General features: G+C 39.6%; 2 protein-coding genes across 5 annotated transcripts; one reads left to right on the forward strand and one right to left on the reverse strand.

The window, feature by feature from the left end:
* Positions 1 to 6,901: 6,901 nt before the first annotated feature.
* slc36a1 (solute carrier family 36 member 1) lies at positions 6,902 to 55,081 on the reverse strand. Of its 3 annotated transcripts, none has more exons than XM_042419465.1 (12): positions 54,855 to 55,081; positions 51,298 to 51,431; positions 49,114 to 49,237; positions 48,930 to 49,020; positions 47,892 to 47,980; positions 46,053 to 46,142; positions 44,882 to 44,966; positions 42,860 to 43,087; positions 40,605 to 40,703; positions 39,177 to 39,343; positions 37,346 to 37,515; positions 6,902 to 10,373 (listed from the first exon to the last, which is right to left on the reverse strand). In XM_042419465.1, exons 2-12 carry the CDS (start codon positions 51,332 to 51,334, stop codon positions 10,099 to 10,101), a joined length of 1,455 nt encoding a protein of 484 aa, XP_042275399.1. In that variant the 5' UTR covers positions 51,335 to 51,431; positions 54,855 to 55,081; the 3' UTR covers positions 6,902 to 10,098. The 3 variants fall into 3 exon arrangements, with proteins under 3 accessions (XP_042275399.1, XP_042275398.1, XP_042275400.1); XM_042419464.1 differs by having other exon boundaries at positions 51,298 to 51,434; XM_042419466.1 differs by having other exon boundaries at positions 49,123 to 49,237; positions 51,298 to 51,434; positions 54,855 to 55,080.
* A 1,061-nt stretch (positions 55,082 to 56,142) lies between these two features.
* On the forward strand, positions 56,143 to 60,402 carry atox1 (antioxidant 1 copper chaperone). 2 transcript variants are annotated; one of them, XM_042418816.1, is made up of 4 exons: positions 56,145 to 56,319; positions 57,293 to 57,368; positions 58,843 to 58,996; positions 59,343 to 60,402. In XM_042418816.1, exons 1-3 carry the CDS (start codon positions 56,314 to 56,316, stop codon positions 58,965 to 58,967), a joined length of 207 nt encoding a protein of 68 aa, XP_042274750.1. In that variant the 5' UTR covers positions 56,145 to 56,313; the 3' UTR covers positions 58,968 to 58,996; positions 59,343 to 60,402. The 2 variants fall into 2 exon arrangements, with proteins under 2 accessions (XP_042274751.1, XP_042274750.1); XM_042418817.1 differs by lacking the exon at positions 59,343 to 60,402 and having other exon boundaries at positions 56,143 to 56,319; positions 58,843 to 58,997.
* The last annotated feature ends 546 nt before the right edge of the window (positions 60,403 to 60,948 follow it).

Here is a 60,948-nt window from a genome sequence, read left to right on the forward strand (position 1 = left end):
CGACGGTCCAGTCTCATTAGGCTTTAATTGAGCACGTGACAGACAGCTGATTTGCACCTGATCCTCCTCATCATTTGAAGTGCTGTAGATGTCACCCCCCCAATGGATGCAAAATTGCCCTTTTGTGAAGTAAGGTTAAAGGATGAGTTCATAGTTTTTCCAAGTCTGTCACATAACAACAATCAGGAGCCCAAATGAACACTGAAATTGATTTTTCCTGCTGCAATCTTTCTTCCTGTTCATACTGACCAATAGAAGATCCCTTCATAGTGCACTTTTAATGTAAGTGTTGGTGGCCAAAATCCAATCCACAGATTGATCATTACATTAATCATCTTGCCAACATACCTGAAATCATACCTGTGTGGTTTCTGCTTTTCAATTACAGAAAGATTGGCCATGCTGCTCACGGCAAGCTCTCCACCATTTCTAAGGAAACAAGTCATCCTCTTAAAGAAAATACACATTATTCTCTGCTCAGCTCGGCTCCTCTTGGAGTTTTGAAATGGAAAACAGCTTTCCAAAGATGAGGAAAAAAAAAAAGAGCGGCGAATCCTTTAAGCTGAGTGTCCACAGGGAAGCTCTCCTTATCTCCCTGTTTTCAGTGGAAGTTGGTGCAGCTGCATATCCCTGACAGCGCTGAGAGAGCTGCCTGCCTCTCCCAACATCAAAATATTTCAGCCTCATCCAAAACAACACTCTAACAGGTTTTCAACAGTCTCACGGTTAACAGCAGGAGCCACAGTCAGCCTTTCACACAAGCATCTGTTCAGTTTACTAAAAGCTTGCTGGGCATCAGGTGAGAAACTAAGATTTTGACATATAAAATATTCCAAACAGCACTCAATCTATAAATTAAAAAGAGATAAAACAACAAGTTTTCTTTAGACATCAAGGTTACTGTTTTTTACGTGATTTCATTGACTGCATTTGAATGTGTAATTAGAACCTGCTACACACTGAAATATAGTCAATTATAACCCAGATGTCAAAATTAGATTTAAAAAAAAAAAATAGATTTAGCCCAGTTTTAACATAAGACACCTGCAAAAATTATAAGCGTAATAAAAAAACAAAACAGGATTTTTAGGCCTCTTTCCACTTTTATTTGAATACAAATACAAATAATTTTGCTGCCTCAATAAATACAGATACAAATACAAATACTGGGATCTCTGCACATCTCTAGTAGCTACCACTGAGGACAGTAAGATCATGTCCTTATTCCTTTTTTATGTGATTTTTTTTTTACCAACTTTAGGCAAGTTTACATTGTATAATGAAAAATGTATGCATGTATGCATTATTTTACAGGATGTTTCTAGTATGTTCAGACCCAATATACTTAATTTTGATTCATTTTAGGCCAAAAAAAATACTTTATTAAAAACTCTAGGGCTGAGTATAAATATCAGTGCCCATACAAAACCTGACTTTGGGGAAGTTTCCTGATTTAAATCAGAAAATACCCATTTGATGAATCAGTAAACAAGTCTAAGAATCTGACCAACTTTCGATAACACTATATAACACTAACACTATTCAATCCAAGAAGCACAGTCGTACTTAAAGTGGAAACAGACAACTTTTCAACTTCCTGCCCCTAAGCGTTTCCAAGTGGTATTATTGTTTGTGCCGCTTTCACAAAGACAACCAGATCGCTTTCTGTTTTTTTACTCAGTGTCACTCAGTGAAGAAATCATCAACACTACTTTGGAAATAAGCGAGAAGAAAGAGGCATGTTTACTGAAAAGGTAAATTGGAATTTTCACTATTTTATAGTATTGCATAGTAATAACATAGTTTGAGTAACATTATTGCTTTGCACAAATAAGTAACTACAGCAGGGGTTGGTGTCGGGGAGGAGTAACATTTGAAGAAAATATTAGGAAAAAAAACATGAGTTTAGTTTAGTCTATAATGGAGACATGAAAGCAGATAGAAATTCTTTAGTATGTGTTGAGAAAAGCGAACTGGGTTGGTCATAGGGATGTGCAGAGATCCCAGTATTTGTATTTTTATCTGTATTTGTTGAGGCAGCAAAATTATTTGTATCTGTATTTGTATTCGAATAAAAGTGGAAATAGTCCTGTTTTTGTGTTACAATAAGTGTTCATGAATAAATAAAATGTCCCCACACCAGGTCCTGAACTGGAGTCTCCCAGATCATAGACGACTGTGTTGACTACTGAGCTAAAACTTTACTCATCACCTCATTGCAGACAGACCTCTACCTATTTATACACCCATAACACAGAGACAGCACAGCATGTAACATGTAGGGAGGAACTTCAAAGGCAGTTATTGCTTTGCACTTTTTATTCATTGCCTATTTTTTACAACCTAACTTTGTGGAAAGGAGAAGGGGATCAACAGGTTATGGGAGCACTTTGCTTGTGTCAGTAGCTCAACTTTATCTCTGGGGAACACCCCCAACAAATAATTTTTAAAATATTCGTATGAAACAGATATTTGTATAAAACCCACTATTTGTGCTTTGCCGAATAATGTATTTGTTTTTGGGCACACCCCTACAACAAATCCATGTTCAGTGGTAAACCATGGACTCTTTGTTTATTTCATAACAAGAGGCAGGATGAACTCATTCACAAAACATTAAAAAATAAAAAACAACATTGACACCAACTAATTATGGACAGCTTAGTTTAGAGTGATATTACAATATGTACCATGAGATGATTGTCTGCCTTCTACAGTAACCCTGAAACCCCAAAAGGGGACATTTGCACATTTCCAGGTTAATATTTACCACATATTCACATATCCACTGGAATAAATTTGCATGATTTACAGTTTAGAAAAATCCCTCCCGACGCCTCTCGGCGGACTTCTGCCGGCGCTGCTGTCTAAGTAAACAAACAATAGTAGTAGTATTTCCCTTCTTTTTCTCATTCATTACTCGAAATAGAATCTTTTAAAATACATATGTACATGTCAGAGCCTGAATCCAAAATATGCGAATGAACATTGTGAAGAACATCAGGAACAAATGTAACAGAACTGAGAGTTTAGAGCAGGCTGATACCCTAGCTTTTGTCTTACGGGGAAAGTTTTATTACATACATTCATATTTATGTAAGTTTTGTAACTTTGACCCTGTTTAACTTGGACATCTGACCTCGGATGTATTATAAGATACAGGCCTCAAACATGGCGCCTTGTTCCTTCCTATGAAAGTTGTTCAGTGGTGCCTGAAGCCAAAAAAATTGGTTTCCTGCTGTAAAGAAATTATCCAAATGTTGCTCACGTTTCCTTATTTTTGAGCCCATAGAGCACGCTCACTAGAAACGTCTGCTGGCCGAGCCGGCTGACTTCCGGTTGACTCCCCGCTCACTTCTAGACTTTCCAAATGTTATTAGACCAAACGGATCAAATTCTGATAGTGAAACAAACCATTTCACTCAGAAAAATTTATTCACTGTATTACAGCTGCCCTTTTTCCCATGATTGTGTGGCCAGTGTGCATCATGTGACGGACCCGGAAGTTGTAATTTCACAGTTTGGCCACTTGGATCTGATATCATAGCAGTATATAAATGACAAAAAATCACAAAAAAAACATGACATATCCCCCTTTAAGAAAACACATGCAAAAGGACAAAACACAATCAACATAAATTTGACAAAAAATGCACAGCATTTAAATTAAAACAAACTCTGCAAAGTGAGAAAACACAAATACAGAAATGTGTCGTAAATACAGGAAACAAAACCAGATACATGAATGCTGCTGCTGCACAAGAAGCCACTGTTAGCTGATGGATTCACAGTAACTGACTCCAACAAAAACATCCATAAAAAACCCTTTAAACTACTCTCGCTGCATATTCCACTTCAGTTTGCCTGTATGTATGTAAGATTTGTAGCTTCCAAGTGAGGTTTGTATAATTCCCATCGTCACTAGATATTAAACCCAGTAGGAACGTTCTGAGATGAACTTTTACAACAACTGTTTACCACCTCAGCTGTCACTGCCACAGACAGTCATTACAACTATTATATAGAAATACTACATTTGTATTAGTTGTATTGTTCAGTGTGATAAAAATGCGACTGAGCTGCCATCATTTGGGTTCAACACATTTAGCGCCACATTTCTGTGTTTGTAGCAGCCTCAGAGAGCTCATTGTGGGAGTGAATGGAGCTTATTTACAATAAGGAGGTGCTGAATAGGTGTTATCAAAGTGTAATTTTTTTTTGGCTCTTCTGACAGACGGTAATAAGCGAAAACAAGAAGTCATTTCAGCAGGGTAAAGAGAAGGTGAGCTGGAAACTTATTTGTCTTTAAAATAATGTGAAAACTGACCAATGGGATATATATATAAAACTGCAAACCCCCCCACACCACACACCACACACACAGAAAGAAATCAACACAAACATCTCCACTCTAAAGGCCATTTTCACCAATGTAAAGATAAATGCATGCACATAGTCTACAACAAGCAGCTCATATAAAATGCGCAGCGCTGTTGTCTGAATACATCTGTCTACATTAGAGACTGCCCCTGCTGCCACTCGGGTTAATGAAATTCCATCTCTGGCAGTCCGTAAGAGCAGCGTGGAGCTTTACGGAGGAAAATTAACCCCAACGGACCCTTTTCTTCCACCCCCCCCCCCTTCCCAATCCAATCGGCCTCCCTCTCATTTGTATTAATTAGGCAGCAAACAGGATTATTCAGACTCTTTGTGCAGCGAATGTTGAAAAGCATTTGCACGTCAGGGACACGGAGAAGAAAACAAACTGAGCGGAGACGGTCACTAACGCTCGGCTTCAGAGCTCCCAAGGTTATTTGGCTCGGATTTACATTCTGCACGGCGCTGACGGAGACACGCCGACAGCAGGAGTTGATAACAGTTTGACCTTTTATGTTTAGTCACTATTAATGTTGACAGATGTGCATATACAGTTCTGATATTTACACAAAACCAGAAAAGTTTAACGCACATAAAATCTTATCAAAGCTTTACTGACATTCAAAACATACATTTATAAGCCTTTTCTGTGCACAAAGGCTGTGAAGTAGACGGTCAGTGACATTTTCTGAAAGAATAATAAATTACAAGTATGTGACTCGTTAAAATAATTGGAAAAAAAATGTTCCCACTGAACTCAGCAACAAGTTAGAGCAATCATTTAACTCTCAGTGGCCTTCCTCCATTCTATTAACCAGCATATTAACCTCTGGGATGGAAATTGTACGGCCACAGCCGCAAGAGCGTCCTCATGAATTTATCCTGCTGCATTAAGGACTCGTAACGACTAACAGAATGTTTTTATAAATCATGAATCTGCCTTTTTGGAAAAACTTTCCCCCCCAGATAATTGCTTCACTCTTAAGCTTGTTCAAAACAACCTGATGTAATTTCGTTCCTGTGCCGAGTCCGGCGCACGACACCGCTTAAATTAGCACAAACAGTCTCTCCACTCCACGTGAAGAGGGTGAAACACAACACTTGACGCGTTTATAACTGTGAGGTAATTCAAAAGGTCGTGTCCTCTACGTTTTTTTGTTTTCATGTCCATTTTACACAACGATGCCGGTCATGTAAGAGACGAATGACTGTCCTCTTTTTCATCAACTTTACAGACACAAAACGCATCCTTAAATGACCATATGAAATCAAAAATAAATGAAGTACACCCATGCTACATGTAATGTCTCAGCTGTGACTTACAGTGACAAATAATTCAGAAAAGCTGCTTTAGAAGACCAAAGCTGCGTTAAATGCAGACCGACAGCAGGAATAAAACTGTTTTAAAAATGAAAAAAATGAAATCTAATCCTTTAAATAAGATATAAGTTCATCAGGAGAAGGGCAGAGTGTCACCCTATCTGTCTGTTATGAACCAGATCACATGACTGAACTGCTGCAGATACAGAACATTTTTTGAGTCAACAGTAATATTTGATCAACTTGTTACTTAAATCTATTACAGGCCATTAGCTTAAACTCCAAACCTACAACTATATTATAAGAATCAGCTTAACGGTAACTGATTCCTGATAATCTCATGAACAGCATTTTATTACAAAATAACAAGACAAAGATGTGTAGCTGAGCTGTACTGACAGGCTCACGTTGATGGAGAGTGTTTCCTCGCTGAGCTGCACTAAAAAGACTGAAATGTTGGAGGAAAACCACGTGATTGTGACTGTTGAAACATCAACTTCAGGTGAACTTTAACGCTCATATGAACATGTGAATATTGCATTAAGATGCTGACAGCAGATCTGGTCACCGTCTGGACTTACGGACTGATTAGATGTTATATAAGACGGGACTTCAAATCTCAAGTGTTTCCATGGAGAAGAAGTGAAATCCCTGACCCTCGAACTCATTTCAATGTGCTTTTCTGAACAGTCCTTAATGGTTTTGACACGTGCAGGTCTGCTGCTTTACACAGCAGCTACACATCTGGTCAGAACACTCAGTGATGTTTCCCCTTTAAATCCTCAATAGAGGAGCTTCACATGTTGTAGACTAGTGTAGTTTAGCATATTTTAATAAACAAATGCATGTTTTTGTTGTGAATATTCCGTGTGTGCATTATCAAACCTCACTGTATTAATGCATTTATAGAAACAGAAATGAAAAAAGCTAATTATTGCTTATACTAATTAGTATTATTTTCCATTTACATCATTGCTGTGGATTAATTTTCCAAACAAATTCTGCAGAATTCCACTTTTAGACTTCCTGGATACGCATCCGTTAAGTCTGCAAGTCTGTAAAGCCCAGATCAAACCGAGCTGTGACCTCTGACCTTTAAAAAAAATAAGACATACTGTCCATATCTGACTTCTTCTATCACAGTAACAAGATGAAAGACTTTTGGCAGCGACCTAAAAAAAACAAACAGAGGAGCACATGTGGATAATTTTCAATGTTATTTATTCAGAGCAGGGAGTAAAAGAAATGAAAGAGTGCTAAAAATGAAAATATGTTATCTGTTTCAAGTCATTTATTAAATAAAAATCCCAAACATTTGTACTTCAGCATGTCCAATCTGATGATCTGCAGCAGTTTGACCTGGACGGTTCTGATTGGCTAAACAGTTGATTAATGAGGAAATAAAACACTTATTAACTGATCATTAGTTGCAGCCCTAAATAAAAGTGGGCAAAGTGAAATTTGTCTTCTTTGGGTAGCTGCACATCATCATCATCATTATCATCATCATCATCATCATCATCATCATCATCCTAAAGTGTCCAAGTGGGAAGTTTGGAGAAAATTCTCATTCAAACTGTTTTCTCTCATAAATCCATTCATAGTTGATCTAAAAAGGGAAAAAAATACTTATTTTACCATTTAAAAGAACATTTTTGTGTGCAAACAAATACTTGTGCAGCAGATGTATATATACTGTACACAAAAACAAACATTTGCAACTTGCAGCTGCGATGCAAGCCGACAGCTGTTACAAATCCTTTACGCGTAAGGCTCATAGTTTTTTTTTTTTTTTTTTAACCACGCCAAAAAAATAAAAAATAATAAGCCCTCTTTATACTGCCACATAAACACTGACGACACACAACAAGTACAGAAGCTTCATGATGAACTTACAGTACATGTCGGCTTTAGTCTGCCTACCGAGGCAGGATGGATGGGCTCGTTTTAAGAATCTCGTAACAACCTACAGCTTGTGATTTAAACTGGAAGTATTATATCATACATTACAGGTGAGGCTCTGCATGTAATATACACATTATATTATATTACTGAAACTACAATTTTAAGGGTCGTTAGTTGTACATCTTTAAAAAAAAATGCATGCTGTTTGAATAAAAAAAAAAAAAAAAAATCTATTGAAAAATACCCAACCATTAATTTAGTAAATACATTAAAACATAAAAACACATAAGAAAATAATCAGATCCAAAAAAATAAGTTTTAAAGACAAGAACAAAAGGTGTTAACACAGAAGAGCTCCTACGTGAATACAGTAAAACTACGTCTGGAGTTTGTTGTCTGCCATGTTTGTTTGTTGTTCTAGGGTTGGGTTGGATTTTATTGATTCTGATTGTGCTCATAACTTCTTATTAAATCCTGATTCCCCATCGTTTCTATTCACACGTAGAATAGAAACTATGATAAGTTGACCGTGAATAAAAAAACACACTTTACTTGCGTTATCAGCACTTTTAGGCTGCAGAAAAACATCAAAATTGTCATAAAAGACCAGATAATTTATGATTCCTTTGTGTTTTAAAAAGGTAACATAAAGATAATGGATGTTTTCTATTTGTGTTTACTTGAGTCAGCACTGTCATACTTCCTTCCTGCATTTAATTATTTAGGTACTTAAAAAATTGAGACTCTGTATTTCATAATTACAACATCTAGATCTCTTGTGTTTTACTTAGTATCTCATAATTACACAAGCTGGATTTTGTAAATATGAAAAAAGGTAAATCATCAATCACCATCTGAGAAGACAGAACCTTTTATTTCCACCTCTGAAGCTTCGGAAGATAAAGATGCCTTTTCACTAATATTTTGTTATTCCGATAATACAGTAAAAATGTCGCAGTGTCATACTTCCTTCCTGCATTTCATTATTTAGGTACTTAAATTTAGCCATTTTTCTAAAAATTTGAGACTCTGTATTTCATGATTACAACATCTTTATCTCTTTTATTTCCACCTCTGAGGCTTTGGAAGATAAAGATGCTTTTTCATTAATATCTTGTAATTCTGATAATACAGTAAAAATTTCAGATTAAATGGCAGGATACTCCAGCTCTTTTAGTCTTTTTCACTGTTTCAATATTAACTTTTTTAATGTCTCTTGCTGTTTGCAGTGTTTCCCAAATAAACTCGAACCGAAAACTGAAATCCAATAAAACTGTGTGCAGTGTTATGACCAATAACCTCACGCTAATGTAGCGTCTGATCTTAGGAGTTATTGTGTGTAAAGATCACTCTGATAAAAAGACAAAACTCCAGGAGAGATATTGCTCTCATGAACTGCTCGCTGCAGATTTTTTTGAAACATTATGAGACACATGAGTCATAATTATGAGATAAGGTCTCGTATTTCGTTTTCTTTGCTGAATCCAATACGCTTCCCTACGTTCAAACGGGTCTTGTGCATATTTTAAAGCCTAACACACATGCTTTGACGCATACGCTGATGTAGACAGACGGCCGGCAGCAGATCATATCGTCACCTCGCCGTCAGGATTTGATAAGTGAAAATGAAAAGCACATTTTCTTCCAAGAACCCGCTGGTTCTTATTAACAGGGACTGGTTCCAATTCAGAACCGTTTCGACACCCAACCCTATTTCGTTGTAGGTTTTTGTTAGAAACCCCCCCTCAAAGATCACTGTTTTTATATTACAGTTACCTCATTGAAGGTTTGTGTAATGTGTCATCTATGTCAAAGTAGTGCGCCGTTTTACTGAATAAGGCATAAATCAAAGTGCAACAAAAAAATGTTTGTTTTTTTTTCCTTTTTTTCTAAATGAGGTGTTGGGTGGTTGGTGTAACTGAAAACGCTCTAAATGAAAAGCCATTTGAGCCGAGGGTTAAAAGTCTGCACAACAGCTTCTAATCTGGATGTTAAAAAAAAAGTTTGAAAGACCAAATTGTTACCAGTTTGTGAGGTAGTTTGAATCTTTGACTAAAACATAAACACATCGATATATTCAGGCTGTCGAAATGATAAACTCTCTCTACAAACATGCCCTCTATTATATCTTTTGAAGGAATCATTTAGCTTTTACCAGAATAACTATGTTACCGTTACATTGCACTAAGTGGCTGGACTTGATGAAATGTAAGTAATTGCCAGTAGGTACGTATGACAGACATAACGGGACACTGTGGTATAATGGTGCAGCACATTATGAAACAAGACACCAATTCACCACGAATCTGTACAGCTTCATACTGCTAAAACACGGGATCGATTCATCCGATTAAACGGCTGCCGCATCCGAGCAGTAGCAAATCAAAGACGTGAAGGAAAAAACTTTAAAAATGTGCCCTAAAACGGTTTTCCGATCGGCCCCCGGGGTGGGGGGGGCGGGGTTTACTTCCACCTGCCGACAGTCATTTCATTCCATCACTGGACCATGTAGGAGGAGAACGTCTCTTCGTGTTTGTGTACGTTGCGGTTGATGATCTCCTCGATGGCGATGTAGGTTCCCGTGAGGAATCCCACCAACCCGATCAGGCTGATGACGACGTTCTTGACGGTCACCAACGGCGACAGGCCCTCGGTGTGAAACGTTATGATCTGGAGGATTGGCGGGAAGATCAGCGCCAGGAAACTGCTGCTGACCGAGCCGACCAACGAGATGACCAGGTCCAGCTCCGGTATCAGGATGGCGAGAGCACCTGGAAGACAGAAGAGAGAGAGAGAGAGAGAGAGAGAGGATGAGAGAGAGATTCTTCTGGTCCTCAGCTAAGAGGCGCGGTTACGAGGTGCGCTCAGGGATAAAATTAAATTTGGTTAATAGATTTTTTTTTGACTGGATTATTTGTCATGGCTACACATAAAATATCAATCAACTCCAGCTGCTGTGTAGCAGCTGCAGTGAAAATGCCCACTTCAATCCTGCAACTTCTAATTAAAACTCGGACAGTATTTCCTTTCTGAAGATGTTTATTTGCCAAGTGTTACTTTGTTGTTCTTGAGCAATGATGACTAAGAAAATGTGTCATATGTTACTGGAATCATTATTGCTTGTTGCTCACAATCTGCAGATGAAAATGAATGTAAGTTTCAAGCCAGAATCATATTAGTAAGCACCCAGATTGCAGGTTTGTCAGACATCTGAATAAGTATCGGCGATTAACTTTCACAGTCGTCAACATTTTTCGATCATCCTATCATTGCTCTCTATTGCTGATGATCCAGCAGATGCAGGAAGAGCAATTTAGACTCACAATCAAATCTGCAGAGCTCAGCACGTTCTCAAATAGATAACAGACTCTAATAAAACAAAAATCAACTCAACGGCTCCAACATAAAGTCCACAACACAACATAATTAACTAGTGTCGGTTAATCTACAGTAGATGTTTTATGTTTTAATCAGAATTTCAGCTTTTCTATTATGTTGTCACAGCACAAAGCAAAAAAACAGTCTCTTTACATCATGCGACACTGATCAATTCAACTAAACTTAAAGAAGAGACTGTGACTGTGAATACAGAAAATGAGAAGAAAACAGCCTGGTTTCATTGTTTGACCCATCCAGTCTCTTATTTTTAAATCAAAAATCTCAAGAGATTGAAAAATAAACAGTTCTGTTCTGTTTACACACCAACTCTGTCATGGTCGTTTGTCATAAATGATTTCGGAACTGTCACAGCCGACTGTGACAGTGAACTGTGAGCTTTTCAGGATAACTCGCAATTAGAAGAGTTATTTCAAGCATCTTTACTAATGTCTAAAACTGTTGCTGTTCCTGACATCAGTAAAAAGTTTGTGGAACTGAAGGTGGAAGTCAGAACAACCCAACATGTGACAGTTTCTTCACTTTCATCTACTCTAGGGCTGAGTATGAGTTGGAGAAATGAGGTGAACTGTGATTGGGGAATAAAGGCGGCTGAGAGAAGAGGAGTCGTGGCGAGACAATACAGGTGTGATTGTGGGGACTGTTTTTCCAGGTGATGGCGGGAGCGGTGACCGTGCTGCTACGGTCGCCGGGGATCCACATCACCTTCACATGTTGCCATGGATACAGGCATAAACAGTGACAGGCAGCCGTTATAGGACAAAACAAGCGCCCCGCTCTGACACGGCCGACGTGTGTGTTACTGTCCTACTGACACACACACACACACACACACACACACACACACACACACACACACACCACGGCGGCGATACACACTCCTCATCTCCCCGTCCTGTCCGTTACCATTTCTCCGTGGTGAGCGGAGAGGATGGGTTGGGTGTTCTTGTTCACTCTGTACGTCGGACACCCATTACCAGCGGCTGATAAAAGACTCTTTGAACCATAATCAATTGCCCGCCGCCGCGTGTTCACAAAGCCCTGTCAAATTAACCTATGGGGCGACGGCAAGGTCGAGCTTTCATGTGACAAGTACGGCGAAGGCACATCGCCGCCACATGCTCTCGGGGAGTAAACCTGTCACTTTTAGGAAAAGGCCCTCGCCGTTGAAGGGTGCTCTTCAAAGTACATTTGAAGCTTTCCGAGCCATCAAACAAGGCAGGCGCAGCAGTGAAGGAGGATGGCGAGCGGGATGGGGAGGGGAGGGGTAGGGAGACGGGGAGGGGCAGGGCATACCTAAAGAGCGTGCTGAGCTTTCATAGCAAATAAACCGCGAGGCTGTAGCTAAAAGGCTGGCTGCTATCCCCTGAGAAAGCGGGTAGAGCGTGGATCATCAGGCAGCTTCAAAGGGCTGAAGAGGGGATGCTGCGAGCACACTAATTTGGCCGTACAACCTCCGATCTTACACAAGCAAAGAAAAAAAAAAAAAATACTCCACTTTCTTCCTGTAAGCCTGCTGGGGCCTTGGTATGCTGGAGAGCGCTCCACACAGTGAAACAACCCCTTCAGAGAACGACAAAGACGTTGGAGAAGAGGAAAAAAACGTAATGATGAAGGTTTTTTTGATGTTGGGTAAAGTTTCAGAGCGTTCGATAGAGCCAAGGTGAATGAGTGACCTCGTCGACGGTGCACTTTCTAGGTTCGGTCATCGGATCTGCAAAGCTGCAAGTGTTTGTGAGGATGAGAAAGCCATGAAAGTGTGCATATAGTAGAACTCCTGAGCTGCAGATGCTCCTTAAATTAAGTAAATTAAACATAAATAAATACATGAACAACCGATACAAACCTCTATGTAGCACTTTTGCTTGAATCAGATGGAAAATGCAGACAGTGGATAAAAGAGAGAAAGAGTTCCCACAGTTTTTAAATGCCATGTGGTTGTATATAGCAAGGTGACTTTTGGTTGAGACCAGGTGAAGAAAGGTTGCACTTATCTAAATATGAGAAGCTGCAGGTGTAAATAACTCTCTTTAGATCATTGAGAGGTTAAAAGATTACGGTTTTTTAGTGTCTTTTAACTGCAGGAACTCCGGCATTTCTTCATAAATGGAGAAGCTAAAATTTAAAGCGCTCATCAAAGATTTCTAACAAAATGTTTGACATTAGGAGATTTGGAAATCCGCTTCAATGGAGAACCAAATACAGAATATCAAGGTCGACTATTATCCTAATTCAGCCGTGATGACTAAATATTTGCAGTATGGGGTGTGGATGTCGGTATAATCAGTTGTGTGATGTGCATGAGTGGTAGATGTGTGTGTGGGTGCTGTACAAAGCAAACTAAGGCAACATGACTAAACCAAATCAAAGTGGGTAACTGGAGGGAAGAACAGAGAGCTGCAATCAGCAACAAGCAGTCAGAGGAAGAGTGAGAGGAGCTGCTAGTAGCGGCCAGGTTTTATCACCTGGGAACACCAGTGCCAGGTGTTCCCAGCTGGGCTAATGAGCCACCTGTGGAGCAGAGCAGACACACAGGTGAATAAACAGTAAAACAAGATGACAGAGGTCATCGCAAGACTCAGAGGGGGACGGAGGGATGCGGGCCGCCTTTAGATCGCCAGCGGGCCGTTTCTGAACTGAAGCCACAACTCCGCCTGGAGAGACAGCTCCTCAGCCAAGTGGAGTCAATTTCCTCCAGAGCCATAAAGCAAAGGGCAACAGCAGGGGGGGGGGATCATCTGATGTTGGATCAAAGATTGGCCGAGAGCGCCGCAGTTTCCTTTTCTCCGCAGTCAACCAGGACGTACTAGACGCCGTCCTAGAATCTTCACCTCGCCGCAAGCAATCACCAGGCAGGAAGGAGCCGCAGGGCCGGGCCGCCTCGTGCTCGGTCACACGGGAGCTGGCTTTCATCTGGCACACCCGCAGCTGGCTGATCCGCTGCTCAGTGGACTGCAGGTCATTAAATATGGAGGGAAGCTCAGTCTCCCCCCGACAGACTCCCGGGCTGTTTTCACTGAGACCAACAACAAGTGAGCAGTCAAGGTCTGCATATGCTAATGTTAATTAGTCTGGAGTGGATCTACTCAGCGTGAAGCCAGCAGCACAAGCAGCACATAGATTAAACTTGGCTGACGCTCAAGAAAATAAAAGCTCGAGTCGTGCAAAAGTCAAAAACACCAGCCGCATAAAAAAGAGTCTCCATCATATTAATGACAGCGGTTAACCAATCCAAAACCACTTTCTCCTCACAGTTGACGGCTTTGGACAACATTTCCTGAGTAGATCTTATGTAAATGCCTCGACATGATTATTTTGTTAAGCGGAGGTGGTCTGCCACAAAGAGCTGAATGTGTCTTGTCCGGTGATCAATGCGGTAATTAGACTGGTGGTGTAAACACTCATTAAATATATGCATTTGCTGTGTGAAACTGCATCTCTGCTCTTTTCTTTCTTCCTGAGGGTAAACTTTTGTTTTTCATAAAAGTGTATAAATATTCAGGATGTTAGTGGAGGTGGTCTTTATTGGAGGCCAGGTGACTCAGCTCTGCTATAACACAGCAGGAAGATAATGAAGACAATACGTCTCATAGGGCCCGATAGTAATATGCTGATCATATACGCAGTGTGTTTATTTCATTGGAATAAAACAGTGAGTGAAACTCAGAACTCAATGTCAGCTCAACATGAAAACCATCACTAAGATTTAAAGATAAAATTATTATTTAAACATATATTTTCTATTAAGTCATTAAATTAATACTGTTTGGGTAAATAATTAAATATAAGCTAACTTAACTTTATAGTTAGGGCCGACCAGGCTCGCCTCGGATCAGCCCTTAGTTATGCTGCTATAGGCCTAGACTGCTGGGGGACTTCCCATGATGCACTGAGCTCCTCCTCTCCATCTGTATGCATTCATGTAACATCAATGCATGTCACTAACTCTGCTGCATGACGGGCCTTCTCCCCGCTGTCGCCAAGTGCTTGCTCATTGGGGAACTGTTGGGTCTCTGTAAATTAAAGAGTACGGTCTTGACCTGCTCTATATGAAAAGTGCCCTGAGATGACTTTTTGTTGTGATTTGGCGCTATATAAATAAAAATTGATTGATTGATCGATTAATCCTATCAATAAGCCTGAACTAAATCTCCTGCTCGGATAAAAAAAAACTTGGAAAGGAACAGACAGGTTGTTGGCGGAGAAAATCTTTGCTAGTCAATAAGATACAAAACTACTTTGTTGACTGAAATGACTTTTCTGCAAACAGACGTTAGATATCAGAGCTTCAAGCTCCCTGAAGAGACTAAAACAAGTCAATTAACTGTAGTCAGAAACTTAATGCCACTCTATCACTTGATAATAATAATTTATATTATCTAGAGTCCAATTGATACTGGATTTTTGAGGCAAATACTGTTATTGATATTTTAAAGTTTAATGAAGATATCAGAACAATTTACAGTTCATTGTACACTTGTCTCTGGTAGACAAGTGTAATAGCAACAGTTTCTAAAATACCTCAAACACATCTTTTAACACATATATTTTTATTACCTATCGCTTGATATATACATATACACCGATACTGAGTTTATATCTGTAAATAATATCTCATACGTCTGTTGAGTGTCTCTATTGCATGATGGGGCTTCTCCCTGTGTTGTTGAGAGCAGAGTGACTTTGCCGCAAGATATAACTTTGCTCCGTGTTGCAGATATGATTCCATCTAGAATAAATCCTTTAATGGAGAACTGAACTTGCTTTTGGCTACTGGGTTGGACAATATGTTATGTTTTTCCTCTCAAGTTATAGTACCTAAAGTGTTGCTGGAGGGGGGGTTAGTTGGTAACACATTTTTCTTCATGAACACCATCTTTCCTGACTGTCAGTAAGGAGGAGGCCATGATTTTTCCAGCCACTAGACGGTTTATTTGCCAGTCCTCCCAGTCAATGACAAATCTATAAACAGTGATGCTGCAAAAGACTTTAAAAAGTCATAAAACTCTTTGAATGTGCTGATTCGCGATTTTTCTGACGCAGTCTCATCATCACTGCCAGCAGAGTATATCACTTAACTAAACAGCCGTGATCTCTAACAATCATTAACTTGGCATCAAACAAATTTTCCTCTGCTGTTTCGTCTGAATCATTCCTCTTTCTATCTTACTTGTTGCCCCTCCATTTCTCTATCAATGTAACCTCTGGCTCACCTCCCACTTTCCCCCACCACTCCATCACCGTGTTGAGTCAGCAATCAGCTTTTTCTCCTCACTCCAATAAGCTGACAGAGGTAGAAAAACTCCACTTCAAGCCAACTGTGCTTTAGATTAGTCACGCCACAGTGTTAGCCGAGTTTCAGACGCACTGAAACTTTTTTTTTCTGCCGAGAAATGCTGTAGCAGTGGAAGTGGTGTCATGGCTGGTGGTACCATGGTGGTTGACCGGGTAATTTCTGCTTAATTCTAGTGTGATTAAACGATTTGGCGATTGATTGACAACAGTTTAGATCCTCCACTTTGGTGCAGACTGAAATATTATGAAAAGTATTGAAGCCTTTGCTGACAGAGTGACTGGATCTGCATGAAGGGGCACAAAAAAAAAAAAAGTAATAATAGGGACTGAAAGGGAGAAAATTCACCACCGTGGAAGAAATCCAGGAAGAAACGCAGGATGCTCTGAACAAAGTGACAAGAGATGACTGAAGGAAATGTTTCCAGGAAATGGGAGATAGAAGCGCATCGTATCTCAAGGAGAGCACATTGGAGAGGATTAGAAAGGTGCTACTGAAAGCTTTATAATTTGGGTTCCCACTCGTATGTAGCCGTCCAGTCACAGTAATCATTTGGTCTATAAAATGTAAGAAAAAGAGTGAAAATGTGATGTTCAAATGTGGTGATCCAGCAATAATTACCCACAGCTCAAAGTGATGTCTTTAAATATTTTGTTTTGTCCACCAACAGTCCAAAACCCAAAGAGATATTCAGTTTATTATCAGTATATGACAGAGAAAAGCATCAAATACTCACATCTGAGAAAAAAAAGAACTAAAACGATTAACAAAATAGTTGCAAAATTAATATTTTGTCGATCAATCGACTATTTGTTGCAGCTCTACAACTTTCTGTCATTTCTAATTTAAATGTTGCTGTAGATAACCACACAGCTGTCGTTATTAACGTGTATTTTGATCCTAAATTATCATCATATACAAAATAACCCTGCTCAGTTTTTGCCATTTCGTTACAGGGAGGAGGACGACTTCAGACAGTTTAACAAACTTTATTTGTACTTTGCTGTTACTGGGGAAAGTGAAGTGTTGTGGACTTTACCTTAACAGTCCTTTGTATACACCTCAAGCTAATATGAGTCACCACGGCTCAAGCACAAAATAAAAAGAATTTCCACTTGACTAAGAAACACTATATGTGGGCAGGTGGGAGGGGGGGTATATCTAGCGGGGGGCTCATAGAAAAGTACAAACATTTCCTCGCAATGCAATTACAAAACTTTTGTTGGAGGGGGTTGGCTGTCCTTGCAAATCTATTCCTTCTCTTTTTCCTCTACAAATGGCTAGAATTTCTTAGGAAATTAAATTGATTATTTCAGCCCTTAGGATACATTGGAAGAGCAATCAAAACCTTTGGCCGAGCGGGAAACAGGATGTACACTCATCAAAAGTTACAGATTCAATTTATCGTGGCTCTTGGTTCTTTAAAATTACAAAAAGTACAAGGTAAAAGAAGTTTTATTTTTTTAATTTAATCTTTATTTTCACTGGGAAAGCCTCGGTGAGATGAAAAATCTCTTTGTAGGCAGCAACAACACTGAGCTACAGACAACAGAAGACAAACATAGATCTCAATATGATCAAGTGCTTTGATTTGATGTCTTTGATTAGTTGAAAATTAAAGCTGAGATTGTGTGGTAGCATCAATACATGGTTAGCTGTACTGGTGACTAAAGAGAAACCTCTGTTTTAGGGCAATATATCAATATAATATCGATATCCTGATATGAGATATCGTCTTAGATTTTGGATATCGTAATATCGGTTTTAAAGCCTGCATTACGGTAAAATGATGTCATTCTCTCTGTTTTATAAGTCTGGGAGGTTTGGAGTTTAGTTTCACTCCTACTCACCCGTTTGTACAACAACAAAGAGCCACAGTGAGGTGAATAGCTGCAGACGACGGGCTCTAAACCAGCACAACTGCAACGTGTCATCAAGGTATAAACACCTACGCGAAGGCCGCATTGAGTCTGCGTGACATAATGCAGCCCTCTTATTCATTCATTGAATATGGACTGGGCTGTTTTTGCTCTGAATCCTCGTTAAGAGGAATCTCTCTTCAAGACAGTAATTACAACACATTATGAGTAACGCCTTGGATAACCTTTAAATACATGCTGATATTCCTAAATTCAATATACTAAAATAAACAAGATGAAATGAGATATGCTTAATCGTAGATCACTATAGCAGACTTGTCCACCCTAATTTAAAAACACTTCAGTTAGATGCTGAACAAAAGCAGCGATCTATACTGAGGTTTGGAATTGATCAGCTTTGTTTTAGTCTCAGCTTTCTATGCACATCTTTCTCCTCACCTGACCAATACAAATATATGAGTGTCTATGTCAGCCAGGTGTCTTTAAAGTGGGCAAAAGAAAGAATGGAAATGGTCTAGGGAGGAAATGGCTTTAAAAAAAAAAAAAAACATACAGTCAGAGATGCTCACAGGCATTCCTGCCTCCTCAAATGATATTGGCCAGCTCATGAAAAATCCATTTGATATGCAGAATGCCTTTCTGACACGTCGCACTGATGTTAAGTTTAAGTGCACAGAAATAGCAGCACAAAAAGCCTACAGACACATGCTTTAAAAGAATAAACGATCCAGAGCTTTACCAAAGCAATCAAAGCACACTATGTGTGAACATGTTATTTTATCGTTGCACTCGAGTGAAAAAAAAAAAAAAAAAAAGGCAAACCAGAGCATAAATGTATATCCGCTGCACGGACCAAAGAGCTCAAATTAAACGTCAAGTAAAAACAAGGACGTATTACTTTATTATGGCGGAGTCTGTAAGGAGTGTGAAGTACCGAGGCGTACACAAACACACCTCTCGGTGCTGATCTTAAATAAGAGAGATTTAGCCTTCAACAGCCGCCTGGATTTTAATGCGTGAGCAGGGTAATAAGTGCCAACGGAGAGAGAGAGAGAGCGCAATGTGTGTGTTTGTGTGAACGTGTGTGTGTGTGTGTGTTTGTGAGGAAAAAGGGCACAGCGTGGCCTTCAGGGGTGGATTTACAAAAAAAAAAAAAAAAAAAGCAGAAGACTGTTTACCTTATTTTTTGCAAAGATGACAATTGTGGAAAATGATTGCTCTAAATTGCATGGCTGTGAGGGAAAGTATGATAAAGTATGCTTGTTTAGAGGCTGGTTTCATGAATAAATCCATATCAAATCTCTTCTGAAACTCTGATTTTTGAAATAATTGACGTACATCTTGATCAAAATGGAAAGCAGGCCACGGAGCGAGCAATCATGTTTCCTAGATAAGATGGAAGAGTTTATATCTTATTGAGGACAAACCGGTCATGAGCCTTAGTGGTGACAGAAGCAGGGGAGTACATTTATATTTCTGCCTTCAAAACCAGCAAACAGAAAATCTGAGCAAAGATAGAAGGATGAGAACATTCTCCTGTCACTCAACGGCTCACTTTCAGGTGACCTTCGATGGAAATGTAAAGCAATGTGTTGTAACTCGGCGGAAACGGTGTTCAATCATCTCAAAATACAGGGAGACACATATGCCATCAGAAGAAGAATGAGGGTAGAAAGGACACAAACAAGTAAACAAACTAAACTATATGTTCTGGTACCTTTCTGTCTTTCTTTGTAGCATTTTCTACAACAACAATATATTGAAAGTTGGTCGTCCTGTTTGACATTCTGCTGACTGCTGTGTATAAAGCTGCACTGCAGTTTTTCAACAGTTGCTGCAGATGAGCAGACTCTCAAAAACTTCTAAACTTCTGTCATGTCACCGTATTATTAAAGCTACACAGAGCGTGCTCATATTACCCGACTCAGCTGGCGTGAGACGCTTTATACCGAAAGAGGATGGAGCGAGTCAAAGATCAAATGTTGGTGACTTAAGCTTCTCTCTCTGGAGGGAGAGGGAGAGAGAGAGAGAGAGAGAGAGAGCTTACTTTCTGATTGGGAGCTTGTTACGTTTCTTGTTCTTCGATCTCTTGACTCCTGTCTTCAGAGATTTGCCATCAGAGACCACAGAATGAAATTTGGTCGAATAAAAAGAAAATCTTGAGCTTCTAAATAAGAGCTTCTAGGAGACTTTTCTCTTTGTATCACTTTGTGATATAGGTCGATAAAGTGGCAACAGAATTTTTGTCTTTTGGATCTTAGGTTATGTTTAAACTGATATTAGCACTGTGTGAAAAATGCAGCCCCCACATTCATTTCAATAATTTCATGAGACCGCTGCGTTGGTGGTGGTCCATTAGCAGGAGTGACAACACGAAGTGCTACGGTGGAAAAAAAAACAACCCACACACACACACACACACACACACACACAATGTCGTCTGGCAGAAAGCTGAACCTTGCAGTGTTTTGGTCTCTGATAAGGCTTCAAACTCATGGATCTCTCAACTCAAACCTGCCTTCTGTATTTCATCCAAGGATGCTGACGCAACATCCGCAGTGCTGCGTTTCATGTGAAGGCCTGGTCAGGTGTCAACTCTGGGCTTGTGGGAGGCTTAACAATGCATATGGCTCAGTGAGGACAACAAAAGGAAAGCAGAAGGGTCAGAGCGATGGCCTACAAAAGAAGGAAAACAACCACGACTCCGCATGGGGTGGATTGAAACGCAGACTGGGTCATATGAGATTTCTAAGACTGATATAGCTCACTGATATTACATGTAGTTTAATAAAAAAATACATTTAATATGTTCAAAATACATAACTACTTTAATACGATGCATTTTGAGTTGGATAAGTTGTGGACAGGGACGCTTCGGAGCGGCTGCTGGCCGTGGGGGTCCTCCTCGAGAAAGAGGAGGACGACCCAGAGGAGTTCAAGACGGCTGTGACGACGGCGAGGAGGTGACGCTCCCCCGAGACTGACGCCAAGGAGAGCGACTCCTCCCGAGCTCTGATGGTGGGAGACTGAGAGGAAAGTTTGAGGGAAGATAAGCTAGAAGAGGACGTGAAAGAGAGGCGGAGAAAGCGAGTAGCTCTTGGTTGAGCTATAGCTAATGTGAGAGTAAATGTTTTGGATGAAACAAGAGGGAGTTTCAGAATAGGATTTGGTGGTAGTGAGTAAAAACAAGTAGACAGGAAACTAACAAATTACATGAAGTTTAGGCCTAAATAAACAAGGGGTGGTGCTTCACAAGGTCCAGAGAGGTTGAAACTGGACCGGGTGAAGCTCCATCGGTTTGGCTCTGCAGCGAGCACCACTTGGATTGTTTACCTTATGTTGCAAAAATGACAATTATGAAAAATGATTGCTGTAAATTGCATTGCTGCGAGGGAAAGTATGATAAATAAGGGATGTTTTCTGCTTGTTTAGAGCCCGGTTTCATGAATAAATCCATATCAATCTTTTTCTGAAACTGTGATTTTGAAGTAATTGACGTACATCTCGAGCAAAATGGAAAAGCAGGCTGCGGAGCGAGCAATCATGTTTCCTGGATAAGATGGAAAAGTTCATATCCGACAGAGGACGAACCGGTCATGAGCCTTAGTGGTGACAGAAGCAGGGGAGTGCATTTATATTCCTGCTTGAAAACCAGCAAACAGAAAATCTAAGCAAAGGTAGAGGGATGAGAACATTCTCCTGTCACTCAACGGCTCACTTTCAGGTGACCCTCAATGGAAATGTAGAGCAATGTGTTGTAACTTGGCGGAAACAAACAGTATTCAATCATCTCAAAATACAGGGAGACAAAAAAATAAAACACATATGCCATCAGAAGTGTGTTGTGTGTCTGGAAAACATGATGAAACGGGGTAGAAAGGTCGCAAACAGTCAAATAAGTAAACAAACTAAAGTATATGTTCTGGTACCTTTCTGTCTTTTTTTGCAGCATTTTCTACAACAACAATATATTGAAAGTTGGACAGTCGTATGTGTTTGACATTCTGCTGACTCCTGTGTATAAAGCTGCACTGCAGTTTTTCAACACTTACCTCTTGCTGCAGATGAGCAGACTCTCAAAACTTCTAAACTCCTGTCATGTCACCGTATTATTAAAGCTACACAGAGCGTGCTCATATTACCCGACTCAGCCGGCGTGAGAGGCTTTATACCGAAGGAGACTTTTCTCTTTGTATCACTTTGTGATATAGGTCGATAAAGTGGCTGCTGAAATTTTGTCTTTTGGATCTTAGGTTATGTTTAAACTGATATTAGCACTGTGTGATAAATGCAGCCCCCACATTCATTTCAATAATTTCATGAGACCGCTGCGTTGGTGGTGGTCCATTAGCAGAGGTGACAACACAAAGTGCTACGGTGGAAAAAAAACAACCCACACACACACACACACACACACACACACAATGTCGTCTGGCAGAAAGCTGAACCTTGCAGTGTTTTGGTCTCTGATAAGGCTTCAAACTCATGGATCTCTCAACTCAAACCTGCCTTCTGTATTTCATCCAAGGATGCTGAAGCAACATCCGCAGTGCTGCGTTTCATGTGAAGGCCTGGTCAGGTGTCAACTCTGGGCTTGTGGGAGGCTTGACAATGCATATGGCTCAGTGAGGACAACAAAAGGAAAGCAGAAGGGTCAGAGCGATGGCCTACAAAAGAAGGAAAACAACCACGACTCCACATGGGGTGGATTGAAACGCAGACTGGGTCACATGAGATTTCTAAGACTGATATAACTCACTGATATTACATTTAGCCAAAAATACACAATAATTGTAATACATTTCAATAGGCCAGAATATGTTGAGCAGCCCTGATCTAGACGCAAAGAGTGAGACAACAGAATGACAAGAACTCTGAGGGAGAAAGGCCGAGAACAGAGAGAAGGCAGGAGGAGGAGGAGGAGTGGAAGTGAGGGAAGATGGAGTTGGAGGGCGAGGCTGACCTTCCCCATCCGGCAGGAGATCCATGCTAAAGACAGAAATCCTCAGGCTGACCTGTCTGCTCGCAGTCCAGCTACTCTGGCTGTGCTTCTTTTAGCTCAGCTGACACACTCAGTGGGCTGTGGTTTGGATGTTTGGGGACAGAGGTTGTCATTCAAAGATAAGGCTAGTTTAAAAAAACGTGACTTGCACTTTCGGACGCTGTGTTCAGACTCCCAGAAAAAAAACTGATTTATTTTTCTGATGTGACCTTTAGGACTGACTGTTCTTTCTGTCATTTGCAAGTGATCAGGTGAGACTTCAAGAATTGTTAGCATATCTGCAACGGGTGCTGTGATAATGACAAAGACATGCACGCATATGCCTGCTCATGGAAGGTTTTTCCAATTGTTTGGGACATCTTGATGTTACAGCATTCAGTTACATCTTAATGTGCTTTGCCACCTTTTTGGTAATCGTTTAGGGAAGGCCCTTACTTGTTTCGACGTGACAGTGTTCCTGTGTACAAAGCCAAGTTTAAAAAAGAAATGGTTTCCTCGGTTTGTTGTGGAAGTGCTTTACAAAAACATTAAAAGCATCGAGACAAAAAGTGCAAAAGAAACACGCCATAAAAGGACACCTGCAGTAAGAAATGAATAATTATTTGATTAATCAAAGGCGGTGGCAAACAGAGAAGTCTTCAGCTTTGATTTAAAAGAACTGAGTGTAACAGCAGACCTGCAGTTTTCTGGGAGTTTGTTCCAGATATGTGGAGCATAAAAACTGAAAGCTGCTTGTTTAGTTTTGACTCTGGGGACAGAAAGCAGACCTGTCCCAGACCACCTGAGAGGTCTGGATGGTTCAGCCAAGCCTTACCACCAAACATCAGTACTGGATCTCAGTAATACTCTTGTGGCTGAATGGGAGGAAACATCTGCAGTCAGTTGAAAACCTTCCCAGAAGAGTATAGGCTGTTATAGCAGCAGATTAATGTTCATGGTTTGTTTATTATATATTTATTAGTTATATTAACTTCATGAAAATAACCAGATTCTTCTTCTTATCACAAATGTTATAACAAAACAATCCATAGATCTCAGAAATAATGTTTCAAACTATTTCATTTTAAGATCATTTTGTGGTCAGACAAAGTGGGCAAATACTAATGGAGAAATATTTTTATGATGCTATATCAATAAGGACAAATAGATGTTTCCTACAGTAAGTTCATGCCATCAGCCCACATCTGATCTTTGAATCACTGCCTCTCACGGACACAAGGGAATTCAGAAGAGCTGAAACAGGCGCAGAAAGCAAAGGCCAAACAACAAGAGGTGAATCAGCTCCACAAGACGTAAAGGTGAATGTGTGCACACATCATGTTTCTGAAAGGGTAAAAATATGACAGCACTACAGTCCAACAACATGCAGCATGCATTCCCAGTGGCATGCCACCTTTGTGCCACAGTGCTCCAGGATGAAGTACAAAAAAACCAAAGAGAAGAAGAGGAGGCTCACGCGACATCCTCATGTCCTTTCTTGTTCCCATCAACAGCTTAACAACACACGCTAGCTGCTCAGCTCAAGCCTGTGGCAAAGTGACTCAGACAAAGGAAGCAATTTCAAAGCAAAAATGAAATGACCATTGCAGCCAATATAGCTGCTATAAAAGCAGGAAACAAAACACTGAATTTCTTTCATGGCTTCTTTCTCAGTGATGTATGGGTGAATATGACTTGATTATTTAAAGCTCTTTTAAAGAGGGGGTATTATAGAAGGCAAGAACTGTCTAGACTTAGGGTTAGATTTCCCTTTAGAGGTGTTATTAAAGCCGCTATGTGGAGAATTTCTGTGTGATTCAAGTATCTTTCAAATGATCCTGATGGTAGTAGTTTTTGTTTGTAGAAAAATGACAAAGGCAGTGAAAATTGGTGCAATCTATGTGTTTCTTACAACCTATTCATCTGCGTCCTCAGCTAGGATCAGCAGGACGAAGGGGCGGGGTGGGACGTTTATTGGAGGGAATTGCTGTCAGCTACAGTGTCTTTTTGATACTACCACTGGGAGTTCAAATCCAGAAGCTTTCAAACGATACGCATAGGTACTATAACACTGAATGAAATGACTCTGTAATGTCAAAGTGTTGCTAGAACCACTAATCCAACTGAGAATCAACACTTCAGATACTGTTTTGGTTGGCCGGTTCATAAGTTCGATGAGAAAACGAGAAGAAGAAGATCATATTTCTAGCAAGCTACAGAGATTTAAAATAAGTTAACATTGGGGAGTTTACCTTGAACTGCATTGAACAATATCTTTATATGAACAATGGGTCAAATGACTATATGCGGTCTGACGGGGCTGTTCTCTGGACGAGCCCCCAGAAATTTATCACCCACCTCTGCTGTTCCCCTCAAGCTCTACAGAGCTTTTTTAGCGTCTTTCACCTGCTTGTTTTGGTTTTCTGTCCTGCATGCTATTCAACTTGATAGGTTGATATTGTTGGGCAGCTGTGGCTCAGGAGATAGAGTGGGTCGTCCACTAATCGGAAGATCGGTGGTTCGATTCCCAGCTCCTCCAGTCCTCATGTTGATGTGTCTTTGGGCAAGATTCCCCGAATTGCTCCTGATGGCTGTACCATCAGTGTGTGAATGGTTTTTTCCTCTGATGGGCAGGTTGGGACCTTGCATGGCAGCCCCTGTACCCGTTTAGTGTATGAATGTGTGTGAATGGGTGAATGTGATTCATAGTGTAAAAAGCTCTTTGAGTGGTCGGAAGACTAGAAAGGCGCTATACAAGTACAGTCCATTTACCATTTATATAAAGACATGCTCTTATGAGGTTGTTTTAGAAATCTACGTTCTGCCACTAGTGGTCGAAATCACCCGATGCAGCTTTACTAAAAGGTTCAGCATTGAGAATTTCTTCAAAATTTTCTCCAAACTTCACTATTTCAAATTTCTCAACTGGTTAAATGGCAATAAAAGGACCGGGGCTTCGCGCAATCTTTGTCAAACCCAATAACACAACAGTATCATGTCACGTACAACTTCAAGAAACAAGTCAAAGCCACGTAGCATTCCTACAGCTGCCACTCAGGAGGCTCTCGATCCAAAACAACAATAGTATGCATCGACAGTACGCTCCTCCAACCCTTCTGCCTATCTCTAGTAAATTAGAAGAGCGCTCACTTCAAAAGAAATCTCCCAGCATTGAAAAGAACTGACCTTTCGAGTGGGAGCACAAGTCACAGCACAGCTCAGCAGAGAGAGGGAGTGTTTGCTCAGGGCCATCCTCTCATTTGACTTTTATCTGAGTGTTTAAACTCAAACTGAAACAAATGACGGGGAAAGATATGAATTTGTTGTTGCAGCGGTTGGAAACACAGAGAAACATCAAGGTTCCTTTTACAGTTCTGTCAGTTAAAAGCCCTCCTCAGTAAAATCCTGGCAGCTCTCAGCAAACAGAATACATTTGGGACATCAGTCAATACTGCACTTCCAGTGACATTTTCCACCATCAATTGAAAGCTATTTTGACGTCGCAGATTGCCACCAAGATGATCTGTCGGCTGAACGATTTCACATTAAGCCAAGACATTTGAAAATGTTAAACAACAAACACCAAGTAAACAAATATGTTCAAAGCATTCAGAGTTAACAAGACAAATGGCATTCTTCCTCCTCACACAGAACCTTACTTCCTTTACTTCTAACCTATTATTCTCTGAAATGTTTCTTCTCTTTTGGATAGGTAACAAGTTTTAAGATAAAACATCCTTCAGCAATGCTGGGGCTCAGAAGTCTCTCTGGATATTGCTGTGTCTGTGCTGCTGTTCATAATTTTAATCTTAATTTTCTTAATATGTAGCTTTTGTTTCTGCAGAATGCAGAATATTAAAAACTATCTGAGCAGCTGCACCTGCTCTGTGCAGGGGTTTATTTCTTGTATGCTGTCTCTTTCGCTGCACACTGAGATAAACTTGCAGCACAGCGCAGGAGAAGCAAACCCACATTGCTAAAATACAGCAGCAGCAGCAGCAGCAGCGTAACAAAGACAAAAGCTTCTCCCTTCGGACAGCTGACAACTGACATCTGTTCTCGATTCAAAGACTGAGACTCTCAGAGGTGTCCTCTTAAAGATTTACTCTACATATACACAGATGACGATGTACTGCTTCGATCTAATCTTGTATTCTGATTCAAAACCAAAAGCAATCTCCTACTTGCAGATATGCATGTAGGAGCGACATGATTCCTCCAGTCCTGTCTCCTGTCCCTCGCCTCCTTCATTCAAGCATGCATCAGTGGGATCCCACTGGAAGCAAGTCTTTTCATGCTGCTGCACCATCTCCACATTCAACACGCACTCTGCTTAGTGCCAATGAAACCACAGGCTGCCTTGCAAATGACCTGCAGACATGAAGTGGCACATGTATGCATTTATTCCCTTTTATTAGCTTATCAACATGCAAGTGCAGAAACCTGTACAGCGTGGCAAATATCATCTGCATAATTCTCTATAGGCTCCAATCACAGCTAATAAAGGAAATGAAGACCCTGGGGCTAACAAACGCTGTGGTTCTGTAACTCAATAACTCTGCCGTGACTCGAGTTTTCACACCATGTGATACGCAGTGAGGAGGGAATGGCAATGAACTGAGGATGGACTTTCCTTGGTCGGAATATGCCTTTCATATTTCCATCATCAATCTATCAAAGGGTGTAGTGGATAATACCAACTGTACATTCACAAACCCGGCAATGAATAGCATCAGTGACATCAATGTATATCAGTTATATTTATCTCTATACTCTACATATTATTCTCTGCTCTATTTCCCTCATGTACTGCATCATGTACTGCATCATGTACAGCATCTCCCCTGTCCCGTATATACACTGATGTCTAATAAAGCACACATACTATTAAGAACTTAAGCACTCCTTACAGCTGAGAAACACTGTCTGTATCAAACTCAACTTGAGATCCCCACATTCATCTACTATATTATGAACACTTCACATCTCCCTCAAGGCTGACGGGCAAAGAATTGCAGTCTCAACATCCATCATTTAATGGAGGCTTTCATACAAAGCACTTAACATCACTGAGTGCGTAGGATACACAACACCTACCCCGAGAATGAAACCTATCGTACATCACCGGCTGTACAGATTACATATTGTACCATACCCAAGAGGCTACGCAACACCCCTACACAACTTATTGAGTGTGAAAGCAGACTTCATTAAAGTTGGAATAAAAATAAAAACTACAGAACTATAATTGCTTCTGAAGCAGCCAAACAGGGTTTAAGTTTGTGATGATGTTTTCTTTTTAAAGGACTGACTTTAGAGATGACATTGGAGGGCAGATGAATTATGAAATATACTTGAACCCCTCTGTCACAGGTATATGTTACGGCAAACAGCAAAGGTTATGTTTATAGTTGTGCAATTTTGAACAGTGTTTTATAAACCATCAATGCAGATGAACGGATACAGGTGTTATAAGAACAGGTCTATTTTATTCCAAATCCCCACTGACATCAATATTTCATATATATAAAACCAACCAATACATTTTGATGGGCCATTTATCAAAACAAAAGAAGAAATACAGGTTTATTTTAACAGCATTTTGGAGAAAAAGGATCAAAGGATCAGTATGCTACTGAAAACATACCACTATACAACTATTTTGATTCCCAAGGCTACACGAATGTTCTTTGTGAACACAATCAAATGTGGACGAGAGCTTCTATTCACCTCATTACTTGTAGATTGGTCATCGATTTCAGTGTGCCTGCTGCAAACTCAATTACTTCTTCAGCTCCTTGTTTTTGACAAAGAAAGCTGTTTTGAAGGCCTCATTTAGCATGCCTTTAAACCACAGAAAGAACAACAATAAACCTTTGCTCATTTTAGAATGAGGCACTGCTTAGTATCATGTCAATTTGACATTCACAATCCATCCATCCAGAATTTAAATACTCTTTTATATTATGTTACAGAATGTAATCAAAGTGATATTCAGGCTCAGTGGAAGTATAAAAGGAGCTTGAATTGGTTTTAAAAACACATTGATTGTGTTGACTGGATTTAACCATTTAACGGCTGCTTTTATTAGAACTACTTTTTAATACCATCTATCCATCAATTCATTCATTTTATGCCACTTTTCCACGACTGGTTTTTGGTGGCATGAGGTAAAGCAAGTACCCCAAATGTCTTTCTCCTCAGCCATGTCCTCCAGCTCTACCTCGGGGGAGCCTGAGGTGATCCTAGTCAAGGTGGGATGCATAATCCCTCCGGTATATTCTGGGTCCACTCCAGGATTATCTCCCAGTTGGACAAATCCTCCAGAGGGAGGTTTTCGGAGTCAACTAAACTGTCTCCTTTCAATTCAAAGGAGCAGTAGTTTGAGCTCCTTTCAGATGTTTGAACTCCTCAATCCATCGGCCATTTGTATCCATCTGAATGTAGATCAACTGGAGTTGTGAGAGCTTCACCTTTAAGCCCAAATCCTTCTTCATCATATCAGAATGTAGTCAAGACCCAAGTGAAAATGAGAGGCAGAACAGTGAAGAAACCTCTCAGGAGATTTATTTACTTGGCAAAACAAATAAAACACTACAGCCAACAAGGCTATCTAACTAAGTACTGGCGACCATCAAACTATGGCACAGAAAATAACAAACAGAAGTAAGATAGGCTAACTCTTCTGTGACAGGCAGTTACTCACACATGAAAACAGATTTCAAGATTCAGCAACCAGAACACGCTAACAGAGGGTGTATATATACTCTAGGAAACAGGTGAAACAATGATTTGACTAAAGAAGGTTTTGTCTGGATGTTCCTGCTGGTGGGAGTCTTCCACTACTATGGTTTGAGGCGAAGGAAAGAACTCTGGATAGCTCCTAGGTGCTCCCAGCAGCAGGATCAGCACCTTGGAGAGCGCCACGGTGCACAGTCTTGACACATCATGGCCGCCTACAATAGTGCCTGTAATACTGTAGATACCAGATCAATCTTGCTGTCAATGTATCACCACACTACACCTGAACAAGACCACAAGACAATATAGCTAACTTCATTCCTAAACTGAAGGGGGCATCGTCCTGAGACTTGCAAGTTCTCAAAAGACCCTCATTCCCAGCAGTTTCATAACCAGACTGCAAACTGTGTGATGAAGGTCACTTGTATATTGAAGCAAACAGAACTACATCATTGGCAGAAATCAGAGATGTGATCCTCAGCTCACCAAACTGAAAGCACTCCACTTCTGAGCTGCGTCAAGAGATTGTGTCAAAAAAAAAAAAAAAAAAATCACAAAAAGGTTTGGTCACAATGAACAAACTTGGTGGAGTGGAACATCCACCAAGGATATGCTTGACCAATTGTCAAGAACATGGGACACATTTCTCATTGCAGTGCTGCAAAGAGTGGAGACCCAGCACTCTGTATTCCGGTAGCTCCATCTACAAGATATAAATATGAGCCTTCTCATGAGTCCACATAGACCATATAGACTGGATGGACACAGTCCCATGACCCATCCAATATTCTTACTTAAGAGTAAACAGCTGGTGCCCTGTTTCACAACCAGGATAAAATCTTCATTACTCCTCTTAAATCTGAGATTTAATAATATTCTGAGCCTCCTTTCCAGCACCCAGATTAGACTTTCTCATGGTGGCTGCAACTGATCTCACAAACGACATGGATTTTATATTTCTTGTGCATCATTTTTACATTTTCCTGTAGTTCAGTAAGACAAATTTGGTGCATTTAGAAACTTTAGGATCTCCAACTGAGGTTAAAATAAAGTTTGTACAGTGGTTGTTTATACCGACTGGTGTGTGTTTCAGTGTTTAAGACATTAAAGGAGAAATACACCCATAACACTTTGTCTTAACTGAAAAAAACAGATGTTTCCTGATGATTAATGATTAGCACACAGTACAAAAAGTGTGTTTCTGTTGCCTTACACAATGTAATCAGTTATGTAGCAGATAAAACCTTGCAACTATGTGAAATAAATTGCCAATGTGCAAAATCCAGCCTCATTTAAATGTTACTCACGGTCATCTACTCACTGAGTTACAAGAAGACTGTGGCAACCATGGCAACTATGTGTAGGACACATTGGGGCCTTGTCTTTAATTTAATGGGATAAACAACCTTTCTATAATTTCAAATTGAGAAGGTGAGTGAATTCTATAGAGACATGGCTTAGTGCCTCACTCCTGGACTCTTTGCCAAGTGAGAGTCTGACAACATGATACTGACAAAAGTTAAACACTGTGACAAAATGGAGACTGAACAGACCTCCTGAGAGGCCATTTCTGACCAATAACTAAACTATGGTCTCAACTGAAAGTTTCTATGACCTTTGGGTTCATTTGAATCATGAGAAAGGACCGATAATTCAACACACATGGACAGAAAACCCCTTTTCTTCTTCCCAGACAAAGGTCATAAAACTCTCACATTCCTAAAGGACATTCATGAGTTCATTCAGAGTCTCTCTGCAAATCTGAGCCACATCTGAATTTCATGTGAATTAAATGTCTAATTAATATGTAAAACATGTAGTTGTATTGAATGAATGAGGTTTGCTGAAGTAATAGGAATGTAAAATACAATGTGTGAAGAATTTCAGGTTGAATGTTTTCTTTTACTAGGATATAATAGTCATATTGAATGTTTTTATCTTATGAAGTAAGAGTTATGTTGAATTTATATTTGAAATTGTGTTTCTGAAAGAGACATAATTTTTGTTTTAACTTTATTTCTTCCAATACAGTACTAAACTTTTATTTCATCTAGATGGTTTGACAAGGTTGAATCAATGAAGGCTAAAGGTCTGAACATCATGAGAAGTGTTAATATGAATGTTAATATTTGGTATGTTGACAGGAAGGATTGAATTATTATGAAATGAATGTATAATATTGAACCGTTTTTTTCTGAATGGTTTTACAATATATAGTTTACAGTGTGACATGAAGTATCCAAACACAGTGACTCTAAAGTATGAATCTGGTTTAAATCTCAAAACTTAATTCCCCAGTGTAAGAAAATAATTAATCATCTCAAGTCAAAGTCAGCCGCACCTTAAAAGTCCCCATAGCAAAAAAAAATTGAATATTCATCAACAGTTTTGGCGCGAAAACATTTAAAATACACCCAAAACTTTGCCCATCTTATCTAAACTTATAAAACAACCTCAAAGGGGTTTCTCTTTGAGTTGGCCTCCAGAAACCCATAAGCCAAGACACAATTCTTCTATTAAGATGTCTCTTGTCTTTGTTTTTCAACCAATTATGCACATTTTTTGGTCTTTTATTGAAACAAGTTCAGTTTGTTTTTGTTTTATTTGTAACATTAAGTCTCCATGTAAAGTATTTCAATTTTGACATTTACACCACTACTGAATAAAGACTTGAGTGTCGTCAGGGAAGTTTATTCGGCACTGAACTAAGATTACAAGAAGCCAGCCAAAGCCTGAATCCTCAACTCAAACTGAAATGTTGCTTTGAGGAAGATAGCGACGATTAAACTGGATCTGGGTCTGCTTGCTGACCGCAGTGAGACAGAGACTCTTTCACGGCAGCCTGAAACGAGGTTTAACCACTCCTTACTAGTGGTTCAACATCGCTGCCTCCGCAAAGACCGGCTCACAACCCACGGCTCGATCTGGGCCGTGCAACCACCAAACATGGCTGGTGACTCTACACCCTACGCTAACTACTGCTCAACCCAACCAATGCAATGAGACGACATCAACTACAACAAATCTTCGTCAATCATAAGGCATAACATGGCTTTGTGATCAATGGTTGATGTTGTATAATGTTAAGATAAGTTGAGTTAGTTTTCCATTAGCATTCCCTGTTGTAATTCGTTTCTTTGAACACAGCAAAACAGAGGTTACTGCCTTGAAAAGAGCTTACGGTTAGCAGACTGATTAATTGATCAAACTGAGAATTGAATTCAGGGTTTAATGTTTCCTCCGGACAGTCCAGATTTCCCTTAAGGATGTGGTGCCTAGACGAGGTTATATTTTAATTAAAAGTAGTAATATTCCTACATATGTGAAAAAAAAAAAAAGCCAACGCACAAATTCCAGCCTCATTAAATGCTACTCACAGTCATCTACTCACAGAGTTACAAGGAGACTGGAGATCTCAAACCCTGGCAGCTTCAATGTGAACATAATTATCTTTAAATGGGTAGAAGTCTGCCACCTATTGACCACATTGTGTCTTAGAGCCTCCACAACAATCTTGACAGGGGCAGTACAGGACAACAACAGAGTTAAAGGATCAGCAGTCCTAGGTGAATGGGAATCAATAGCAAATGGAGGACTACTGCTGCTATAAATAGCAGGAGCAGAGCTATTACAGGGAACTGTTTGCTGCTGCCTGAAACTGGGGGAGGACGGAGAACAGATGGGGGATGTGTGTGTGTGTGTGTGTTTGAGAACAAGACACGTGGCTGTTAAGTTTCTGGGTTTCATTTCGATTCACGTGAGAGACCCACTCCATCACAAGGAGGCCAGTAGTGTTGTGCAGTAGTGAACAACATGTAATTAAACTAGTGGTTTAACTACATTTTACAGTAGCTTGCTGGTAGTTCAACTACATTCATATTTGCATAGTGATTAAAGCAGTTAAATTATTTTTTTTGCCATTTTTGTGTAGTTAATTACTGAAACTTGGGGCCATAAAACTAAATCTACTGTAATTGAACCCCCTTTGAACAGCTTCACCCTCTTCTTCTTTCCTCCTGACCGCTGTGAAGACATGTTCAGGCAATGCATTCGTCAGGCAGCCGCCACCGCACACTTGACCTTTGTGTAGCTCAGTGCTCATACAGCGAATAATCCTGCGTGGTGCAGTAGTGGACCACCTGGACTCATTCCCATGAATAGTGGGCTGTTTTATTTCTTTGGTTTATGTATTGCTTTTGCAATAAACTCAACTGAGTGGCATTTTTTCCTGGCATTTGGCTTTTTGTATTATATTTTGTTATACTTTTGTATCACATTGTCAATTTGATCTTTTTTTTTCACAAAGTAGACTAAACTACTTTTTCTAAGTAGCTTTATTTAACCAGACTAGATTTCTCCCTGGGCTAGCTTTGCTGTAGATCAACGTCTTCCAGTATGAAGTGATTGGTAGCTTGCTAATAGCTTCCCAAACACTGGAGGCCAAGGAGCAAGTGTCACACACACACACACACGGCTCGATGGACACGCATGCAACTGTAGATGTACACAAACACTTTCAGAAGTACACACACTCACACACACCCCTTGAGATACACAGGCAATCGAGTGTTAATCCACAGAAACACGTACCTGCAGAAGTGTTGCATCCTCACAGCCATGTACAGTACACACAAACACACACAAACACACACACCCCTTGAGATATACAGGCAATCAAGTGTTAATCCACAGAAACACATGACCGCAGAAGTGTTGCATCCTCACAGCCATGTATAGTACACACACACACACATACTGATATACACACATGCAAACACACACAATTGCAGATACACAAAAACACATACAGATGTATCTTAACACAGGAACTCAGGAATCTTACATGCAGACTCACACACTTCACGTGATCGCTGGCTGAATGTCACAGGATGAGGTTAGAAATATAATTTTAAAGAGCAGCATTTCCTCTCATCCAATTACGGTTTCCGTGAGAGCAAGAGTCCAATCTACCGGTCTCTCACCATCTAATCTCACACTGGCCTGTTTATATATATATATATAAATATAATGTACAGAGACAGTTAGACTCTTACAGAAAGAAACCTTCAGCTGCAGCTACATTTAACCGCTAATACGGTAGCTAAACGTGGGTTGGGGTCACATTCGTTCTAAATGAATCCTGGAGTAAAAATGTCACTCATCAATATGGATCTATCAGAGTCAACCAGCCCTAAAGACACAGAGGTGGTTGAGATTTAGAGCAATTAAAAAAAAGAGAGATCCTGAGAGACACACACACACAACAGACCTGGACTCATTTATCTTAGAAAGTGGACTAGAAAAGGGCAACAGATTAGATACACCGATCCCATTATAAAAAGTCTGATACTAAACTACATCAAGAGCTGATTTGATACCAGTGCTCTCTGTTTCCCACATTTAAGATATCTATACCACACTGTAAAGTAACTGGACTCCTTTTTATGCAAGTTAACTTGAGGCCAAGCACTAAAACAGTGAGTTGGCAGTCCAACGTGACTGATCATCCTATCAGGAACCATTTCCGGATCTCAGGAACCTTACCTGCCTTTCGGAGGGATCAGGGACTAAATTTAGTTCCTCTATAATAGCTCCTGGTGCTCTAGAGGTAGGACTTACTGGTGTTCCAGGAAGTATTGGGGTGGATTTTGCAGTACTAAACAAAACATGTGGCTGCTACAACTTCATTCACACAGTAAACAAGCCATTTGCACCTCTAGCATCAATATTAAGACACAGGTTTGACATTTCTTAATGTTTACTGACGTTAATAACAAAAGAAAAACCTATAAAAACACACAGCGGATCATTGCTACTATGGATAGAGGTGTGCTTGGGGGGTTTTAAGTCTACTTTTCCACCTCCACATTTCTCAGTTTTATTAATTCTCAAACGCTGCTGTCATTTAATCCCTTATCGGACTCATTTGCCTAATCCTCACGGGTTTGTAGTGGAAACAAAGGCAGGAGGGGCAAGGCATGAGGGGATATTTTGAACCGTAGTGAACTAATTGGTCAAAAAGGGCTAGTTCTTGTAGCTGGATAGTTCTCAGGGAACTGTTTACCAGATCCCCAAGTTAGCTGATTCCATTTTTAGCTCCCTGTGAATTTCTTTTTTGGACATATAGCGGAAGTAGAGACGCAGGTCTGAGCTGCTTGTCATTTTTGTGACTCATTTGTTGGCTGAGATTCCTTTAAAGTGCCAGCTGGCAGGCTGATTGTCACGGCTCCGTTTTTTTTATATAAATGGACTTAATCAAAAAATACAATGAAAGAAACCGGGCGCACCATAGAAGTAAGTTTGAAAGCTTTAGAAAGGAAGCACAAACCGGCAATATCTTATTCCTGCTCAGGAGCAAAAAAAGATAACTGTACGGGACGGCATCAGAATATACAATGAATGGAGGAGGACAGACAGTGAACTGATTCGACGCCGGAGACGATGAAAGCTGCCAACCGAAGCAAGGCTGATCACAGTCTGAGCTGCATTTGAAAAGCTGAATTGGAGCAGATCTTTGCTCCCTCTGTTGTTAGTTTTTTTTTGTATGTTATTAAGTGTGTATTCTCTGAGCCCTTCCTGACACACAGGTCATTTGAGAGCTTGTAGTCATCTCTATAAACCAGATGAATGTCACACTAGCGCCCTTAGTCGCAAGCAAGTAGCGTACCAGAATGAGAAACAATCCTGGCTCAGTTGGTTTAGTTGATGATGGCAGAACACTACTAAGTGGTTCTGAACTTTTATATCAAATAACTGATGACAAAAATACCAGATAGGATGTAATTTACTACAGACACATGATTCAAATTATAATGAGGGGAATAACCTTCATAATTAAGCTTTTACTGGTTCTGTCATGGTTTGATTTGGTCTGACACATAAGTCTGGCGATCCATCATCACAGGTTGTAACTGTCAACACATTGTGACCAGTTCAACCAGCATTGTTTTACTCAATTTTCTAAGACCTAGAGATATAAGCAGACAGTAATTCACAAGAAGATATTGCAATGATTAAAGTGTGTATTTTGTGTCGCAGAAAGTTTGAGGTGTGTATTTTCTACTGTCTCGATCTTGTTAATCATCTGATGACCCCTCAGTTTTATCTTTAGACCAGTTGAAGAGCAGAACCACTGGTCTAGCTATTGAAACTAGCTATTGAATCCCTGTAATTCATTTCATTACAGATAACAAGATTAAACTCCATGACTTTCCCAAAACTTTTGCTGATTTAATGAATTTCATGACTTTTCCAGGCCTGGGAAATGAGAATTTAAAATTCCATGTCTTTTCCAGGTTTTACATGACCGTGGGAAACCCTGTGTTAAACACAAATTCAACTTCATCATCACTATGTAGCTTTAAACTGGGCAAAAGAAGAGCCTCTCCACAATACGGCGAATTCACCAGCATAACGGATTCACACAATAGCTCCTCGGCGCTCTATACTTACATGTGAATATGACCAAAACGGTGCGCAGCAGCAGGTCGACGGCCGTCTCCCACCTCTCCGACACGCGAGCCACAACCGGCGGTATGAGGATCTCCGCTGGAACGTAGAACTGCAGGGCGAAAGTGATGAAAATACCAAAGCAGTACAACAGCTTCACAGCCTGGTACGTCCTGGAAACAGTGAAAGAGAGAGGGAGGAAAGGAAAAGGAGGGAAAGTGAAGAAGAAAAGAAGAAATAGAGGGAAAGAAAGACAAAAGAAAAACAGACTCGGTGAGCAGCCTTGAAGAAACATAAAAATTCTGTGTTGCATAGCAAAGTTACAGCCCATTGATTATATATAAACTTGTTTAGTGCACTGAAATGCATCTAATCAAAAACCTTTCATAAAATATAAAACAAGCACGAGCAAAAGGCCTCGGTTTTTATGTTCAAGATCCATCAAAAAACATATTGCGAGATGAAGAGGAATCTATTTGTAGTCCTTGTAAATATTGACTGTCTTCTGCTTCACTTTTTTTTTTCCTCTAACAGATGCTGGTAATTATAGCGTTTGAATTTTCAACCTCATTAACAGCCAATCTATTCCACTAATTAGTGGCATCAGTCCAGTCGAGACACGTCTGTCTCCTGCAGCCGTGACGATAGTAACAAGTAATGAGCAAACACATCCAGTCTGAGTATCGTGTAGTTTTACTAACTTTATAACCCCTGAAAAAGAAAACAGTCAGCAGAAGGAATAAAATGAGTACACATCAAGCCAAAGACCAACTGCGTTAATTAAAAGACTAGATGACACACACATTTCCAAACCTGCTTGTAAATTTAAAGGCGACTGCATGTTGAAGTATTTCAGATTCTTGGATGGACATGAAATTTTAATTATTAGTACAAAAAAATTGGAAAAATGTGTCTGTTTATTGATAAAAGTCCCAAAAGTATAAAACAGCTGCAAGTCTGAAGGAGCGTTTTGGCAAGAAGCTACCCATAATGACGCTTAAAATTCTGTCGACAACATCGATAACAGCAGCTTGAAGTAAGAAACTGAGTTTTGTAGAGCTTATTAAATACATTAAGCAGGTTAAATATATTTACTTTTAGATTTTTGGATCAATTTTGGACATTGTGGATGTGGGACCGCTTTTCTCAACTACTGTTTCCAAGGTCAAGGATGAACTTTGGATCTAAACAACTAACGTTAGCTTTTTAGCGACTCGGTGCGTTGCAGTCCAGCTGACTTGTACAGGGGTAGATGCAGTTTCCATGAAACTTTAATCATTAGTACAAAAAATTGGAAAAATGTGTTTAAAATTTGTGTTCATTGATAGAAGTCCCAAAAGCATAAAACAGCTGCAAGTCTGAAGGAGCGTTTTGGCAAGAAGCTACCCATAATGATGCTTAAAATTCTGTCGACAACATCGATAACGGCAGCTTGAAGTAAGAAACTGAGTTTTGTAGAGCTTATTAAATACATCGAGCAGGTTAAATATATTTCCTTTTAGATTTTTGGATCAAGTTTTCTCAACTACTGTTTCCAAGGTCAAGGATGAACTTTGAATCTAAACGACTAACGTTAGCTTTTTAGCGAGTCGGTGCGTTGCAGTCCAGCTGACTTGTACAGAGGTAGATGCAGTTTCTCTTGAAACCACTAGATGGCATCATAGGATCTAACTCTGCCACCACCACCAAGGTTCACCTATAGTTCTGGGGCAGATACTGAAGGTCTTGTTGAGCCGCATTCAGTCTGACATTAGCACTCAAACATTGTGATCAGGTGAATGTCCTATATGACCGACATCAGTTAGTACTCCAGGGAATGATGATGTTAACTTACCAGCAGTTGGGCAGGTTGAGTGTGATGCTACCACCTATGTGCTCACCGAAGCACATATATCCAATAGTACCAAGGCTGATGTAGAGGAAGGTGACGATGCTCATTCCCAAATACAGAACCAAGGTGAAACTCTGAGGCCTCTGCATCTTGTTCTCCAGAGGAAGAACCTGCCGACCCACAGAGACAAAAACACAACCAGACCGTTAACAAGACAAAAAAAAATCATTCCATGATTTGTGAGCGACACTTACGAGTCCAACGGTCCAAAGATACAAGAAAGAAAATGTCTTAACGATGTTCGTGCAAGTTTTTTTCCTTTTTCAAATGTCACTTCCTCTCCGGCTGTGATGTCTTTATTTTGGCTTATGGAAATTATAATGAAGGCTAAATCTGTGTTGACATTTCAGTAAAAGACCGAAGCTCTCTTGCACGGCACTCGCCATATTGAAAAGTGTGATGTTCTTTCCGGTGCGCTGAGTGCTGTTAATTAAATACCAATGAGGAATTCACTCCTATCTAAAGCTTCTGCAGAGTTCTGTTAAAGCAGTACGTGACTGAAAAACAAAAGCAACAGATGACATGTAAAAATATACTTTGGTGTTATTGGACAGAAAAGCTCAGCAAGATTTTTCCTGAATTTCCAAACTCATGTCCAGACCACATAAGACAACACAAAACATAAGAAATAGAAGCTTTAATCTATGTGAAGCCTGAATACAGTCAGACTGTTTGTGAGTATGAAAAAGCACATTTATTTGTCTCAACCAAGCAATAACGCAATAACGTGTGAAGACAACTTGATAAAGCCTGAAAAATATGACAAATAAATTGAACTAAATGTTGTAAACCACCGTTTAATAGGTAAAGTTTACTCACTTAATGATCTAATTTCCTACTACAAGTTCCTCACTGACATAAGTGATAAACACATGTGGTCTAGAAGCAAAAAATAACATAAAGTACATAATAAAAACAATATAAATTCATGCTTTTATTTTAGATGACCTTTCACTGACTTCCCATATGGGAACTGTGTGTCTATGAAGCCATTTACACCTGGTATAACATGTGATTTGTATCTCATCTGGAAAAGGAAAAACACATCAATGCAGGTGTAAATGTATGTGGAACATCCTGGAAACAAAATCCTACAGAGGTTTGGCTCACATTGTGATCCGATTCAAGTGTATTGACCAAGTTACCGACGCTACCTTCATAATTTTGCACATTGAGATTCAATCACAAAGCAGACAAACTCCCAGCAACAAGAACGCTTATTAACACCAGCTGTAAACGCAAAGACCTGTCATCAGTTGTCAGATTATGTTTCAAGATACAGATTGCATGATAAAACCAGGTGTAAATGACGTCTGATATGTTAATGTGTGTCTAAGCTTCATCCAGTTATCATTACTCGGTCAGACGTACCACTCCGATCCCTTCAAAGGCAAAGATGGCCGTCCCGAAGAAGAGAGGGTAGTCTTTGGCTCTGCCTACACTCGGTAGGTTGATGGGGTATGTGATGTTCTGAGGAGAAAATGGAGAAAAAAAAAACATAAGCAATAACAAAACCTTGTGCCAAGAACTCTCCGTGGTCCTGCTGGACTCATTCGTTGTCCTTGCATATAATTAAGGCCTTTGGTAAGAAGTAGGATAATAGAAAAGGGGAACTGCCATAATTTCATATCAATAAAACTTATAAGATAATGTGAGTTGGTGAATGTGATCCTTTTACATCACATGAAGACATGCCTCAGTTTCCTGCTATGAAATAATGACTGATTTATATCTAACAACTGGGGAAGCATTAAAAGAGTCAACTGGATTTACAACCATCAGCTATGTCTTGACTTTTAAAGGGGAAATGACCATATGACATTTTATATGAACACATTTCATCTGACTCTAGAAGTGAATGTCACCAGAGAGAGCCAAAAAGTCAATGTGGTGCTTGAATGCTGAGTTTAATAGTTCCACTTCATGGTTTTTATATAATTATATATTCTTGGGGTTAAATGCAGAGCTAAAATATAAAAAAACGGCACCAGCGAGCAACAAAAGAAAGTGATTCAAGAGTGTTTTTGTAATGTAAGTAGCCTCTATGCTCTAGTTTCCCACAAATTCCTTGCTCGGGTGATTCATCAGCCACAAAAACACCTTGCAGGGGCCGCATGTATCGCTTAGTGCTGAATCTTTGTAAGGTTTCTGATGCAAGAAATTGCTTTCTTCAAGGCAAGGCCGTTTCTCAGGGAACACGTCGGCTATACATCCGTAAAAGGGCAGAAGCCGCGTGATGAAATACTCCACAGCCGGAAAACAGGTAATCTGGAGACTCTGTCACTACCAATTGTCCTGTTATCCATAACAACCCCGGGACCCAATCAGCAGGGTAGAACAGAGAGACGGATTGTAACACATACACACACGCAGAAGAAAAGTGAGAGTTTAATGTGGTTGGCTGTAAACTTTAATGGAGAAAAGATTAGATTAGATCACATTAGATTACTGCAGATAAACAACAGATTATAATCTTGCACAGAACGAAGTTTCTACCTCACAGAGGATACTTTATTGCAATGTATGTAGTTTTTTTTTTTTTACTTAGATTCCACAACTGAGTGCTTACGTTTTTAATCTTTCCTCCTTTTTAAAGACAGATCACATGTGAAATTGTACGAGTCACACGGTTGACATGCAGTTAAGTTAATCTGTTTTACATGTAAGCCAGTATGAACTAACAATCACTGATCTGTGAGGTGATGCATCAAAAAACAGTAAATCTGAGTCTGTTTGATTTAAACTGACTGGCTGATCAGGTGGTAAAGTCTCTGTAACACTAAATTAAGTTTTATCATTAGGCACATTTTATTATTTTAACATTACTGTCCATTATTTCATATTTTAATAAATAATCATGTGTTCTTTTTTTGATTTGGAAATAGAATCCTTGAAAATCTTTATTTATTGTGCAGTGAAACCAAGAACCTTTTAGAACCAGATGGACAGAAAAGTCTTTGAAGATTCTGAAAAACCTTCATATTAAACAACTTAGTGGGTTTTTGAAACAGCATTAAGGATTTATCTTTAAACCTGCATTCATTGTTTGTTTTTTTTTGGCCACTTGGGGGCAGCAGAGACAAGTTGTGAGCACCTTTTAAGCTGTTATGTTACAAACAGCTGCTTATTTCCACATCCAGCCAGTACGGAGCAACATTATCATTCATTTAGAGTCGTGTTTCTGTCCACCTGGTGAATATAAGTCCAATATTCACTCTCTTTTAGCTCTTGTTTTTGCTCTCTACCAACTCTTGAGGGAAATATCTGGCTCTTTAGCTGCTAAATGCTCCACTATGTTCACCAGCTAGTCTACAGCTAACTGTCTGTTTGATGTTTGGTGCTGAGCAGGTAGTGCACAGTGGCTTTTTAGAGCTTTTTCTCTGAAAACAGCTGCCTGCTGCGACCCAAAATGACGCTATGAGAGCACTGAGAGAGAACCAAAACAGTGAAGTCGCAGCCTGACAGCGAAACAATGAGCCGAAACTCACTATAAAGCTCCATAAAGCCGAGGGGGGCTGCGGTCCCCTAACTGGTTTCTTGTGTGCATGTCAAGAGAGTCATGGAATAAAAGGTGCAGTAGGTAACAGCAGCGCAGATCAGACGCTGGCGATAAATCCGGTGTTTACCGTGAGTGAGTAGAAGTAGATGAGGACCAAGCTGGCGGTCATGACCAGGTTCGCGACCAGAGAGAGGGGAGCCAGGTACTTCAGGTTGGGGGTGAAAACCAGCAGGATGAAGGCGGGGAGGAAGAAGAGCATGTAGAGACGGGAGTCGAAGCTCGGCACCAACACCTGGGTCTGGTTGGTGTAGTTTATCTGGCAGCTGAAGGTGGTGGCGTTGGCTGCTTCCACCACCTAGTAAAGGAACAGGAGGAGGGGATAAGTCAGTTTACATTTGAGCGCAGGAGGGGAAACGCTTCAGCTTAAGAGTTTTGTAATGCAGATAATTTTCTGACGTTTCGCTTTGATGTTAAGGAGAAGAAAGGTGGGTGAGAGCAGCTGTGTAAGTGGGATTCTTAAGTATTCTCCAGCGAGGACAGTTTGTTGTGAGTCAGAGCGGCGACATCTCAAGGAGGATCTACAGGAAGGACTTATGTCCACTGCTGATTTTAACTACTTGGAACAGCTGCTGCTTTTCATCAGCAAGCAATTGAAGTTGTTGTCACAGTTGAGTATATCTGTATCTAATCAACAAAACTTCTAAAACAGATTTCTATCACAAGTTAACAGTGTTTTTTCTGACCAAGAGTCAAACAACCCAAAGCATTAACTGTGATTTACAAAAATATAAAACAGAGAAAAGTAGACAAGCTATACATAAATGTTTGGTATGTTAACTGGAGGAATAAATTACAAGATAAACTGATAATCAAAATCAAAATTTATGTCATTGTATGTTTCTGTAGAATTACTTTCACTGTAGATCATTCAACTCATCATTTTAGGAGGTCGTTAGTTCATTACAATGCAAACTGGTTCGGAAAAATAAGAAGACAGTGATGATTTACCATCACCACAAACTCCCCAAAAAAAGTTTATTTCCATGAATGTATTCATTATTGACAGAGGAGAGGTAACCATCACAGCAGACAGACACCGCCATCTAGTGGTGAGAAACTGTACTGTAAAGAATTCAAACTGGATTTATAGATCCAACAGTGGTTCAAAATGCAAGTACGCAGGTCTTAAATCACAGGTCATAGGTTTAAAAAGATCTCCAACCATAACAAAGGAGGCAAAAGGTGGTAAAGCGGTCACCGGTCAAAGGTCACACAGCGAGATAAAACTAAAATTCCTGTGACTTAACAATGACGACGGATGATACGGAAGCGCCTGGGTAGAAAAGAAGTAAAAACTTGATGATTATATTCTGTTTTTACTGTGAGTTTATCTCATTATCAGTTTCATTTTGTTGAATCAGTATTTTCTAGTCATTCTGAACTCTGTCACCTCAAATTCAGGTTAACAAACATGAAGAGAAGTTGTAAAACTAAATGAAGCAGAAGCGTGACAATACTGATAACCATCAGACTTCCATAATTACAAAAGTTCCCGCAAAGACGTATCAGAATTCGTTTCCATTTCCACCTCATGTAGTAGAAATTTATTTGCAGCTTTACCAGCGCGTGCTGTAGCATTTCATTTGCATATAAATCCTTGCTGTCATGGAAATCACTTTTATTCAACTACTGCTCGTGACCTATTTCTACTTTGGTGTGTGCCAACTTTAAGTACAAAGTCAGACCTGCTCTATGTAATACTCTTACATAAGAATGGACACTGTCAAATAAAACTAAAGCAACCATCCTGACTGAGTTAAGGCCACAAGTCCATCATCAAAGTAAACAGAATGTGGTTCACACACTACATTTGTGCTCAACCTCTACATTTATTGGGGCACGTAAACACCATGGATTCATTCTGCTGTTAGGTCAAAGGTCACAAAGCACAGTAAGCTGGATGCTGTGTTGACACAGCAAACAACATGATGTCCAGCAGCAGTGTGACAAGCAGTAGATGACTTGTGAATGAGAAACATTATGTTACAGTGCTTTTGAGCATCGGTGTCTGTCTGTATAAAGTCACTGATTCTGGTTCTGGGAAAGTGATGAGTGGCGTGTGTGTGTGTGTGTGTGTGTGTTTAATGACCTGCTTGACATTGTCACTGAGGAAGACAAAGTAGACACAGCAGAAGCCAAGCTGAGTGATGATGAGAAACAAGTTCACCGTCCGTCTGAGAACAGAGAGAAATGAAAGGGGTCAGACAGAAGATACTTATACAGTAAATACAGAGACTAAACTATGTAATCACAGGTTCATGAGCTAACAGGTACATGAATGAGATAAGTTTCGGAAGGGAAATACTGATGTTTTATTCCTGACTGCAATATTTTGTGCCTAAATATATGTATATTCAGTGACTATAAAGAAAAACGTTCATATTTTGGTAAAGTTTGACAAGTTTAGAGGTGTTTGTATTATATTTAGACAGAACCAGGCTAGCCGTTTATACTGGTTTACAGTCTTTGTGCTAAGCTAAGCTAACTGGCTGCTGGTTGTAGCTTCATATTTATAGATATCAAAGTGGTATCAATATTCTCATCTATATCTTGGCAAGAAAGAAAATAATTTCCCAAAATCTTGAACTATTCCTTGAAATTTGGCTATTTTCATGCTAACGCTTCTCTTCACCGGTCTGTATATTTCTGAATAATTACTTAACAAAATATGTTCAAAAGTTCCCTGAAAATAAATATGTAATTTGGCACTAATTTTAGGCAAAATAGGAATTTCATCAAAGATTGCCCATATTTAACAGAACTACTGTTGGATGATTATTCATTTACTGTTGGGAACTTTTTATCCATATATATGTTGAACTGCCTGAAGACAATTGTCCTATTTTTGCATGTTTAGCTGAACTCCTGCACTGAATAAAGATTGTAGGTTAAACTAGTGACTAGCAATTCATCAGTTTATTAAGTGGAAGTGTAACAGTTGAACACTGTCACAACAATTGATGATTTTCCCTACAATTGGTACCAAATCACACTGACCTATCCACAAAACCTCTACGAAATTATCCATAAAATACCCATAAAGTAAAGCATTACTATATTTATATCTTTATATCATGTATTCAGTGTTTCCTCTAGAATCATATTCCATCATGAAACTCTCCACTGAATACATCATTTTGTAATAATATGTAAAAAAAAACAAACAAAAAACAAATCCACCCTACGATCAGGACTGTAGGAGAGGACTTGAACAAAAAGACAAACACTCATTTTGGCAAACTGGTAAATATTTATTTTACCTTCCCCATTGTGAGTGTCTCCTCAGCCACGAAACATTTTCCATCCCATACTGCGCCGCCTCGCCGTAGGTCAGAGACGGCCTGTTGATCCTGGAAATGCACAACATAGTCAGATCTTTGTATTTTTGTTGTTAGATGTTATTCTGCCTACCCTCATTATGAATATATACTGTAAGTTTCCCCATATTCACACACATCAGGGGCTTCCTAGTGACAGTAAATGTGACTAAACTATTGATAGAGTAAAAAAATGGTACATTGGCTCCTGCACATCTCTGAGGGAATGAGGGGGAAGCGATTCTGACTCAGCAATGAGGAAAAACAAACACAGGAACATCTTTTCCCATGATTTTGATTTGTGACTCTTTTTTTATGTAGAAGCTATTTGTGACTGAGAGCTTTTTGTAGTAGAAGCTCTTCATTCATGTTCTCTCTCTCTCTCTGGGTTTAATCCTCTTTAGCGTGGCAGGGCGGGGCTGGAGTATGTCCCTGCACGAAACAGGGCAAAGGGCAAGTGACACTGTGGACGGGCGGGTTGACTTTAACCAAATGCAACACACACATTCATGGAAATATGATAACGAGTTAAAGTGCACAAGTGCGTTAATCGCCTCCAGTTGTAAACTCCCTAACAGCTGCAATACTGATAATGGCTCACACTTGGGGTTTACTGCCTCATTGCTTCAAGTTTATACTCTATTCTACTGGTAGAAAATCGACAAAAGTGATATTTACTGCGGCGATACATCACTTCTGATTAGCTGATTACAGGTCACGGTTACATTATGTCTGGTTTGTGGAGTTGACAAAAGCCTCGATGGTTTCGCTCTAAAACTGTTTCCATATGCTGCTGATTACACGGTAGAAAACGCCTAAATAGAGTGCAGTCTGTCAGCCAGCGACAACAAACAAGTGGCTGTTGACACAGCGGACAGCTAAGTAAACAAATTACTACAAAAGCAGAGCTTAAGTGTGGTTTTACAGCGTACACAGCGTTGGCAGGAACAAGCCACAATGGACCCGCTGTGAGAGAATAGAGGTGGTGACAAGAAATTATCTTCAGGCCGTGTTTTGAAAAGCAAACAACCGCGGCTGGATCGAGTACAGGAGCAGACAGTATGATGTAAAATAGCTTTCAATGAACCCGTTTTATATAAACCTGCAGTTACAGTTACTATATTGTGGTGATTATTCCTTTAATATCTCTGGTTGTGAGTAAGACTGCTTTATGGCAACTCTGAATTTACTGAACTTTTGCATTTTCTGGTTATTTTTCCTATAAAAACTTTCACAATTGAATTTCTAGAGAATTTATAACCATCTACTATGACATATCTTTATATATATGTGTATTTTTAGGAGCGCCCTGATAACATTCACACAGTTACACGTTCACACCTGCAAGCTGCCCAGTACAAACACAGTCTGATCTGCCGGCCACTGAGCAGCTGCACTGGAGCGTTTTTTGGGTTACTGGTCTTGCTCAAGAGGCATCTCAGTGGTGGTAGTGATGATGATGAGGGAGGGACAAGTGCTGCTTCTTCACTTTCCCCCACCCAGATTATTCCCGCCAGTCACAAGCTCGCTTCTCTAACCTTTAGGCCACTATTATCCCGAAATGATCCATGACGCAATAGATTTTATCCGTATCGCCCTTCCCTAACTGGGCTGATTGTTATTTGGTGACAACACTGACATTAGTGGAACAAAGCTGTGGCTGCAATGCATTGTGGTCTATGAAGATTAGAGTGCATTTAAAGTACTTCCTATTTGACAGTTAGGAATGCGTGTAGATAAGTTAATGTTACTTTCAGTTAACTATACTTATACCATACTCACTTTACACTGAGGTGGTGAGAACATTTGACCAGCAGCCTCATACAGTGGACTGCGATGACGCCCATACACAGCAGACTGACTGGTCCCAGCTGGATGGAGAAAGAGACACAAGTCATGTGATTCATTTATTTAATCTTTGTATAACTGTTCTAGCACAATATTACGACAGAAGACTCTTTACGATGTTGCAAAAATTAAATTAAAGGGAGTCAAGTATAATTACTGATGTGTTCAAATAATTAATTAGTGATCTCAGTTGTTCCTGTGCAGATGCTTTATATTACTTAGTAGTACTAGTATAGTACTTAGTATTAGTATTCAGAGTATTTTAAAGGACATAAAGAAAAGTTGAAGACATGTGACTGGAAAAAAGGGAAGTTATCAGTCTGAAACTCCTGCTACATGGAGACGCTCCTGTAATTTCGCTTTCGTTAACCCTTTTTCTTAACATGATTAGTCAAGTGCAATTAAGATCTAAAAAGATGTAAAGTTCATTACTAGTTCATTACATTCATTACAGTTCTGGTTTTTGGTTATTGAGAAATAAACCTTTTTGCAGCACTGTGAGATGAATTTTTTATCTTTTCATGCATCACACGTAGCCGGCTTCACTGTTCTTTACTCACAGTATTTCAGTATGGGGAAACATGTCACAGTTGCAGTCTAATTGCAGGTCTCTACATGATTCTGAGAACTAAGAATGCAGTTCGGGGAAGTGATGCTCCGGGAACAGCAGAGACACCATTGTGTGAAAATTCAGTAGACAAAAAAACAACCCTAATAATAAGAAGTATTCATATATCGAAGCTCGACCTATTTTCATTATTTCCACTTGTAAATATATATATTTTTACTGACAATACCATACGATGACAAAGCAAATTCTCACTATAATTACCCGCAATGTTCTGTAAGCTTTACCACATCTGTATCATGTCATGAGCGTCAGACAGGAACGGAAGCGTAATCTAATTTAGCGAGTCCAGACCTGTCATGTGACCCGCTCTGATCAGATAATAAAAATCTCTGTTCGCTTACCACCAGCCCTGCATTCTTTACCGCCAGAGGCAGGCCGAGCAGCCCCGTACCGAGGTTCCCCTTCAACAGGTGGATGAGAGTCTGACAAAAACTGCAGGAGGGGAGAAAAAGTTATTTCTACATTAGTCATTAGTCACTACAACAGGATTTTGACTGTTGTTATTAAGTGCATGTTTGCTTTTACGATGCGTACGAGGTTCCTGTCCGTCCTCCGATCCTCTCGTAGTTGCGTTGAGGTCTGGACGGTCCGGGAGGAGAAGGACACAGAGCATCCATTTCTGATGGATTTTGGTCAGAGAACAAAGAACCTGAGGAAAAAGTGAGAGCAGAGGAATTATCACACAACGTCTTCGCAACCAACTTTCAACCCTTCCTGTTCACATTCTACTATTGCCTCCGTTTTATAAAAGGGTTCAAATAGAAACCAGTACAATGAAATGAAACTTTGACTTTGGAGAATCACAAACACTGGGAGATTTTAGTAAAAAAAGATCACTAAATTGCTTTGAGTAAATGTAGTTTAGTTAGAACAGATATTTACTGGCTCCTCAGTTTAGTATCTGCAGTGCACCAGGCTCACTGCATTGAAAAAAAAAAGTTTCAATGACCTAATTTAATGAAGGAGATTCCTACAAAAATATCTCCTGACATCTGACTGTAATAACCACATGACCCTAAATTATTTGGTTTGGCTGTTTATCATTTTGAAGTGGAAAAAGTCCTGTTGGACAGCCGAGCGGCCCTGCAGCTATTCTCAGCTACCGCTGGCTGCTTGTTGATAGATGTATGAGAGACACGTCATCCAGCAGCAGACTTCACTTTACTTCACTTTCTCACGACTGTTACTACTCCTTTTTCCTGAGCGCAAGAGGAACTGCTACTGTTTTAATGTAGCCGGGATGAAGAGCGGAGGATTCATTCTTGCGTCAGGAATGTCTACTGACAGTGTGAAAGCTAATGCTGCGGTGAAACTGAGGCCCGTCCCAGCTGTACAGTCCTTGGCATCGTAACAACAGACTACACTGAGACAAATATTGACAATGTTGGTGGGTTTTTTTTTTTTCAAGCATTTACTGTTCACGGGTAGTCCAGTAGAGTTTGTCCTTTAATGCACCATTTATGCTCTGTTCCAATGTAAACACTGTACACTGTCCGCAAAAAATGTGAATGAACCAAAATAGAAAACAGATTTAAATAATTTTATACTTGCTCTGGTAACAAGGAATCTTTTAGTTTCTGTGTCATTTCAACAGACAGTAGCAGTCAAAAGTCTGGACACATTTTCTACATTGTAGAACAATCCTGAAGACATTAAAACATATGGAGTCATGTAGTAAATGTAAATGACGATATTAAGCTCACAGTTTATAACGCCATCGTTAAGTCTCTTTTATAATGGCTGATAATGGTGACCGCCTGCAGTCTAACAGCTGACGGTTAGCGCTGACGAAGACACACAGACGCAATAAACAGTCATCACTGAAAGGACATCAGAGCGTCTGTGTGTCTTTGTTGGAGTCGACTACTGACTGTCAGCCGTTAGTCCACCGTCATCATTATCATCATCATCACAGCACAACGCGGAGACTGTAGGCTGTCATCGTTATCAGCGATATATAAGAGACTTAACGAAGTCAGGTTAATGTAGTCAGAGAAGATAGTCCCTTGTTTGGTGCCGTGACCCGGATCAAAGACTTACTGTGTTACAAATAACACAAAGACGCTATTGATACAGACGGATCAGTACACATAGATAATCACTCTGATATCAATATAGTTATAATTAGTAATACAGTCTCTCTCAGATCAGATAAACATTCATATTTACAGGTTTCTATTGAACAGTCACACACTCAGCTGGGGGATACAAGCCCGGTCTGACTTATCGTTACCTTGGATACTGTGTAGCCTAGTATTAAATATAAAATATATGATAACACAGCATATAAATATGAAAATAATACAAGCTTACAACTATTAAATAAAAGGTAAAATGACTGACAAAATTATATTCTATATTACAGGATTTTGCTAGTAGACACAGTAAGTTTAAAGCTCAAATGATGAATTTAATGTAACACGCTACAAGCTGTCATCAAAGCAAAAGGTGGCTACTTTGAGGCATCGAAAACTTGAAACATATTTTGCTTTGATGCTTTTTTTGTTTACTGCATGATTCCATATGTGTTATTTCATAGTTTTAATGCTCTCTGTGTTGTTCTATGATGTAGAAATAAAGAAAAACCCTCAAATTCATAGATACATAGATAACATGTTGAATATGAACCCTGTTTATATGACACTGTATTATAACCCAGAGTACAATGCAATGTTATATCGACAAAAAGAGTGCGCTTGATTTAAATACCTTCACCTCGGATGTCTACGTCGCTAGAAGTGATCATGTTGGGTCGGGTGGTTTTGTGGGCGGCTGGGTGTCGTCTCTCCCAGCCTTGTGGATCCTAAAGCTGGGAGATCAGGGAGTCCAGCATCGACAGCTTTCTACTGCAACACAAAGAGATGAGTGTGAGTGTGCAGACTCACCAGTAACACGGAAACAAGACCGAGTGCCGTCATGCTCAAAAGGAAGTTACAGTGTTTATTGTTTTTATGATACGGTGCTCCTCTGAATCAGTGATCGCTTTCAGTTAAAATTCAAAATCCATAGTGAGATTAACTATGATCCATGCACTTTCCCTTTGACTCTTACACAACAGTATTGACACTACAGATAAGATGTATTTTCACTAGCATAAATACATCATTAGCATTTACCTCACTGGTAGTGATTGACATCCTTGAGGTGGGCCATGTGGATAAAAGTAGCTCTGTGTAATTTAATATCACCAAATTGATATACATTTTTAATGATAGATTACACAGGAACTGGCTAATCCTGCTAATTAAATACCTGTTGAATCAAGGTACTACTCACAAATATGCAAAAATCATATAGAAATACTAATAACACCATAAAGAAGCCATGAAGGTAATTAAGTTTTGCTTCTGACGCTACCAAAGTATCAATAACATATAAGAAATCATGTTCCAATGTCATTTCTATTCTCCCATTATGTGTGTATGTCTTTTTTCTCATGCTGTGATGTGTGTTAATTTTGTCTGTTTTGTCTCATGTCCACAACTTCTTTAAATATCAATAAAAAGAGAATTGTAAAGAAAAACTAAATCAAAGACTCCTCAAAATCTGAGAGAAAATATTCCATCCAATGAACCTGAGATCTGATCAATCACTGGTTTACTGCTGCGGTGACTGGATTCTGTCTCGTCTTAGAATTTTAAATAAAAAGTCATTTGAAATGTTTCTTTTTAATTCACCGGTGCTGATGATCCTATCAAACTCCCTCTAATCCAAAGACTATCGTATTATTTAATGAGAAGCAGTTTTCAAACTCGGGGATCCGGAGTAAATCAGGCCCCTCCTGTTTCTCTGTAACCTGTTCTCCCTCTGCAGCTTTTGGGTTGACAGTCTGGTGTATCGTACAGTCTTTGAAGAAGGCACATAACCTCAGACCACTGATCCTTGGTGGCAGAGGGGCTGTTAGTGAAAACAGGATGTGTGAGAACATCTTTATGACCTGCTGTGTGTTGCTGTCACACGAGGATTATGTACAAAAGCTTTGCTGTTCACTTGTTCCGATGATACGAGGACCACGACAGCAATTTCTAGGAAACAAAACTGGCGCTCTCATTGTTTTAGCACCACTGTGAAGTGTTTAATGACTTCAAACCAACTTGTGAAACTAGCCTGTCTGCTTTTTACAAGAAATTAGCACATGGATGATCCTGCAAAACAAACAAAAGCTTTAAAAAGATGTTTATCTAGAAGAAGTAGCCCTTCTGAATTTATTACAATCTGGAGAATATTCACAGACTTTAAGGCTTCTTCCTCACATTAGTAGGAGTGTTTCTGCGGCGTTACACAATGAAAGTAAACAAGCTACTTTGAAGTGAAACTACAAGGCTAGTCATGCGTCTCCATAGAGTGAAACCTGATTTCTGCTGGCGGCTCCTGTCGGGAGACGAGCCAGAGTTCAGTAATGGTTTACTGAGCATGCAGAGGAGAGAAGTGTGATATCCACAACAGGCCAAAGTGTCTAAATTATGAGCTACTCAGCAACTTTCACAAAGAGCCGTGACATGAGAGGTCTTAAGTGAGCAGCGTGGAAATGCAAATACCACGGTGCTGCTGTTTCTGTCAACAGCACTTCAAAACCAAAACCAAGAAGACAACAAGATGCTTCACGTTTACTGCTGAAACAACTGATTGATTGGTCAGTCGACAGAAAGTTAATCAATGAATAGTTTGAGTCTTTTTCTTTCTGGCAAATATGCCAAACATTCATTGTTTCCAGCTTCTTCATTGTGAAGATTTACTTCTTGTCTTTGTTGTATGTGATAGTAAACTGAATATATTTAGGTTTTAGACTGTTGGATGGACAGAAAGGCAATGTGAAGACATCACCTTGGGCTTTAGGAAACTGTGACAGGCATCCTTCACTGTTTTCTGACATTTTATAGACCAATGATCTTCATATCGTATCTTTATGTGTATATCAAAGGATTCAAATAAAGTCAAAAACAATTTTCCTTCGGAGAATAAAATGCCACATCCCCAGTTAGCCAACTAGCTAACTCTCCAGTTAGCCAACTGGCTAAGTTAAATATCATAACTTCAGTTCTTCCTAGCAACACCTCCAGTTAGAAAAATAACATTTTCACTTTCAATATCCAGTCCAACAATCCAAAAACCCCACAGATATTCAATTTATAATGTTGTGAAAAAGAGAAAAGCAGCATGTCTTCACATTTCAGACTGGAACAGTAAATGTTTGGTATTTTTTCTTGAAAAATGATTGAAACAATGAAATTTTTTAAAAATGGTTGCCAATTAATTGTCTGTCAATTGACTCATTGGTTAATCATTAATCATTGCAGCTCTAAAGCGTATGTGCCCATTTATATAGGCTATATACATACATACAATTACTAACTTTTGTACCAAAACTCCAAAAGTATAGGCTATTCCTAGTGTATTCTCAACAACCATGTACAATAGTTTTCTTTATTCAATGATGGAAAGACATTCAGCTCAAGCTTCATGAGGTGGAAATAGTGACCTTTACATTAAAAGGTCTAATTGTCAATATTTAGACTGATCCTGGATGCAGCTTCCAGTGTTTACTGGTGATAAACTAACACACAGCACATTCCGTGTTTGATAAGGGTGCGGCCAAACCAAATCCGTTTGCAGTTGCTTTTTTTAATGTTTTCTAATGCGAGCTACTGTCCTTTCATGACAGCGCGCGCGCACACACACACACACACACACATACAGACACACACGCGAACACACACACACACAGACATACACACACAGACAGTGCAAACCGACCAGATAAACCCGATAATCCCATCATTTTAAACTAATCTTTGGCCCGGAGACGTGTTGAGTGTGTTGAGTCGCCTGAATGGGCACGGTGATAGGTAGGGCAGGCAGACAACAAGGGACAAACATCACTGATGGGATCTAGCCCAGGAAACTACACCATCAAATGAGCTTATGATTAATTGTGCTGTGCCAAGAAGGCAGTTAAATGGGGCTGCGTACAAACGGTTTAGTTTCTACTTGCCTCCAAGAAAGACACACACGCACAGAGGGGACTGAAATAGCAGGAAAGCCGTTACAGACGTGGGCTAAAATGGGAATTTACAAGCGCTAAATTAGATAGCCGTTAACAAGAGGATAGCGACACACTTGTAATAACCTGTTACTCGCATTGAAATCATGACAGTTTATTTTCCTACAGCTCGACGAGCCCAGTTATGTCACAAACAAGGTTGGCCGACGTTAGCTATAGGTTTTCGATGCCATCTTTGTGTCTGTAAACACGGCTCATCACCTACCTCGGAGAAACCTTTGTGCTGTCTCTCCTCTGCTGGCGCTCAGGCTGGCTGTACCGGAGGCTAACCTCGCCACAGACCTCGTATTTTCATATCGTAGTCATCGTGTCTGGCTGAAATTTTACCGCACAGAAACACTGCACCGATTGAACGCAAAATAGGACTCACTCCGCCCGGGCTCGGCACCCCCGCGTCACAGAGCCAGCGGTGTGGTCACGTGACGCGGCCGAGGACGGAGTGCGTCGTGCTTGTTCGACGCAATGTTGCCATAGAGACGGATTATAACGTTGATATATTTAATACTTTTCTTTAAAATGTTGTTATACCGTTCTCAATGATTTGTATTTATATATATATATATATATATATTTATTATTTTCATATTCCTCCTTGATATATTTGACTACACACATTTTGTTTACACAGTTCTTTATTCTAGTTGATCTTTTCTTATAGTATGTTTTGGTCAGTGCTAATAAAGCCCATTTGAATGGAATTGTAACAGTCTTAATGTGTTTAAAAAAAAAGAAAGAAAAAAAAACGCCGTTATATTTGGACGAACGTTTATACATTTCTGCTTCCGGAAAAAAAAAAAAAAAAATCTTAGTCTCGGGAGGAAACGGGAACATATTCCAACTCACTATTGTCATGTTTATAAAGCACATAAACAAGAACGGACGGAAATGCAATATGCCAGTAAAACGCCGAGCCTACTGATAAAGTATTATGTTTTATTTCTATTCTAATTATTATTTTTTAATTTAATGTATTTATTTATTTAATATTATGTTACTGCATTAGTCGACACATCGCCACCATGGAATGAATTGGCTCTTTTTTGGAAAAATGTTTCGTGTAGGAAGCGCTTGGTTTGATCACCGGGACAGGCAGACTATCATGCAGTTAAGGCTCTAGGGTGTCTACACAGTTTGTTTTACTTTCATTTGGCCTCCCTCCAGCGTATTTTGCTTTAATAATTACGTGAAAAGAAATTACAGGACACAAAGGTCTTAAAATTAGCAGAGACAGGAAGAAAGAGGCTGCCAGACAGTCAAGTCTTCTGGGATATCTAAAGTCAAGTTAGCCATAATGCTGCCAAAATAAAACCGGAAGTTAAGCGGGTTAACAAAACCAAGTGGCAGTGAAATTCGTTATTTCCTCTTTGTGAGTTTGTAATTATCACACACTGCGTTATAAACACGTATAGTTTTTGTTTTGTTATTCTTGATTCAAAAACAGCCGCAATATTTACATACCGTGTGTTCATCTACAAAAACTTAATTGCGATGTTCACACCGGAAACCATTTTACTTTGAAAGTGAAAGCTAGCTTGACAGTTAGCAGCTAACCAGGTAGTGGACGTTTCTGGAGGATTTCACAGAAGTTACAACTCTTGCAAGTCAGTCAGAGGCAAAAGTCCACAGCTGGTCTTACAGCCAGGTTACGCCACATCACTCCAAACATGACCGTGAGTTGTTACCACCGATATTTTACTTGTAAAGTCTAGCTTTAGCACGTAACGCTAGTTGAGATAGCATGCAGTCTCCGCATTGACAAGTAGCATATCCAAGATAAGCTAAGTTTGCTATAAAACTTGCTGTAACGTTAAATAAGTTGGCTAATTTTAAAGTTCTAACGTAAAACTAAAAGTAAAAGACCATATAGTAGCAAAATCGACTAATTTGATTGGGCAATAGCACCTACAGTTAGCTGAAAGAACTTAGTTTAGCATGACTCTACTGTGTCTGCTCACTTGGACTCTGTATTGGATTATTTTATTACCCATCACATCTGTTATATCTCAGATTCATGTTTGATAATCTGTATATACTGTTATTATATGTATACACATTGCTTTAATTATTCAGGTATCAGTATTTAGTAAACTCAATTCCAACATCCAGTCATGCACCTGACTACCTGAGCAACGTCCACCTGTGTATACTCAGTATATTATAGTTAGTTATATAACTAGTCTCTGTTCTGTTTTTGAGTTTATATTTGAGTTAGTATATATATTGTGTATAATTTGAATTACATATGTTTCTTTTAACTACCTCATTTTGTATTGTGATTTATGTTAAGTGGCTGCTGTAACACTTTAATTTCACTTTGGGATTAATAAAGTACTTTTATCTATCTAAGATAAGATATTATACAATTTGTTGACCCAGTGGGAAGTTTGCCTTGGAGGTCACAGTGTATGAAATCACAGCAAAACAACAACAAATTCATTCATCCATCAATTTCACATGACATTGTTTCTGATATTCACAAGTCATGGTCTAGCTAACTTTAGTTATTGATGACAGTCAGTGTGACAGCTTGAGTGTTGATGTGATGAATTTATTGATACGTATGATACATGAGTGAACCACTATCCCCATAAAATGCAGTGTCATTCAGGTGTTGCATAACAGGACATGATTATCTCTTAACAGAAGCACGAGTTTGAGGTGGCGATGACGTGTGAAGGATGCTCAGGAGCTGTCACCAGAGTGCTCAACAAGCTGGGAGGTGAGACTGACACCCCATCAAACTACACAATTTGAAAAATGTGATGTTTTTTTTTTTTAAGTCATGAGTGTCCTCTCTGCAATAGACCGTACATCAAACTACAAGCAGCATGCAAGTCAGTGAAATTTAAAGTTTAATTTACATCCATCAGTGTTAGTGGAGGTTAGGTCACAGCAGGTGGGAGGCAGGGTACACCCACAGGACTACTAGGATTACATAAATATATTAATATCAGCCTCTAGGTTTTGTCTGTTTATGAAACTGCTGGATATCAACCAGCCAAGCCATCCACTTAAACTGAGATTTGTGCTCCCGTTTGACTACATAATAGCTGCTACATAACATCACTCTGTAACACCTGCAATGAAATTATACAACATATTTTTATATATTTATTCTGTTTTATCTTGTCCTAAAACCTACAGATACAAACACTCACCGAGCACTTTATTAGGAACACTCGTATAAACAGATCAGCTCTTCAGATGCACGTACGAGTGATGGCATTTGTCAGTTTGGGAACCTTTTTTTGTAAATGAAACTCACCCTCAAACGGAGCAGAACACGGAGCCTTATATGGCAGTTTTAGGGGGGCGTGGATTATGCTAATGATCTCCATCTCATGAACGTGCACCTCCTCATGAACGGGCGGCATTCATCAGGCTGAAATGAGCGATTTATGACAAGTTCAGGCAGTTAAGAGTAGTTTGTTGAATCTGAGTCGGAGCGCTTTTATAAGCAAACCTCACAGAAAGAATAAGATTTTAGGATAAAAATACAAAAAAATATTCTTGCATGAGCTACAATGTCAACAAACCTGAAGATATACACCATAAAGCTTTATAAAAGTAGAATTTACTGCAGAGCTGTTGTATTGGATTGCATTAGATTGCATAGGTGTTCCTAATAAAGTGTCAGGTGAGTGTATATGAACATCTCTGTGTGTCATTGCTGTAGATAAATAATACTCCGTCTCATCACAGAGAATACACACATAACAAATGAAAGCACAGTTCAAAAGTGTTCACAGGCTGATTGCATCACACACATCCCATGACTTCTTGGCTCTGAATGTTGAGTCAGCCAACAAGTCACCTGATGCTGTGGCTTTTTTTTTTAAATTATATTTGGCTTAGTCATTAAAATGCTGAGTGCCTTAGTGACACTTCTGCTTTTTTAGCTCGTAGCAGTGCAACAGTCAGACTGCTGACATTTTCAGTGAGGAAACATCTTCCTTCAGATCCTCTTAAACCGTCAGCGGTCATCTATTTGTAAATTTAAACAATTATTAAGCGATGAAGTGGAAAGTTTCACTGCAGTCAGATATAACACGCCCTCTTACCAAAAAAATTAGACTTCCTTCTGGTGAATCTTGTCCTTCTACAATCCATCGTATTTCATGTGCGGTCATGCGAGGCTCCGTGCCGTCTTCCCTCGAATTAAACAAAGCGCCTCTTTGTCGTCCGTCTCTCAGATGTGAAGTTCGAGATCGACCTGCCTAAGAAACTGGTTTGGATCGAGTCCGACAAAGACGTGGACGTTCTCATGGAGACGCTGAAGAAATGCGGCAAGGATGTCAAGTACAACGGCACCAAATGAAGGAGTCTGCTTCTGCTCGTGTAGAACAGGTGACATGATGGTGACAAAGTGTTAAAGTCCGTTTTTTTTTTTCTTCCCAGTTGAGATTTATATTTATTTCCCCTCCCAGATTTATGTGTATGACACCATAAGCTCTCTTATCTTTTAGAAACATCGTTGCTTGACAAAAATCTGAAAAATAACAATAAAATAAGGAAAAAAACTGCTCTTTATTGATCTCTCTGCAGCAGTAAATGTAATATAAATTCACATAGAGCATAATAGTCCTGCAAGTAATAACTATTTTTGTTATTAAATAATCAATCATGAATTTGCAAATGGGACGGGTTGGTTTACGTTTTCCATTTTTGTGTTTTCTGTCTTTCATTTCTTTAGGAAATAATCGCTGCTGATGCAAATTGAAGATTTATACTGGATTTAGAGTTCTTAACCCGTCTGGAAGAGTCTGATGGACCCTAAGTGAACCCACCACCACCACTACCACTACCACCCCCCCCACTGCCTCCTCTCTCACATGTCTACTTAAACGCTCACACGCACAACAAAAAAACTCCCCTTGGGTGCAGATCTTCTATCAGTGTTGTGGGATTCATGAGGCCATGAGGAAGTGTGTTTTGGAGAATAACAACAAACCTGAAGATTATGATGTTAGCACTTTTTGTCTGTGAAAAATGCCTCAATTATGTGCGGCGCTATATCTCTAATTTGTTTGTTTTTGTTCCATGCGAAACAGGAAGAGGTGATTAAGTTATTACGGTGTTGTTTCTCCTCCAACATGCCTCCATTCAGCATGATGATTTGTTGAATAGCAGTATGTTTTTAAATTGTGAAAATCACAGCCTTCTTACATCTTTGTCATTGTATTTAGATTTTGCATGCATGTGTATTTATCTCATCATTGATGCAGGAGGGGACGAGGCAGAGCTGAGCAGTATTTCCATTAATGTTTTTAAATATAAATGCCAGCTGTAAAATCAAAAAAACCTGATTATAGACGTCATCGCCATTTTCACATACTGTCATAATAAGTTTCCATCATGAAACCTCAGAAATGGGACGCAAGCTCTTTAAGGACGTTCCCTGAATTATTGACTCAGTATTATCATATTTTTGTTTGGATTTGACATCATTAAAATTGATCCTCAGAAGCTCCGTGTATGAATACGCCTGTAGATCTGCTCCAAGGGGGGAAAATACCGTCCGTCTCTCTTCCCTTCAGGGACCATATGCTGGACGTTAATTTCTTCCTCTTCGCTTCCTTAGAGTTTACACTACAATAATCGACTAACCCCACAGGGCATCTTTGTTTTCTTAAAGCCTTTGTAGTAATTCACTTTGTTTTTTTTGTTACTTTGGGGAAAAGACAGTCACTTTCTCCTTTCTGTCATGATATGCTGTATAGACCCAGAGGAAATAAAATCACTTCTGACTCAATCCGTCATAGTTTACTGTTTTATTGCTTTATTTAGATGGTATTTTATAGGAGTATTACCTCCTCTGATCAAAGGAAGCTTGATTTTTGTAGAATTATTAAAAACAACAATAGTTTAAAAGGGAATTGAACAATGAAAATAGAGTTTAAATTGTACATTGTAGGAGAACACAAGTTTCTCTGAATGATTAACATATCTTGTTCCTTTAGAGTTAATAAACTTAACATTATGGTGCAACACAAACTATCTGTTACATATTCTGTGGCGACAATAAATAGTCACCTTTTCCCTGTGCAAAAGAGTGTAGCCTCTCTGTTACACTGAATAAACTCACTACGCTGAAGTCACTTTAGAGAATCTTGCAGCAGCGTGCACATCCTGCTGGTGAAAAAGGTGCATGGTGTGCACGTCCAACCCCTGTTTGGTACAGGTGTAGAACAAAAAACAGCTATGAGGGAAAAGACAGTGTCCACACTGTAATTTAAAAGCTCTCAAGTGTTTATATACATTAATAATTTTCCAACATCCTGCTGGTGAACATTAAAATA

Source organism: Thunnus maccoyii, chromosome 8, assembly GCF_910596095.1.
Source record: "Thunnus maccoyii chromosome 8, fThuMac1.1, whole genome shotgun sequence".
NCBI lineage: Eukaryota > Metazoa > Chordata > Actinopteri > Scombriformes > Scombridae > Thunnus > Thunnus maccoyii.

Excerpts from the sequence above, each read along its gene's own strand:
- slc36a1 (XM_042419465.1), bottom strand. The coding sequence starts at position 51,334 with ATGATCACTTCTAGCGACGTAGACATCCGAGGTGAAG. Across the intron at positions 49,238-51,297 it reads CGTAGACATCCGAGGTGAAG|GTTCTTTGTTCTCTGACCAA; the intron begins GTATTTAAATCA and ends CTTTTTCCTCAG. Across the intron at positions 44,967-46,052 it reads AGACACTCACAATGGGGAAG|ACGGACGGTGAACTTGTTTC; the intron begins GTAAAATAAATA and ends CTCTGTTCTCAG.
- atox1 (XM_042418817.1), top strand. Across the intron at positions 57,369-58,842 it reads AGTGCTCAACAAGCTGGGAG|ATGTGAAGTTCGAGATCGAC; the intron begins GTGAGACTGACA and ends TCCGTCTCTCAG.